Below are 60,966 nucleotides of genomic sequence, written 5' to 3'. Positions count from 1 at the left end.
GGACTGGACAATGGGACTGGACAATGGGAATGGACAATGGGACTGGACACTGGGACTGGACAATGGGACTGGACACCAGGACTGGACACCAGGACTGGACATCGGGACTGGACAATGGGACTGGACACCACTGACCCTTGGGGAACTGGACACCAGGGACTGGACACCACTGACCCTTGGGGATTAGACACTGGGACTGGACGGCCCCCAGTAGCCCCCAGTGGCCCCCACTCACTCGATGAGGTCGGAGAGGCCGCTGTAAATGTCATCGTCCCCAACGCTGTCCTCGGACGGGAATGGCCTGGGGGGACACGGCCGGACACGGCTGACCCTCGGGGAACTGGACACTGGGACTGGACACCAGGACTGGACATCGGGACTGGACAATGGGACTGGACACCACTGACCCTTGGGGAACTGGACACCAGGGACTGGACACCACTGACCCTTGGGGATTAGACACTGGGACTGGACACTGGGACTGGACACCGGGACTGGACACTGGGACTGGATACCAGGACTGGACACCTCTGACCCTCAGGGAACTGGGCACTGGGACTGGACACTGGGACTGGATACGGCTGACCCTCGGGGAACTGGACACTGGGACTGGACACCGCTGACCCTCAGGGAACTGGACACTGGGACTGGATACGGCTGACCCTCGGGGAACTGGACACTGGGACTGGACACCGGGACTGGACAGTGGGACTGGAAACCGGGACTGGACACTGGATTGGACACCAGGTCTGGACACTGGGACTGGACACTGGGACTGGACACCAGGACTGGACACTGGGACTGGCTACTGGGACTGGACAGCAGTGACCCTTGGGGACTGGACACTGGGACTGGATACTGGGACTGGACACCAGGACTGGACACCAGAGACTGGACACTGCTGACCCTTGGGGACTGGACACTGGGGACTGGACACCAGGGACTGGACACCAGGACTGGACACTGGGACTGGACACCACTGACCCTCAGGGACTGGACACCAGAGACTGGATGCCACTGACCCTTGGGGACTGGACACTGGGGACTGGATGCCACTGACCCTCAGGGACTGGACACCATTGACCCTTGGGGACTGGACATCAGGGACTGGACACCATTGACCCTCAGGGACTGGACACCTGGACCCCGAGGGATGGACACCTGAGCCCTGTCCACTCACGTGAATCCTTTGCTCTGCGCAATGGGGGTCCAGGAGAGCGTTGAGAGCGTCTCGATCACCTGGGGACACAGAGGTGACATCGGGGGCATGAGGGGTGACCCGGACCCCTGGGGCCCACCCCCCCTGGACAGCTGGACCCCTGACCCCACCTTGCCGAAGTCCTGGACATCGAAGAGGTCGAAGGCGCCGAAGAGCCGGTGCTTGGGGAGCCCGAATTTGTCAGCGCAGGCGGTCAGGAAGGTGCGGATGTTCCTCAGGCACAGGAACTGTGGTGGCACCAGTGTCACCAGTGTCACCAGTGCCACCATCACCAGTGTCACCCCTGTCATCACTGCCACCCCCCGTTGTCACCATCAAAATCAGCGCCTTTGTCTCTCCATGGTTGTGATCCTGGGGCCATTGTCACACCCCTGTGCCCCTCCCTGGCCCAGCCCCACTGTCCCCACCTCGGGTCTCACCTGTGACATCTGTGGCCGGGGACAGATGTCCCGGGGCGGCACGGCGCGGGGCAGGAGGGCGTTGAGCAGGTGGCACAGCAGGACGCCGTCGCGCAGCGCCTGCGCCAGGTCCCACACCTGTCCCCCGGGGCTGCTGGCCCGGTGTCCCGCCGGCAGCACGCGCGCGGCCACCAGCCAGTGGGCACACTGCCGCCACACCTCCATGGGGACGAGAGGGTGGAGGTGGCTCCTGGGGGGGTGGACTTCAGAGGAGGTGGGTCCTGGTGGGGTGGACTTCAGTGGAGGTGGGTCCTGGTGGGGTGAATTTCTGGGGATTTGGGTCCTGGTGGGGTGAATTTCTGGAGAGGTGGGTCCTGGTGGGATGATGTCAATGGAGCTGGGTCCTGGTGGGATGGATTTCTGTGGGAGTAGGTCCTGGTGGGATGAATTTCTGGGGAGTGGGTCTTGCTGGGATGAATTTCTGTAGAGTTTGGTCCTGGTGGGATGAACTTCTGGGGATTTGGGTCCTGGTGGGGTGAATTTCTGGGGAGGTGGGTCCTGGTGGGGTGATGTCAATGGAGCTGGGTCCTGGCAGGATGAATTTCTGTGGAGGTGGCTCCTGGTGGGATGAAGTTCATGGGACTTGGGCCTGGCAGGATGAATTTCTGTGGAGGTGGCTCCTGGTAGGGTGGATGTCAATGGATCTGGGTCCTGGCAGGATGAATTTCTGTGGAGTTCGGTCCTGGTGGGATGAAGTTCTGGGGAGTTGGGTCCTGGCAGGATGAATTTCTGTGGAATTTGGTGCTGCTGGGATGAATTTCTGGGGAGCTGGGTCCTGGTGGGATGAATTTCTGGGGAGTTTAGTCCTGGCAGGATGAATTTCTGTGGAGTTTGGTCCTGGTGGGATGGATGTCAATGGAGCTGGGTCCTGGCAGGATGAACTTCTGGGAAGGAGCCAATGGAGGTGGGTCCTGGTGGGATGAATTTAAATGGAGCAACTGGAGGAGGTGGGTCCTGGCAGGGTGAATTTCAATGGAGGTGGGTCCTGGCAGGATGAACTTCAGTGGAGTTGGGTCGTGGTGGGATCTACTTCAGTGGAGGAGCTGGTGGAGATTGGTCCTGGCGGGATGAACTTTTTGGAGGTGGGTCCTGGTGGGGTGAACTTCAGTGGAGGTGGGTCCTGGCAGGATGAATTTCTGGGGAGGAGCCGATGGAAGAGGGTCCAATCATCAACTTCTGGCCAGGAGCTGATGGAGATGGGATCCCGGTGGAGATGAGATCCCAGTGGAGATGAGATCCCAATGGATGTGAGATCCTGATGGAGGTGAGATCCCTGTGGAGATGAGATCCCAGTGGAGGTGAGATCCTGGTGAAGATGAGATCCCAGTTGAGATGGGATCCTGGTGGAGATGAGATCCTGATGGATGTGAGATCCCAGTGGAGATGAGATCCTGATGGATGTGAGATCTTGATGGAGATGAGATCCTGGTGGAGATGAGATCCCAGTTGAGATGAGATCCCAATGGAGATGAGATCCCAGTGGAGATGAGATCCCAATGGAGGTGAGATCCCAATGGAGGTGAGATCCTGGTGAAGATGAGATCCCAGTTGAGATGGGATCCTGGTGGAGATGAGATCCCGGTGGAGATGGGATCCGTGTCACCGCTCCTGCCCAGAGCAGCACCAGGTGAGGCCCCGCCTTGTGTGGCCTTGGCAGGACCACATCCAGCAAGGAGCTGCTGGATGACCCCTGGATGACCACTGGATGACCACTGGATGACCACTGGACAACCACTGGCTGACCCCTGGACAAATCTCAGCACCCCCAAACGCTTCTGGGGCACCTCCCACGGCGCAGGAGGTCCCTTCCCCCCAGGAAAGGGAGGAACCGGAGGCGCTGGGGCCCTGTGGGGCCACCACCGGTGACAAGTGACAAATGTCGGTCCCCGTCCCACCGCCGCGTCCGGACGATCCCGGTGGGCTCCTCCTGCTTCCCCCACGGCTGGAGAAGGTCCGGTGGCCTGGTGGGCCCCCTGGCGTGGTCAGCGCTGGTGGCCCGGCCTGGAGGGTGGCGGGAGTGTCACACGCCCGCGCCCCGGAGGTGACACAGGGGACGACGGAGGTGGCGCGCCTGCGCCCCGGAGGTGCCGCGGGGGACAACGGGAACTGGGCCCGGGGTGGTGGCTCCTGGGTGGCTTCCTGTCACGGCGGTGGCACCAGGGAGGAGCTGCCACCACGGCGGTGGTGGCGACAAGGGGACAATCGGGGGACAAGGGACACGAGGGGGGATCTGCGCTTCTGGGGCATGGAGATGGGACAAGGTCACAGGAGGGGTCCAGGTGGGCTGGACATGGTGGCCCAGGGGGTCCAGGTGGGCTGGACATGGTGGTCCAGGGGGTCCAGGAGGGGGTCCAGGTGGGCTGGACATGATGGCCCAGGGGATCCAGGTGGCCCAAAGGGTCCAGGAAGGATCAAGGTGGCCTGGACATGGTGACCCAAGGGGTGCAGGCGTTCTGGACATGGTGGCCCAGGTGGCCCAGGGGGTCCAGGTGACTTGGATATGGTGGCCCAGGGGGTGCAGGAGGGTGTCCAGGACCTTTCAGGGGTCTCAGGATGTTCAGATCCAACCAGGAGGTGTGCAGATTCAGGTGTCCAGGTCCTACCAAAGTTCCAGAAGATGACCCAGGACCTTTCAGGGGTCTCAGGATGGACCCAGATGTCCAGGCCCAGGAGGTGACCCAGTCGTCCAGGTCCTACCAGGGGTCCTGGAGGTGACCCAGGTTGTTTGAGGGGTTTCAGGCTGAACCCGTGTGCAGCTCCTACCAAAGGTTCTGGAGGTGACCCAGGTCCTTTCAGGGGTCACCAGAGGGACCCAGGTCCAGGTGATTTCAATTGTCCAGCTCCTACCACAGCTCCAGGAGGTGACCCAGGTCCTTTCAGGAGTCTCAGGATGGACCCAGATGTCCAGGCTCAGGAGGTGACCCAATTGTCCAGGTCCCACCAGAGGTTCTGGAGGTGGCCCAGGTCCTGTCAGGGGTCACCCAGCTGTCCAGATCCAGGTGTCCAGGTCCTACCAAAGTTCCAGGAGGTAACCCAGGACCTTTCAGGGGTCTCAGGATGGACCCAGGTGTCCAGGTCCAGGTGGACCCCAAGCGTCCAGATCCTACCAGAGGTACAGGAGGTCACCCAGGACCCATCAGGGTCACCCAGGTGTGCAGATTCAGGTGTCCAGGTCCTACCAAAGTTCCAGAAGATGACCCAGGACCTGTCAGGGGTCTCAGGATGGACCCAGATGTCCAGGCCCAGGAGGTGACCCAGTCGTCCAGGTCCCACCAGGGGTCCTGGAGGTGACCCAGGTCCTTTCAGGGGTCTCAGGATGGGCCCAGGTGTCCATGTCCAGGTGGACCCCAGTTGTCCAGGTCCTACCAAAGGTCCTGGAGGTCACCCAGGTCCCACCAGGAGTCACCCAGGTCCTTTCAGGGGTCACCCAGGTGTACAGATCCAGGTGTCCAGGTCCTACCAGGGGTCCAGAAGGTCACCCAGGACCTGTCAGGGGTCTCAGGATGGACCCAGGTGTCCAGGTCCAGGTGGACCCCAAGCGTCCAGCTCCTACCAGAGGTCCAGGAGGTCACCCAGGACCCACCAGGAGTCACCCAGATGTCCAGATCCAGGTGTCCAGCTCCTACCAAAGTGTCCAGGCCCAGGAGGTGACCCAGTCGTCCAGGTCCTACCAGGGGTCCTGGAGGTGACCCAGGTTGTTTGAGGGGTTTCAGGCTGAACCCGTGTGCAGCTCCTACCAAAGGTTCTGGAGGTGACCCAGGTCCTTTCAGGGGTCACCAGAGGGACCCAGGTCCAGGTGATTTCAATTGTCCAGCTCCTACCACAGCTCCAGGAGGTGACCCAGGTCCTTTCAGGAGTCTCAGGATGGACCCAGATGTCCAGGCTCAGGAGGTGACCCAATTGTCCAGGTCCCACCAGAGGTTCTGGAGGTGGCCCAGGTCCTGTCAGGGGTCACCCAGGTGTCCAGATCCAGGTGTCCAGGTCCTACCAAAGTTCCAGGAGGTGACCCAGGACCTGTCAGGTCTCTCAGGATGGACCCAGGTGTCCATGTCCAGGTGGACCCCAGTTGTCCAGGTCCTACCAAAGGTCCTGGAGGTCACCCAGGTCCCAACCCCCCCCCCACCCCCACCCATGGGTGGGGGCAGGGCTCGGGTTACCCATTAACCACCGGGGCCACCATAAAGGGACCCCCCCGTCGCTGTCGCTGTCGCTGTCGCTGTCCCCTCCCTGCGGCCATGGGGGCTCCGGCGCTGCCGCCCCCTCCTCATCGCCCCCTCCTCTTCCTCCTCCTCGGAGTCCTGGTGCTGCTCGGGACCCCCGCCCGCGCACAGCTGTGAGACACTGGGGACCCCCACCCATGGGACCCCCCAACCCCACCCATGGGACCCCCACCCAACCCCACCAAAGGGACCCTCACCCAACCCCACCCATGGGACCCCCACCCATGGGACCCCCACGGGATCCCCTTTTCTGGAACCTCCCACCCATGGGTGCTTTGGGGACTGATTCTTGGGGTTTGGTGCTCTGAGGTCCCCAAGGTGATACAGGGACAGATTTTGGGGTTTCTGGGTGCTCTGAGGTGACCAAGGCTTTGTGAGGTCCCCAAGCTGCTTTGGGGACAGATTTGGGGGTTTCTGGGTTGTCTGAGGTCCCCAAGGTGATATTGGGACAGATTTTGGGGTTTCTGGCTGCCACAAGGTGATATTGGGACTAATTTTGGGGGTTTTGTGTCTTGTGAGGTCCCCAAGGTAGTGTGGGGACAGACTTTGGGGTTTCTGGGTGCTCTGAGGTTCCCAGGGCTCTATGGGCACAGATTTTGGTGTTTCTGAGGTTCCCAAGGTGATATTGGGACACATTTTAGGGTTTTGTGTCTTGTGAGGTCCCTAAGGTACTGTGGGGACAGATTTTGGGGTTTCTGGGTGCTCTGAGGTCACCGAGGCTTTGTGAGGTCCCCGAGATGTTGTGGGGACAGATTTTGGAATTTCTGAGGTCCCCAAGCTGCTTTGGGGGCAGATTTTGTGGTTTCTGGGTGCTCTGAGGTTCCCAAGGCGATATCAGGACAGATTTTGGGGTTTTTGAGGTGCCCAAGGTGATATTGGGACAGATTTTGGGGTTTTTGTGTCCTGTGAGGTCCCCAAGGTGCTCTGGGGACAGATATTGGGGTTTCAGAGGTCCCCAATGTGATATCAGGACAGATTCTGGGGTTTTGGGGTTTCTGAGGTACCCAAGCTGCTTTGGGGGCAGATTTTGGGGTTTCTGAGTGCTCTGAGGTCCCCAATGTTTTGTGAGGTCCCCAAGTTGATATTGGGATAGATTTTGGTGTTTCTGGGTGCTCTGAGGTTCCCAGGGCTCTGTGGGCACAGATTTTGGTGTTTCCGAGGTTCCCAAGATGATATTGGGACAGATTTTGGGGTTTCTGAGGTCCCCAAGCTGCTTTGGGGGCAGATTTTGGGGTTTCTGAGTGCTCTGAGGTCCCCAATGTTTTGTGAGGTCCCCAAGTTGATATTGGGATAGATTTTGGTGTTTCTGGGTGCTCTGAGGTTCCCAGGGCTCTGTGGGCACAGATTTTGGGGTTTCTGAGGTCCCCGAGCTGCTTTAAGGACAGGTTTTGGAGTTTCTGGGTGCTGTGAGGTCCCCTGGGCTCTGTGGGCACAGATTTTGGGGTTTCTGAGGTCCCCAAGCTGCTTTAGGGACACATTTGGGGGTTTCTGAGTTCCCCAAGGTGATATCAGGACAGATTTTGGGGTTTCTGAGTTCCCCAAGTTGATATTGGGACAGATTTTGGGGTTTCTGAGGTCCCCGAGCTGCTTTAAGGACAGGTTTTGGAGTTTCTGGGTGCTGTGAGGTCCCCTGGGCTCTGTGGGCACAGATTTTGGGGTTTCTGAGGTCCCCAAGCTGCTTTAGGGACACATTTGGGGGTTTCTGAGTTCCCCAAGGTGATATCAGGACAGATTTTGGGGTTTCTGAGGTCCCCAAGTTGATATTGGGATAGACTTTGGTGTTTCTGGGTGCTGTGAGGTCCCCTGGGCTCTGCGGGCACAGATTTTGGTGTTTCTGAGGTCCCCAAGCTGTTTTAGGGACAGATTTTGGTGTTTCTGAGGTCCCCAAGCTGTTTTAGGGACAGATTTTGGTGTTTCTGAGGTCCCCAAGCTGTTTTAGGGACAGATTTTGGTGTTTCTGAGGTCCCCAAGCTGTTTTAGGGACAGATTTTGGTGTTTCTGAGGTCCCCAAGCTGTTTTAGGGACAGATTTTGGGATTTCTGGGGTTCCCAAGCTGCTTTGGGGACAGATTTTGGTGTTTCTGAGGTCCCCAAGCTGTTTTAGGGACAGATTTTGGGATTTCTGAGGTTCCCAAGCTGCTTTGGGGACAGATTTTGGTGTTTCTGAAGTCCCCAAGCTGTTTTAGGGACAGATTTTGGTGTTTCTGAGGTCCCCAAGCTGCTTTGGGGACAGATTTTGGTGTTTCTGGGCGCCGTGCCACCGCCGGCGCCCGGTGACAGCGCGGTGGTGTCCGCAGGGTGACCATGGTGACCCCGGCCGTGCTGCGGCTGGAGACGGACGAGCAGGTGGTGCTGGAGGCCCCCGGGCTGAGCGCGGCCACCGAGGCCTCGCTGCTGGTCCAGGACTTCCCCCAGAAGCGCCAGGTCCTGTTCCAGAGCCGCGTGGCCCTGAGCCCGGCGCAGGGCATGATGGCCACGGCCACCATCAAGGTACGCTGTCACCACCCCCCTCTGGTCAGTGTCACCACCCCCTGGTCATTGTCACCACCCTCTGGTCACTGTCACCACTCTCTTCTGGTCACTGTCACCCCCCTCTGGTCACCGCCATCCCCCTCTGGTCACTGTCACCATCCTCTGGTCACTGCCATCCCCTGGTCACTGTCACCATTCCCGGGTCACTGTCACCATCCCCTGGTCACTGCCATCCCCTGGTCACTGCCATCTCCTGGTCACTGTCACCCCCCTCTGGTCACTGTCACCACCCTCTTCTGGTCAGTGTCACCACCCCCTGATCACTGCCATCCCCTGGTCACTGCCATCTCCTGGTCACTGTCACCCCCCTCTGGTCACTGTCACCACCCCCTGGTCACTGCCATTCCCTGGTCACTGTCATCCCCCTCTGGTCAGTGTCACCCCCCTCTTCTAGTCAGTGTCACCCCCCTCTGGCCACTGTCACCATCCCCCATTCTCCCCTGTCCTCAGTGTCCCTGCCCCCAGTGTCCCTGTCCCTGTCCCCAGTGTCCCTGTCCCCGCAGGTGTCCCCATTGTCCCCTGTCCCCAGTGTCCCTGTCCCTGTCCCCAGTGTCCCTGTCCCCGCAGGTGCCGGCCAAGGCGCTGCCGCAGGCGCAGGGGAAGCAGTTTGTGACGGTGACAGCGCGGGTGGCCGCGGTGACACTGGAGAAGGTGCTGCTGGTGTCCCTGCAGAGCGGCCACATCTTCGTGCAGACCGACAAGCCCATCTACACCCCCGGCAGCACCGGTGACGCACGGGGACACCGGGGGACACTGCAGGGACACTGGGGACACAGGGAACAGTGCAGGCACACTGGGGACACCGGGGACACGGGGACAGCTGGGGACATCTGGGGAAACCACAGGGACACCGGGACACTGCAGGGACACTGGGGACACAGGGAACAGTGCAGGCACACTGGGGACACCGGGGACACAGGGACAGCTGGGGACATCTGGGGAAACCACAGGGACACCGGGACACTGCAGGGACACTGGGGACACAGGGAACAGTGCAGGCACACTGGGGACACCGGGGACACGGGGACAGCTGGGGACATCTGGGGAAACCACAGGGACACCGGGGACATCAGGGACACGGGGACACTGCAGGGACAGCTGGGGACACCGGGGACACCGGGACACTGCAGGGACACCGGGACACTGCAGGGACAGCTGGGGACACGGGGACACTGCAGGGACACCGGGGACAGCTGGGGACACTGCAGGGACAGCTGGGGACAGCTGGGGATACCACAGGGACAGCTGGGGACACTGCAGGGACACATGGGGACACTGCAGGGACACTGGGGACAGCTGGGGACATCCAGGGACACCGCGGGGACGCTGTGGGGACACCGCAGGGACAACTGGGGGACACTGCAGGGACAGCTGGGGACACCAGGGACAGCTGGGGACACTGTGGGGACACTGCAGGGACAGCTGGGGACAGCTGGGGACACCAGGGACAGCTGGGGACACTGTGGGGACACTGCAGGGACAGCTGGGGACATCCAGGAGCAGCTGGGGACACCACGGGGACACCGTGGGGACATGGGAGGAACACTGCAGGGATAGCTGGGGACATCCAGGGACAGCTGGGGACAGCTGGGGACACCGGGGACACCGTGGGAACTCCACAGGGAGGGCAACATTGTGGGGACATTGAGGGGATGGGGACACTGTGGGGACTTCACAGGCGTGGGGACACCTCGGCGTGCTGGGACATCTTGAGGGCTGGGGACACCGTGGGGGCTTGGGGACACCTCAGGGTGATGGTGGCACCTCCCTGTGACCCCTCGGGGGGCTGGGGACACCTCGGGGTGCTGTGTCACCCTTCTGTGACACCTCAGGGCGATGGGGGACACTGCAGGGACAGCTGGGGACACCAGGGACAGCTGGGGACACTGTGGGGACACTGCAGGGACAGCTGGGGACAGCTGGGGACACCAGGGACAGCTGGGGACACTGTGGGGACACTGCAGGGACAGCTGGGGACATCCAGGAGCAGCTGGGGACACCACGGGGACACCGTGGGGACACTGCAGGAACACTGCAGGGATAGCTGGGGACATCCAGGGACAGCTGGGGACACCCAGAAATACCACGGGAACACTGCAGGGACAGCTGGGGACAGCTGGGGACACCGTGGGAACTCCACAGGGAGGGCAACATTGTGGGGACATTGAGGGGATGGGGACACTGTGGGGACATTGAAGTGATGGGGACACTGTGGGGACATTGAGGGGATGGGGACACTGTGGGGACTTCACAGGCGTGGGGACACCTCGGGGTGCTGGGACATCTTGAGGGCTGGGGACACCGTGGGGGCTTGGGGACACCTCAGGGTGATGGTGGCACCTCCCTGTGACCCCTCGGGGGGCTGGGGACACCTCGGGGTGCTGTGTCACCCTTCTGTGACACCTCAGGGCGATGGTGGCACCTTGGGGTGCCAGTGTCACCCATTTGGGGACCTCACTGTGATGTCCCCACTGGGACCCAGTGTCCCTGCCCTGTCCCTCCTCACATTGTCCCCTGTGTCACCTCTCAGTGCTGGCTGTTCCCACGTGTCCCCTCACCTTGTCCCCTCACCTTGTCCCTTGTGCTCCCTCACCTTGTCCCCTGTGTCCCCTCTCACCTTGTCCCTTGTGCTCCCTCACCTTGTCCCTGTGTCCCCTCACCTTGTCCCCTCTCACTTTGTCCTTTGTGTCCCCTCTCCCCTTGTCCCTTGTGTCCCCTCTCACCTTGTCCCATGTCCCCTCACCTTGTCCCCTCTGTCCCCTTTCACCTTGTCCAGTGTCTCATCACCTTGTCCCCTCACCTTGTCCCCTGTGTCCCCTCTCACCTTGTCCTGTGTGTCCCCTGTCCCCTTGTCCCTTGTGTCCCCTCACCTTGTCCCTTGTCCCCTCTCACCTTGTCCTCTCTCACCTTGTCCCCTGTGTCCCCTCTCACTTTGTCCCCTGTGTCCCCACTCACCTTGTCCCCTCACCTTGTCCCCTGTGTCCCCCCTCACCTTGTCCCCTCTGTCCCCTTTCACCTTGTCCAGTGTCTCATCACCTTGTCCCCTCCCCTTGTCCCCTGTGTCCCCTCTCCCCTTGTCCCCTGTGTCCCCTCTCCCCTTGTCCCCTGTGTCCCCTCTCCCCTTGTCCCCTGTGTCCCCTCTCCCCTTGTCCCCTGTGTCCCCTCTCCCCTTGTCCCCTGTGTCCCCTCTCCCCTTGTCCCCTGTGTCCCCTCTCCCCTTGTCCCCTGTGTCCCCTCTCCCCTTGTCCCCTGTGTCCCCTCTCACTTTGTCCCCTGTGTCCCCCCCAGTGCTCTGCCGCCTCTTCACCGTGGGCCACCTCATGCAGCCGGTAGCCAAGACGGTCATCGTGGAGGTCAAGGTGAGAGCCCTGGGGTGACACAGGTGACACAGGGTGACACGGGTGACACAGGGTGACACGGGTGACACGGGTGACACGGTGCCCCACTCGTGTCCCCTCAGACGCCCGACAACGTCATCATCAAACAAGTCCCGGTGTCGTCCCCGACCAAAAACGGGATCCTGACCGTCAACCACAACCTGCCCGAGGTCGTCAGGTGGGTGTCACCGTCCCCCGCGGTGGCCTGGGGACACCCCCGGCGCTGCCACCTCACTGTCACCTCCCTGTCACCTCCCCCAGCCTGGGCACGTGGACGATTTCGGCCAAATTCGAGGATTCCCCGGATCAGGTTTTCAACTCCCAATTCGAGGTCAAGGAATACGGTGGGTGAGGGCTGGGGGTGGCCTTGGGGACATCGGGGACTGTCCCCGAGGGGTGGCGGTGTCGCCATGTCGCCGGTGTCACCGTTGTCACCCCGCAGTGCTGCCGAGCTTTGAGGTGTCTGTGGATCCCGAGGAGAAGTTCCTGTACATCGACCGCCAGGCGGATTTCCGGGTGTCCATCCTGGCCAGGTGACCCCAAAATGTCCCTTTTGGGGACAGAGGTGTCCCCCTTGGGGTCACGCCTGCGTGGGGGACGGGGGACAGCTGTGCTCGGCTGCTGTCCCTGGGGGTGGCACGTGGAGGGGGACACGGGGTGACATGGGGACATTGGTGGTGGCAGGGATGGGGTGACAGGGACAGGGGTGGCAGGATGGGGACATGGGGGCAGAGTGACACGGTGACACAGTGATACAGTGACAGGGTGACAGGATGACAGGGTGACACAGTGGCTGTGAGGACAGGACGGGCTGTAATGGGGATGTGTAAGGGACACAGTGACAAAGTGACAGGGGGACACAGTGACACGGTGACACAGTGACACAGTGATACAGTGATAGGGTGACAGGATGACAGGGTGACACAGTGACATGGTGACACACTGACACACTGACACGGTGGCTATGGGGACAGGAATGGCTGTAATGGGGATGTGCAGGGGACATGGTGGCAGGGTGACACAGTGACAGAATGACACAGTGACAGAGTGACACAGTGACACAGTGACACGGTGATACGGTGACACAGTGATGTGGTGACATGGTGACATGGTGACACGGTGACACAGTGACACGGTGACATGGTGATACAGTGACACAGTGTCACGGTGGCACGGTGGCATGATGGCACCTTGACACGATGACACGGTGACATGGTGACATGGTGACATGGTGGCACGGTGACACAGTGACACGGTGACATGGTGACACGGTGTCACAGTGACACACTGATACAGTGACAGTGACACAGTGGCACAGTGGCACGGTGACACAGTGACACGGTGGCACGGTGACATGGTGTCACGGTGTCACGGTGGCTGTCCCCAGGTACCTGTACGGGAAGCGCGTGGAGGGCACGGCCTTTGTCCTCTTCGGGATCATGGTGGACGACGAGAAGAAGAGCATCCCCCAGTCGCTGCAGCGCGTCCCGGTGAGCCTGGCACTGTCCCCAACCCTGGCACTGTCACTGTCACTGTCCCTGTCACTGTCCCTGTCCCGGTGAGCCTGGCACCGTCCCTGTCACTGTCTCCAACCCTGGCACTGTCCCTGTCACTGTCCCCAACCCTGGCACTGTCCCTGTCCCAGTGAGCCTGGCACCACCACTGTCACTGTCCCTGTCCCCAACCCTGTCCCCAACCCCGTCCCGGTGAGCCTGGCACTGTCCCCAACACTGTCCCTGTCCCTGTCCCTGTCCCCAACTCTGGGATTGTCCCTGTCCCCATCCCTATGCCTGTCCCCAACACTGTCCCACCCATGTCCCCAGGTTCAGGACGGTGACGTCGAGGCCGTGCTGTCCCTGTGCTGTCCCCAAGCCTGTCCTAACCCTGTCCCCACCTATGTCCCTATGTCCCCAGGTTCTGGCCGGTGACACCGAGGCCGTGCTGTCCCCCTGCTGTCCCTAACCCTGTCCCTAACCCTGTCCCCGTGTCCCCCACAGGGATAGGGACAGCGAGGGGACAAGGTGGGATTCTCGTGTCCCCTCAGACGCCCGACAACGTCATCATCAAACAAGTCCCGGTGTCGTCCCCGACCAAAAACGGGATCCTGACCGTCAACCACAACCTGCCCGAGGTCGTCAGGTGGGTGTCACCGTCCCCCGCGGTGGCCTGGGGACACCCCCGGCGCTGCCACCTCACTGTCACCTCCCTGTCACCTCCCCCAGCCTGGGCACGTGGACGATTTCGGCCAAATTCGAGGATTCCCCGGATCAGGTTTTCAACTCCCAATTCGAGGTCAAGGAATACGGTGGGTGAGGGCTGGGGGTGGCCTTGGGGACATCGGGGACTGTCCCCGAGGGGTGGCGGTGTCGCCATGTCGCCGGTGTCACCGTCCGGTGTCACCGTTGTCACCCCGCAGTGCTGCCGAGCTTTGAGGTGTCCGTGGATCCCGAGGAGAAGTTCCTGTACATCGACCGCCAGGCGGATTTCCGGGTGTCCATCCTGGCCAGGTGACCCCAAAATGTCCCTTTTGGGGACAGAGGTGTCCCCCTTGGGGTCACGCCTGCGTGGGGGACGGGGGACAGCTGTGCTCGGCTGCTGTCCCTGGGGGTGGCACGTGGAGGGGGACACGGGGTGACATGGGGACATTGGTGGTGGCAGGGATGGGGTGACAGGGACAGGGGTGGCAGGATGGGGACATGGGGACATTGGTGGTGGCAGGGATGGGGTGACAGGGACAGGGGTGGCAGGATGGGGACATGGGGACACGAGGACATTGGTGGTGGCAGGGATGGGGTGACAGGGACAGGGGTGGCAGGATGGGGACATGGGGACAATGGTGGTGACAAGGATGGGATGACAGGGATGGGGTGGCAGGATGGGGACATGGGGACATTGGTGGTGGTGGCAATTGTGGGATGACAGGGACAGGGGCGGCAGGATGGGGACATGGGGGCAGAGTGACACGGTGACACAGTGATACAGTGACAGGGTGACAGGATGACAGGGTGACACAGTGACATGGTGACACACTGACACACTGACACGGTGGCTATGGGGACAGGAATGGCTGTAATGGGGGATGTGCAGGGGACACAGTGACATGGTGGCACAGTGGCACAGTGACAGGGTGACAGGGTGACACAGTGGCACAGTGACATGTTGACAGTGACACGGTGACACAGTGACACAGTGACACAGTGACACGGTGACGTAGTGACATGGCGACATGGTGGCATGATGGCACCTTGACACGATGACACAGTAACATGGTGACACAGTGACATGGTGGCACAGTGACATGGTGGCACAGTGACACAGTGACATGGTGACATGGTGGCATGGTGACACGGTGTCACGGTGGCTGTCCCCAGGTACCTGTACGGGAAGCGCGTGGAGGGCACAGCCTTTGTCCTCTTCGGGATCATGGTGGACGACGAGAAGAAGAGCATCCCCCAGTCGCTGCAGCGCGTCCCGGTGAGCCTGGCACTGTCCCCAACCCTGGCACTGTCCCTGTCCCTGTCCCTGTCACTGTCCCTGTCCCGGTGAGCCTGGCACCGTCCCTGTCACTGTCTCCAACCCTGGCACTGTCACTGTCCCTGTCCCGGTGAGCCTGGCACCGTCCCTGTCGCTGTCCCTGGCACTGTCCCTGTCACTGTCCCCAACCCTGGCACTGTCACTGTTCCTGTCCCCAGCCCTGTCCCCAACCCCGTCCCAGTGAGCCTGGCACTGTCCCTGGCACTGTCACTGTCCCTGTCCCTGTCCCGGTGAGTCCGGCACCATCCCTGTCACTGTCACTGTCCCCAACCCTGTCCCCAACCCCATCCCGGTGAGCCTGGCACCGTCCCTGTCCCTGTCCCTGTCCCGGTGAGCCTGGCACCGTCCCTGTCACTGTCCCCAACCCTGGCACTGTCCCTGTCCCAGTGAGCCTGGCACCACCACTCGGGGGGGACATTGGGGACAGGGACAGCGAGGGGACATGGGGGGATAGGGACAGCAAAGAGACACAGGGACAGCGAGGGGACACAGGGGGACAAGGACTGTGGGGGCACACGGGGGGACAAGGACAGTTTGGGGACGGGGGGACACAGGGGGACAGGGACAGCAAAGGGACACGGGGACAGGGACTGTGGTGGGATATTGGGGACAAGGACAGCAAGGGGACAAGAGAGATAGGGACAGCGAGGGGACACGGGGGGACAGGGACAGTGGCGGAATCTAGGGGACAACGGGACTGGGGGGGACAGAGGGGATGGGGGGGACAGAGTGGGGACAGCACGATGTGAGTCTGGGGACAGCGATGATGGGGGGGGACACCTGGGGCCACCCGTCTGGGCAGGGGACAGGGAGCCCTGGCCACAGGTGACACGGCCACTGTGGTGTCCCCACAGGCAGTGACACGACGGGTGGCAGGGGGACAGTGAGAATGGGGGGACCCCAGGTGACACGGCCACTGTGGTGTCCCCACAGGCAGTGACATGAAGGGTGGCAGGGGGACACAGAGGGGACAGGGGCAGTGAGAATGGGGGGACCCCAGGTGACAGGGCCACCGCGGTGTCCCCGCAGGCAGTGACATGGAGGGTGGCAGGGGGACAGTGAGGATGGAAGGACAGGGACCCAGGTGACAGGGACACCACGGTGTCCCCGCAGGCAGTGACATGAAGGGTGGCAGGGGGACAGTGAGGATGGAGGGACAGGGACCCAGGTGACAGGGCCACCACGGTGTCCCTGCAGGCAGTGACATGGAGGGTGGCAGGGGGACAGTGAGAATGAGGGGACACCAGGTGACACGGTCACCGCGTGTCCCCACAGGCAGTGACATGGAGGGGGGCAGGGGGACAGTGAGAATGAGGGGACACCAGGTGACACGGTCACCGCGTGTCCCCACAGGCAGTGACATGGTGGAGGCCCAGCGTGGTGGCATCCCAATCGTGACGTCGCCCTACAGCATCCACTTCACCCACACCCCCAAGTACTTCAAGCCGGGGATGCCCTTTGACCTCACGGTTGGTGACATCTTGGGGACAGCGGTGGCCCAGGGGGGTGGCCTGGTCTGGGATGGGGACAGGGCACAGCTGGGGTTGGGGGTGGAGGAGAAGTTGGTCCCTGGGTGATGTCCCTGTGTCACCTGAGAGGGGCTGGGGACCGTGGGCTGTCCCCATGTCACTGGGGTGGAACTTCCTGGTGCCAGTGTCCCCTCCCAGTGCCACCACCCCTTCCTGGTGCCACCACCTCTTCCCAGTGTCCCCTCCCAGTGCCACCACCCCTTCCAAGTGTCCCCTTCCAATGCCACCACCTCTTCCCAGTACCACCACCCCTTCCCAGTGTTCCTTCCTGGTGGCACCACCCCTTCCTGGTGCCATCACCTCTTCCTGGTGCCACCACCTCTTCCCAGTGCCACCACCCCACCCCTTCCAATGCCACCACCCCTTCCTGGTGCCACCATACCTCACGGTTGGTGACATCTTGGGGACAGCGGTGGCCCAGGGGGGTGGCCTGGTCTGGGATGGGGACAGGGCACAGCTGGGGTTGGGGGTGGAGGAGAAGTTGGTCCCTGGGTGATGTCCCTGTGTCACCTGAGAGGGGCTGGGGACCGTGGGCTGTCCCCATGTCACTGGGGTGGCACTTCCTGGTGCCAGTGTCCCCTCCCAGTGCCACCACCCCTTCCAAGTGTCCCCTTCCAATGCCACCACCCCTTCCCAGTACCACCACCCCTTCCAAGTGTCCCCTCCCAGTGCCACCACCCTTCCCAGTGCCACCACCCTTACCAGTGTCCCCTCCCAGTGCCACCACCCCATCCCAGTGCCACCACACCTTCCCAGTGTCCCCTTCCACTGTCAACATCCCCTCCCAGTGCCACCACCTCTTCCCGGTGCCACCACCCTTCCCAGTGTCCCCTCCCAGTGCCACCACCCTTCCCAGTGCCACCACCCTTCCCAGTGTCCCCTTCTCAGTGCCACCACCCCTTCCCAGTGTCCCCTTCCACTGTCAACATCCCCTCCCAGTGCCACCACCTCTTCCCGGTGCCACCACCCTTCCCAGTGTCCCCTTCTCAGTGCCACCACCCCTTCCCAGTGTCCTCTCCCCAGGTCACCACCCCTTCCCAGTGTCCCCTCCCAGTGCCACCACCCCACCCCTTCCCAGTGCCACCACCCCTTCCCAGTGTCCCCTCCCAATGCCACCACCCTTCCCAGTGCCACCACCCTTCCCAGTGTCCCTTCCTGGTGCCACCACCGCTTCCTAGTGTCCCCTCCCAGTGCCACCACCCCTTCCTGGTGCCACCACCTCTTCCCAGTGTCCCCTCCCAGTGCCACCACCTCTTCCCAGTGTCACCACCCCTTCCTGGTGCCACCACCCACTCCCAGTGTCCCCTTCTCAGTGCCACCACCCCTTCCCAGTGTCCCCTCCCAGTGCCACCACCTCTTCCCAGTGTCACCACCCCTTCCTGGTGCCACCACCCACTCCCAGTGTCCCCTTCTCAGTGCCACCACCCCTTCCCAGTGTCCCCTCCCAGTGCCACCACCTCTTCCCAGTGTCACCACCCCTTCCTGGTGCCACCACCCACTCCCAGTGTCCCCTTCTCAGTGCCACCACCCCTTCCCAGTGTCCCCTCCCAGTGCCACCACCCCTTCCCCGTGCCCTTCCCTGACTCCACGTCCCCATGCAATGTCCCCCGGTGTCCCCTCCAGGTCTATGTCACCAACCCCGACCAGTCCCCGGCGCCGCGTGTCACCGTCCAGGCCGATGGCTTCCAGGGCCAGGTGTCCACGCAGCGCGATGGCACCGCCAGGCTGGTCCTCAACATGCCGGCCAACAAGGACAGCGTCCCCATCACCGTGAGTGTCACCAGGTGTCACCTCCGCCGGGGTGGCCCAGGGGTGGGGGAGTGACCGGCGGGTTGAGGTGGCCGAGATGGCCGGAGTGACCCACGGGATGGCAAAGGGTCAGGACAGCAGGACTGGGGACCAGGATGGGCTGGACATCCGTGGTGGTCAAGGGTCATGGTGGTCACTCATCATTGGCCAAAATCCAGGATGGCCGAGGTCACCCCATGGCTGAGGTGACCAAGGGGTTGAGGTGGCTGAGATGGCCGGAGTGACCCCTGGGATGTCCAAGGGTCAGGACAGCAGGACTGGGGCACCAGGATGGGCTGGACATCCGTGGTGGTCAAGGGTCATGGTGGTCACTCATCATTGGCCAAAAACTGAGGTCACCCCATGGTTGAGGTGACTGTGGTGGACAAGATGTCCAGAGTGACCAAAGGTCGGGGGATTGAGGTGGCTGAGATGGCCTGAGTGACCCGTGGTGGTGGTGACCAAGGGTCAGGACAGCAGGACTGGAGACCAGGATGGGCTGGACATCCGTGGTGGTCAAGGGTCATGGTGGTCACTCATCATTGGCCAAAATCCAGGATGGCCGAGGTCACCCCATGGCTGAGGTGACCAAGGGGTTGAGGTGGCTGAGATGGCCGGAGTGACCCCTGGGATGTCCAAGGGCCAGGACAACAGGGCTGGGGACCAGGATGGGCTGGACATCCGTGGTGGTCAAGGGTCATCATGGTCACTCATCATTGGCCAAAAACTGAGGTCACCCCATGGTTGAGGTGACTGTGGTGGACAAGATGTCCAGAGTGATCAAAGGTCGGGGGACTGAGGTGGCTGAGATGGCCTGAGTGACCCGTGGTGGTGGTGACCAAGGGTCAGGACAGCAGGACTGGAGACCAGGATGGGCTGGACACTCATGGTGGTCAAGGGTCATTGTGGTCACTCATCATTGGCCAAAAACCAAGATGGCCAAGGTCACCCTGTGGTTGGGGTGACCGTGAGACACTCATGGTGGTCAAGGGTCATTGTGGTCACTCATCATTGGCCAAAAACCAAGATGGCCAAGGTCACCCTGTGGTTGGGGTGACTGTGGTGGTCAAGGTGTCCAGAGTGACCAAAGGTCGGGGGATTGAGGTGGCTGAGATGGCCAGAGTGACCAAGGACTGGGGCTATCCTGGTCACCATTGGCCAAGGGAGACAGCCTAGGTCAGGCTGACCATGGTGGCCAACTCAACTGAGTTGACCAAGACATGAGAGTGACCAATGACCAGGTGTCAAAGAGGCTGATGAAGGTGTCCACAGTGGTCAGTTGTCCATGGTGGCATGTGGCCAGGGTGACCAGTGACCAGGAACTGGGATGGTCAAAGCCAGGGAGACAAAAGGCATTGAGGGTGGCCAAGGTCAGGGGGATCAAGTGGTTGAGTGGCCAAGACATCCAAGGTAGAAGATGGTCAGTTTGACCATGGAGATGGTCACCAAGGACCAGGACACCAGGGAGGGGCACACAGACCATGACAGACAAGACCTCTGTGATGGCCAAGACTGCCATGGTGGCCAAGGCCTCCATGATGACCAACACACCTCCATGATGGCCAAGACCTCTGTGGTGGCCAAGACCTCTGTGGTGGCCAAGGCCTCCATGATGGCCAAAATCTCTATGGTGGCCAAGACCTCCATGATGGCCAAGACCTTTATGGTGGCCAAGGCCTCTGTGGTAGCCAAGGCTCCATGATGACCAACACACCTCCACAATGGCCAAAACCTTTATGGTGGCCAAGACCTCCATGATAGCCAAAACCTCTGTGGTGGCCAAGACTTCCATGGTGGCCAAGGCCTCCATGATGACCAAGACACCTCCACAATGGCCAATACCTCTATGGTGGCCAAGACCTCTGTGGTGGCCAAGACCTCTGTGGTGGCCAAAATCTCCATGATGACCAACACACCTCCATGATGGCCAAGACCTTTATGGTGGCCAAGGCCTCCATGATGACCAAAACCTCTGTGGTGTCCAAGACCTCCACAATGGCCAAGACCTCTGTGGTGGCCAAGGCCTCCATGATGACCAACACACCTCCACAACGGCCAAAACCTTTATGGTGGCCAAGATCTCTATGGTGGCCAAGACTTCTATGGTGGCCAAGGCACCTTCACAATGGCCAAAACCTCTATGGTGGCCAAGACCTCTATGGTGGCCAAAATCTCCATGATGATCAACACACCTCCACAATGGCCAAAACCTTTATGGTGGCCAAGACCTCCATGATAACCAAAACCTCTATGGTGGCCAAGCCTGCCATGATGGCCAAGGCCTCCATGATGACCAAGACACCTCCATGATGGCCAAGACCTCTATGGAACCTTTATGGTGGCCAAGACCTCCATGATCACCAAGACTTCCATGGTGGCCAAGACTTCCATGGTGGCCAAGGCCTCCATGATGACCAAGACACCTCCATGATGGCCAAGACCTCTATGGAACCTTTATGGTGGCCAAGACCTCTGTGGTGGCCAAGACTTCCATGGTGGCCAAGACATCTATGGTGGCCAAGACCTCTGTGGAGGCCAAGACCTCCATGATGGCCAAAATCTCTATGGTGGTCAAGACTTCCATGGTGGCCAAGACCTCTGTGGTGGCCAAAATCTCCATGATGACCAACACACCTCCACAATGGCCAAGACCTCTATGGAACCTCTATGGTGGCCAAGCCCTCTGTGGAGGCCAAGACCTCTATGGAACCTCTGTGGTGGCCAAGCCCTCCATGCTGACCCCGCCCAGGCCCATGTCCCTCCCCGCTGACCGAGTGCCACCGTGTCACCTGTCCCAGGTGCGGACGGCCCAGGCGGGGCTGCCACCAGAGCGCCAGGCCTCGCGGCAGATGACGGCCCAGGCCTACCGCAGCCAGGCCGGCTCGGGCAACTTCCTGCACCTGGCGGTGGCCGCCACCGAGCTGCAGCCCGGGGACAACCTGGCCGTGAACTTCCACCTCAAGACCACCAACAACAACGTCCGCAACTCCGTCCCGTTCTTCACCTACCTGGTGGGTACCCGCGGTCGACCCATTGTCCTCCAGCTTGGCCACCTGGGCGTCCAGGTGGCCACCAAGGTTGGGTTTCTGGCAGATCATGACCAAGGGACGCATCCTCCGAGCCGGCCGGCAGCGGCACGAGGCCGGCCAGAGCCTGGTGACCATGACCCTGCCGGTGACGCCAGAGCTCATCCCGTCCTTCCGCATCGTGGCCTACTACTACGTCCTGCCCGGCGAGATCGTGGCCGACTCCGTCTGGGTGGACGTCAAGGACACCTGCATGGGCACTGTGAGTGTGCCCCGGCGGCCCCAGGGGGGTCAAAGGGGTCGTGGAGACATTGGATGGGCCTTGGTGGTGGCTGGGGTGGTCTTTGAGGTGGCCTTTGAGGGGTCTGGGAGGCCTTGGAGGTTTTTGGGGGGTCCTTGAGGGACCTGGGATGTTCTTGAATGGTTTGGGAGGTCCTTGAGGGACTTGGGTGGCCTTGAGTGACCTGGGGGCTTTTGAGGGTCTTGGGGAACCCTTGAGGGGTTTGGGAGGTCCATGGGGGGCTTGGGGTACCCTTGAGTGACCTGGGGGCTTTTGAGGGGTTTGGGAGCTTCTTGAGGGACCTGGGAGGTCCTTGAGGGACTTGGGTGGCCTTGAGTGACCTGGGGGCTTTTGAGGGGTTTGGGAGCTTCTTTAGAGACCTGAGAGGTCCTTGAGGGACTTGGGTGGCTTTGAGGGACCTGGGAGGTCCTTGAGGGATTTGGGTGGCATTGAGGGGGCTTTTGAGGGACTTGGGGGACCCTTGAGGGACCTTGGAGGTCCATGAGGGACTTGGGTGGCCTTGAGTGACCTGGGGGCTTTTGAGGGTCTTGGGGCACCCTTGAGGGGTTTGGGAGGTCCATGAGGGGCTTGGGGGTACCCTTGAGGGACCTGGGAGGTCCTTGGGGGTCCTTGAGGGACCTGGGAGGCCCTTGGGGGTCTTGGGGGGCCCTTGAGGGACCCGGAGAACATTTGGATGAGCTTTTGGGGTCCTTGAGGGATTTCTGGGGTCCTTGAGGGATCTGGGAACCTTTGGAAGGGTTTGGGGGACCTTGAGATCCTTGGGGAACTTTGGAAGGGCTTGAGGGGACCTTGAGGGACCTGGAGGACATTTGGATGAGCCTGGGGGGGCCCTTGAGGGACTTGGGGGCACTTGAAGGGCTTGGGGGGGACATCGAAGGACCTGGAGGTCCTTGAGAGATCTGGAAGGGTTTGGGGGGGACATTGAGGGACCTGAGTGGCCCCTGGTGGGGATTTGGTGTCTCTTGTGTGGTTTTGGACACTCCATGAGGAGTTTGGACATCTCCCGGGTGACCCAGGTGACCCAGGTGGCCCAGGTGGCCCTGGTGGCCCTGGTGGTCCAGTGATGGCCCAGACATGAAGCCCATGGCCACCAACTGCCCCTGGAGGTCCAAATTTGGCTTCTCCCGTGGTGGGGAGGGACAAAAGTGTCTTTTGGGGACATCCTGGTGACGTCACCTCCTGTGTCTGCGGCAGCTGGTGGTGAAGGGGGCGACGGAAGGTGACAACCGTGTCCACGAGCCGGGGACGCCGATGAGGCTGCGCATCGAGGGCGACCACAAGGCCCACGTGGGGCTGGTGGCCGTGGACAAGGGCGTCTTCGTCCTCAGCAAGAAGAACAAGCTCACCCAGACCGGGGTGGGTGGCCCTGTCCTCGATGTCCCCAAGGAATGGTCGTGGCCATCTCCAGCATTCTTGGGTGCTGGCCATCACAGTTGTCCATGTCCCCATCATCTCCTGGTGGTGGCCATCACGGTTGGCCCTGTCCCTGCTGTCCCCTGGTGGTGGCCATCATGGCTGTCCCTGTCCTTGCTGTCCCCTGGTGGTGGCCATCACAACTGTCCCCATCATCCCTGGATGGTGGCGGTGGCTGTCACAACTGTCTCCACTGTCCATGGATGGTGGCAGTGGCAGTCACAGCTGTCCTGCTGTCCCTGGGTGGTGGCAGTGGCAGTCACAGCTGTCCCCACTGTCCTTGGATGGTGGCGGTGGCTGTCACAACTGTCCCCACTGTCCATGGATGGTGGCAGTGGCTGTCACAGCTGTCCTGTCATCCCTGGGTGTTGGTGGTGGCCACCACAGCTGTCCCCACCATCCTTGGATGTGGCTGTCACAGCTGTCCTGCTGTCCCTGGATGGTGGCCATCATGACTGTCCCCATTGTCCCTGGATGGTGGCGGTGGCCGTCACAGCTGTCCCCACCATCCTTGGATGTGGCTGTCACAGCTGTCCTGCTGTCCCTGGGTGGTGGCAGTGGCCATCACAGATGTCCCCACTGTCCTTGGATGGGAACAGTGCACGGTTGGCCCTGTCCCTGCTGTCCCCTGGTGGTGGCCATCATGGCTGTCCCTGTCCTTGCTGTCCCCTGGTGGTGGCCATCACAACTGTCCCCATCATCCCTGGATGGTGGCGGTGGCTGTCACAACTGTCTCCACTGTCCATGGATGGTGGCAGTGGCAGTCACAGCTGTCCTGCTGTCCCTGGGTGGTGGCAGTGGCCATCACAGATGTCCCCACTGTCCTTGGATGGTAACAGTGGCTGTCACAGCTGTCCTGTCATCCCTGGGTGTTGGTGGTGGCCACCACAGCTGTCCCCACCATCCTTGGATGTGGCTGTCACAGCTGTCCTGCTGTCCCTGGATGGTGGCCATCATGACTGTCCCCATTGTCCCTGGATGGTGGCGGTGGCCGTCACAGCTGTCCCCACCATCCTTGGATGTGGCTGTCACAGCTGTCCTGCTGTCCCTGGGTGGTGGCAGTGGCCGTCACAGCTGTCCCCTGCGGGCGCAGGTTTGGGACACGGTGGAGAAAAGTGACATCGGCTGCACGCCGGGCAGCGGCAGGGACAACGTCGGGGTCTTCGCGGACGCTGGCCTGAGCCTGACCACCAGCGTCAAGGTCACCACGCCCCAGCGGTCAGGTGGGACAGCTGGGGTGGCATCTCGGGGACAGGGGGTGGCACCTCTGGGAGGTGGCACCTCAGGGAGGTGGCACTTTGGGGATGGGGCGGGTGACAGGAGATGGTGGAGGAGGTGGCACCTCGGGGATGGGGGAGGTGACATCTCAGATGGTGGGGGTGACATTTCAGGTATGGTGGAGGTGACATCTCGGGGATGGTGGAGGTGGCACCTTGGGGATGGGGGAGGTGACATGTCAGGGATGGTGGAGGTGACACCTTGAGGATAGGAGAGGTGGCATCTCAGGGATGGTGGAGGTGACACCTCGGGGATGGGAGAGGTGACATCTCAGGGATGGTGGAGGTGACATTTCAAGCATGAGGGACCTCAGGGATGGGGGAGGTGACACCTTGGGGATGGGGGAGGTGACATCTCAGGGATGGTGGAAGTGGCACTTCAAGCATGTGCCACCTCAGGGACCAGGGATGTGACACGTCAAGAATGGGAGCGTTGACATTTAGGGAGATGGGGATGGTGACACCTCAGGGATATGACATTTCAGGGATGGGAGAAGTGACACCTCAGGGACGGGGGAGGTGACACCTCAGGGATGTGACATTTCAGGGATGGGAGAGGTGACACCTCAGGGATGGGGGAGGTGACCCTGAACTTTGAGATGTGACACGTGGGACACTTTGGGGTCCTGACCGATGTCCCCTCTGTCCCCAGAGGTGCAGTGTCCCCAGCCTGCCAAACGCAAGCGCCGCTCGCTGGCACTCGCTGAGTACAAGGGCAGCAAGGGTAGGTGGCACTGGGGTGTTCTTTGTCCCCTGGGGTCACCAGGGTGTCCCTTGTCCTCGAGGTCACCTGGGTGTCCCTTGTCCCTGGGGTCACCAAGGTGTCCCTTGTCCTGAGGTCACCTGGGTGTTCCTTGTTCTTGAGGCTGCTAAATTGTCCCACGTCCCTGAGGGCCACCAGAGTGTTCCGTGTCCCAAAGATGACCAGACTGTCCCATGTCCCAGAGGGCCACCAGTGTCCCATGTCCCTGAGAGCCACCAGAGTGTCCCATGTCCCAGTCAACACCTGTGTCCCACATCCCTGAGAGCCACCAGTGTCCCATGTTCTTGAGAGCCACCAGAATGTCCCACACCCCCAAGAGTCCCATTCCAGAGCCACCGGAATGTCCCATATCCCTAATGTCCCCATTCCTGAGAGCCACCAGAGTGTCCCATGTCCCAGTCAACACCTGTGTCCCACATCCCTGAGAGCCACCAGTGTCCCATGTTCTTGAGAGCCACCAGAATGTCCCACACCCCCAAGAGGCCCATTCCAGAGCCACCGGAATGTCCCATATTCCTAATGTCCCCATTCCTGAGAGCCACCAGGATGTTCCACATTCCCAAGAGTCCCATTCCCAAGAGCCACCAGTGTGTCCCACGTCCCTAATGTCCCACATCCCTGAGAGCCACCAGAGTGTCCCACACCCTCTATGTCCCCATTCCCAAGAGCCACCAGAGTGTCCCACATCCCTGAGGTCCCCATGTCCCAAAGAGCCACCAGAATGTCCCACACCCCCGATGTCCCCACTCCCAAGAGCCACCAGAGTGTCCCACACCCCCTATGTCCCCATTCCCAAGAGACACCAGAGTGTCCCATGTCCCTGAGAGCCACCAGTGTCCCATGTTCTTGAGAGTCACCACAATGTCCCACACTCCCTATGTCCCACGTCCCAAATGTCCCCATCCCTGAGAGCCACCAGAGTGTCCCACACCCCCGATGTCCCCACTCCCAAGAGCCACCAGAGTGTCCCACACCCCTGGGGTCCCCATTCCCGAGAGCCACCAGGGCTTGTCCCAGCCCTGTCCTGGTGCCCACCAGCGGCCGAGTACACGGACAAGCTGGAGAGGAAGTGCTGCGAGGACGGGATGAAGGACAACCCCATGGGACACAGCTGCGAGCAGAGGACCGAGTACATCCAGGAGGGCGAGTCCTGCGTCCGCGCCTTCCTCGACTGCTGCAGATACATCAAGGCCAAGCGGGACCAGCAGAACCGCTCACCCAGCACCGGGCTAGCCAGAAGCAAGTGTGGGGTCATGGAGGGTGGGAGAAGGTCGGGGGAGGTTGGAGGAACCTCGGGTGGAGCTTTGGTGGAGCGTCTTGGGTGGGGTTTGGGTGTTCCTTGGTGGACCTCAGGTGAAGGTGAGCTTGAGCAAAGCTTGGGTGAAGGTTGGATGCTCCTTGGGTGTTCCTTGGTGAAGGTCAGGCAAACCTTGGGCATTCCTTGGGTGTTCTTTGGGTGTTCCTTGGTGAAGGTCGGGTGAACCTTAGGTGTTCCTTGGGTGTTCCTTAAATGTTGCTTGGGTGTTCCTTGAGTATTCCTTGGGTGTTCCTTGGTGAAGGTCAGGTGAACCTTGGGTGTTGTTTGGGTGTTCTTTGGATGTTCCTTGGGCATTCCTTGGGTATTCCTTGGACTTTCTTTGGTGGAAGGTCAGGTGACCCTCAGGCATTCCTTGGCTGTTCCTCAGGTGTTCCTTGGGTGAAGGTTAGGAGGGTCTTGGGTGGGTTTTGGGTGTTCCTTGGTGGACCTCAGGTGAAGGTGAGCTTGAGTAAAGCTTGAGTGAAGGCTGGATGTTCCTTGGGTGTTCCTTGGTGTAGATCAGGCAAACCTTGGGCGTTCCTTGGGTGTTCTTTGGGTGTTCTTTGGGTGTTCCTTGGAGGAAGGTCGGGTGAACCTTAGGTGTTCCTTGGGTGTTCTTTGGGTGTTCCTTAGGTGTTCCTTAGTGAAGGTCGGGTGAACCTTAGGTGTTCCTTGGGTGTTCCTTAAATGTTGCTTGGGTGTTCCTTGAGTATTCCTTGGGTGTTCCTTGGTGAAGGTCAGGTGAACCTTGGGTGTTGTTTGGGTGTTCTTTGGATGTTCCTTGGGCATTCCTTGGGTATTCCTTGGACTTTCTTTGGTGGAAGGTCAGGTGACCCTCAGGCATTCCTTGGCTGTTCCTCAGGTGTTCCTTGGGTGAAGGTTGGGAGGGTCTTGGGTGGGTTTTGGGTGTTCCTTGGTGGACCTCAGGTGAAGGTGAGCTTGAGTAAAGCTTGGGTGAAGGTTGGATGTTCCTTGGGTGTTCCTTGGTGTAGATCAGGTGAACCTTGGATGTTCTTTGGGTCTTCTTTGGGTGTTCCTTGGGCGTTCCTTGACTTTCCTTGGAGGAAGGTCAGGTGAACCTTGGGTGTTCCTTGGGTGCTCCTTAGGTGTTCCTTGGGTGAAGGTTGGGAGGGTCTTGGGTGGGTTTTGGGCATTCCTTGCATGAAAATCAAACGGCTCTGGGGCATTCCTTATGCAATCCTTGGACAACTCATCGGGCAACACTTGGGTGGCAGTTGGGTGACCTTGGGCAAGACAAGCGGTGGCACTGGGGTGGCACTGGGGTGACACTGGGGTGACACTGGGTGGCGCTGGTGTGATACCGGCTCCGCTCAGGGGTCTCAGCCCTGAGGCCACGTTCGAGAGGGCCGATGCCACCATCCCCAGGCCATGAGGACGACGATCCGTTCTTGGAGGACTCGGACATCGTCTCGCGGAGCCTCTTCCCCGAGAGCTGGCTGTGGCAGGTGGAGCAGCTGACGGAGCCACCCAACGAGCTGGGGTGAGCCTGGACCTCCTGTCCCACCACCCTCCCACCCCATGGGCCAGCCTGGGCATGGTCACCCTGTCCCCATCCAGCTTGGACATGTCTGGAGATCAGTTATGGTCACCCCAAATCCAGACAAAGGTCACTGCGCAACTCCTGGTCCACTCAGGAGTTCTTGGTCCACTCAGGGGTCATCTCCAAGCTCCTGGTCCTGCTTGGGGGGTCTGGGACATCTTTGGGGACAAAGGAAGTCCATCTGTGGGTTTGGGACACCTCTGGGGACCAGGAAAGTCCCGCTGTGGGTTTGGGACATCTTTGGGGACCAGAGAAGTCCCATGGTGACACCCCCCGAGCCTGGCCTGGGGTGGGCCGTGACCCCCTTGGTCACTCCTGTGCTCTCCAGGGTCTCGGCCAAGACGCTGCCCGTGTACCTGAAGGACTCCATCACCACCTGGGAGGTGCTGGCCGTCAGCCTCTCCCCCTCCAAAGGTACGGGGCCATGGAGGACAAGGGGGTTCCTGGGGCCAACAGAGCATCCTCAAACCTTGTGGGGTGTCCCTGAGAGCTGAAGGGTCTCCTAAGGCCGGAGGGGTTTACTGGGGTTTGAGGAATCTCCAGAATCTGAGGGGGAGATGCCCCAAAGCTTGGTGGCCATCCTTGGGATTTGAGGGATCTCTCTGGAACTTGAGGGATCTTCTAAACTTTGGGATTCAAGGGGTCTCCTAAACCTTGGAAAGACTCTGTGGGTTTTGATGGATCCCCTAAACCTTGAGAGGATCCCACAGTTCTTGATGGATCTCCTAAACCTTGGGAAGACTCTGTGAGTCTTGATGGATCCCCTAAACCTTGTGAAGATTCTGTGGGTCTTAATAGATCTCCTAAACCTTGGGAAGAACATGAGTTTTGATGGATCCCCTAAACCTTGTGAGGATTCTGTGGGTCTTGATGGATCTCCCAAGCCTTGGGAAGAACATGAGTTTTGATGGATCCCCTAAACCTTGTGAGGACTCTGTGGGTGTGGATACATCTCCCAAACTTTGGGAAGAACATGGGTTTTGTTGTATCTCCTAAACCTTGGGAAGACTCTGTGGGTCTTGATGGATCCCCTAAACCTTGTGAGGATTCTGTGGGTTTTGACGGATCCCCTAAACCTTGAGAAGATCCCGCAGTTCTTGATGGATCTCCTAAACTTTGGGAAGAACATGAGTTTTGATGGATCCCCTAAACCTTGTGAGGATTCTGTGGGTTTTGACGGACCCCCTAAACCTTTTGACGACTCCCTGGACTTCCAGGGACCTCTGAAGACCTCGGGGCTCCTTGGCAGCACGAGGCGTCCCCCAACCCCCCTCATGTCCCCCACCCCAGGGCTGTGCGTGGCCGACCCCTACGAGATCACGGTGATGAAGGAGTTCTTCATCGACCTCCGCCTGCCCTACTCGGTGGTGAGGAACGAGCAGGTGGAGATCCGCGCCATCCTCTACAACTACTGGCTGCACGACATCACGGTCAGTTGGGGACGTTTTTTGGGGACGCCGTCGCCCTCTCTCCGGACCTCAGGCGTGACCCCCCTGTCACCGTCCAGGTGCGCGTGGAGCTGGTCTACAACCCCGACCTGTGCAGCCCCTCCACGGCCAAGCGGCGCTTCCAGCAGGTGCTGAGGATGAAGGCCGAGTCCTCGCGCACCGTGTCCTTCGTCATCGTCCCCCTCAAGCTCGGCCTGCTGGACATCGAGGTCAAGGCGGCCGTCCGCAACCAGTACGTGGGCGACGGGGTCAAGAAGAAGCTCCGAGTTGTGGTGAGTGGCCACCGGTGGCCGCGGTGGTGGCACCTCCGTTGGTGAGATGTCCCCAGCGTGGTGGCACCCGTGCGTTGTTCTTTGGTGGCTGGGTGGCCACCACGGGTGGCCCAGGGCCACCACAGCAGAGGGCGGAGGTGGGTGGTGGCATGGCCGGTGACACGTGGTGGCCACAAGGGGTCAGTGTGCGGCCAGGTTGGTTTGATACGGTTATTGATCTGGTATTTTTAATCAATATTTTCATTGATGATCTCAATGGGGTCACCAAGGTCAGGCTGAGCATGAAACTTGATGCCCTTATTGATTTGATATTACTAATCAATATCTTCATTGATGATCTGGATGGGATCAGACTAATCACGGGATTTGATACTAATATTGATTTGATATTTTCAATCAATATCTTTACTGATTATCAGGTGGGATCAGGCTGACTATGGGACTTGGTGCCCTTATTGATTTGATATTTTTGATCAATATCTTCATTGATGATCTCAATGGGGTCACCAAGGTCAGGCTGACCATGGGACTCAATACCCTTATTGATTTGATATTTTCAATCAATATCTTCATTGATGATCTGGATGGGATCAGACTGATCACAGGATTTGATACCCTTATTGATTTGATATTTTCAATCAATATCTTCAATGATTATCAGGAGGGATCAGGCTGACCATGGGACTTGATGCCCTTATTGATTTGATATTTTTGATCAATATCTTCATTGATGATCTCAATGGGATCAGGCTGACCACTTGATCTGATACCCATATTGATTTGATATTTTTGATCAATATCTTCATTGATGATCTCAATGGGATCACCAAGGTCAGGCTGACCATGGGACTTGATGCCCTTATTGATTTGATATTTTTGATCAATATCTTCATTGATGATCTGGATGGGATCAGACTGATCACAGGATTTGATACCCTTATTGATTTGATATTTTCAATCAATATCTTCATTGATGATCTCAATGGGATCAGGCTGACCACTTGATCTGATACCCATATTGATTTGATATTTTTGATCAATATCTTCATTGATGATCTCAATGGGATCAGCAAGGTCAGGCTGACCATGGGACTTGATGCCCTTATTGATTTGGTATTTTTAATCAATATTTCATTGATGATCTGGATGGTATCAGGCTGACCACTTGCTCTGATACCCATATTGATTTGATATTTTCAATCAATATCTTCCTTGATTATCAGGAGGGATCAGGCTGACCATGAAACTTGATGCCCTTATTGATTTGATATTACTAATCAATATCTTCATTGATGATCTGGATGGGATCAGACTAATCACGGGATTTGATACTAGTATTGATTTGATATTTTCAATCAATATCTTCCTTGATTATCAGGAGGGATCAGGCTGACCATGGGACTTGATGCCCTTATTGATTTGGTATTTTTAATCAATATTTCATTGATGATCTGGATGGTATCAGGCTGACCACTTGCTCTGATACCCATATTGATTTGATATTTTCAATCAATATCTTCAATGATTATCAGGAGGGATCAGGCTGACCATGAAACTTGATGCCCTTATTGATTTGGTATTTTCAATCAATATCTGCATTGATGATCTGGATGGGGTCACCAAGGTCAGGCTGACCATGGTGGCCACACAATGAATTTGACCAAGACACAGAAGTGACCTCAGGGTCTCCAGGACCTCAGCGACCTGTGTGACCCGGGGTGGCCTCCTGGGGCTGTCCCCATGTGTCACTGGGGGTACTGGTTTATACTGGGAGGCCTCTCCCAGTGGTGCAGAGGGGTTGGGAAGGGGAGGACCCCAGACCCAACCCCACCTTCAGTGCTGGACTCTGCCCTGGACAGCCCGAGGGGATGCGGCTGGAGAAGACGGTGAAGATCGTCGAGCTGGACCCGCAGAACAAGGGAGTCAGTGAGTGACACCTCTGGGGACCAGGGAGCTCCCACGGTGGCTTTGGGACATCTTTGGGGACCAGAGAGGTCCTACTGTCAATTTGGGACATCTCTGGGGACCAGGGAGGTTCCACGGTGCTTTGGGACATCTTTGGGGACCAGGGAGGTGGCTTTGGGACATCTCTGGGGAGTAGTTTGGGGACCAGAAATATCCCATGGTGGCTTTGGGACATCTTTGGGAATCAAGGAGGTCCCGCTAAAAGTTTGGGACATCACTGGGGACTAGGGAGGTCCTATTGTCAATTTGTGACACCTTTGGGGACCAGGGAGGTCCCATGGTGGCTTTGGGACATCTTTGGGGATCAAGGAGGCCCCACTGCAGATTTAGGACATCTCTGGAGACCAGAAATATCTCATGGTGGCTTTGGGACATCTCTGCTGACCAGAGAGCTCCCACGGTGGCTTTGGGACATCTCTGGGGACCAGGGAGCTCCCACGGTGGCTTTGGGACATCCCCTGCGGCCAGAGAACTCCCACAGTGCTTTGGGACATCTTTGGGGACCAGGAGCCATGGTGGCTTTGGGACATCTTTGGGGATCAAGGAGGCACCTCCAAGATCAGCTTTGGGACAACTTTGAGGACAAGGGACATCCCATCATGAAACCGAGACATCTCAAGGGACAAGGGACATCCTGGTGTGGTCGGGGGGGACAAGGGACACCCTGATGTGGGGTAGGGCTGGGTCACCTCATGGAGGTGAGACACGGGGAGCATTCGGGGTCACCCATGTCCACCCCACCCCACAGACGGGGTGCAGGAGGAGCGGGTGAAGGCCGCGGACCTCTCGGACATCGTCCCCAACACCGAGTCGGAGACCAAAGTCAGCATCCAGGGTGAGCACCAAGGAGAGGACACCGGGGGACAACCTGGAGGGAGGGGACAGGTGGGACATCCTGAGCGTGACACGTCCTCTCCTGGCCCAGGCAACCCCGTGTCCATCATCGTGGAGAAGGCCATCGATGGGGCCAAGCTGAAGCACCTGATCGTGACGCCGTCGGGCTGTGGGGAGCAGAACATGATCGCCATGACGCCCACGGTCATCGCCGTCCACTACCTGGACAACACCGCGCAGTGGGAGAACTTCGGCATCGACCGCCGGGCGGGGGCCATCGAGCTGATCAAGAAAGGTGGGAACGGCACCGAAAGTGGTGGGAACGGGCACAAATTGTGGGAATGGCAACAAAAGTGGTGGGAATGTCCTCAAAATGGTGGGAACGGCACCAAATGTGGTGGGAATGTTCTCAAAATGGTGGGAACGGCCCCAAAAGTGGTGGGAGTGTTCTCAAAATGGTGGGAATGGCACCAAAATGGTGGGAATGTCCTCAAAATGGTGGGAATGGCCCCAAAAGTGGTGGGAGTGTTCTCAAAATGGTGGGAATGGCCCCAAAAGTGGTGGGAACAGTACCAAAAGTGGTGGGAATGGCACCAAAATGGTGGGAATGTCCTCAAAATGGTGGGAATGGCCCCAAAAGTGGTGGGAGTGTTCTCAAAATGGTGGGAATGGCACCAAAATGGTGGGAACGTCCTCAAAATTTTGGGAATATCCTCAAAAGTGGTGGGAGTGTCCTGAAAATGGTGGGAACATCCTCAAAATGGTGGGAATGTCGCTCAGAGTCCTCTCTTGGGTCACAAAAGGTCCCTATCATCCGAGATGGTGCAGAAGGTCGCTCCTCCGGAGGTGACCTGGGTTGGGTGACGCCACTTTGGGGTTTCCAGAGTTACTGGTTTGCACTGGGAGGGGCTTCAGAGGGGGTTGGTAGCCTGAGGGTTCCTCAGCTTGGGTGGGTGCTCTTCGTGTTGGCCAACGGCTGGAGGACATTGGCGGCCTGAGGCCATTCCCACCACCGGCCACCCCTCATGTTGACAAACAGTTGGAGGACGTTGGTGGCCTGGGGCCACCACTGGCCATCCCTTGTGTTGGCCAACGGTTGGAGGACATTGGTGGCCTGAAGCCCACCCAGGCCACTCCTCGTGTTGGCCAACAATTGGAGGACATTGGTGGCCTGAGGCCGCCCCTTGTGTTGACCAACAATTGGAGGGCATTGGTGGCCTGAGACCACCACTGGCCACCCTTCATGTTGACCAACAGTTGGAGGCCATTGGTGGCCTGAAGCCCACCCAGGCCACCCCACATGTTGACCAATGGCCATCTCCTCGCAGGTTACACCCAACAGTTGGCCTTCCGCAAGCCCGACAGCTCCTACGCCGCCTTCATCAACCGCCCCTCCAGCACCTGGTGAGGGACCTGCTGCCACCACCACCACCCAGCCCAGGTGACAGGGCCGGATGTGACACTCGGCTGTCCCCGTCCCCAGGCTGACCGCCTACGTGGTCAAGGTGTTCGCCATGGCCAGGAAGCTGACGGACATCGAGCACGGCGAGATCTGTGGGCCCCTCAAGTGGCTCATCCTCAACAAGCAGAAGCCGGACGGGGTCTTCCAGGAGGACGCGCCCGTCATCCATAAGGAGATGGTGGTAGGGGGACACCTCAACCCTGTCACGCCTGCTGGCCGAAGCTTGGGGACCACGGGTGGAGGGTGGGAGTTTTTGTGTGGGTTTTGGGTGAAGGTCTGGTGATCCTTGGGTGTTCCTTGGGCGTTCCTTGGGTGAAGGTCAAGCGAACCTCAGGAATTCTTTGAGTGGTCCTTGGTTGAATTTTGGGTGGGTTTTGGGTGTTCCTTGGGTGAAGGTCAGGTGTTCCTTGGGCGTTCCTTGGGCATTCCTTGGGTGTTCCTTGGGTGAAGGTCAGATGAAGATCAAACATTCATTGGGTGTTCCTTGGATGTCCCTTGAGTGGTTTTTGGGTGTCCCTTGGGCAAAGTTGGGGTGTCCATTGGGTGTCCATTTGGTGTCCCTTGGGTGTTCTTTGAGTGTCCATTTGGTGTCCCTTGGGTGTCCCTTGGGTGTCCCTTTAGTGTCCCTTGGTTGTTCCTCATTTGAAGGTCAGATGAAGGTCAAATGTTCTTTGGATGTCCTTTGGGTGACATTTGGGCGTCCTTTGGGTGTCCCTTGAGTGTCCCTTGAGTGTTCCTCACATGAAGGCCATGTGAGGATCAAATATTCTTTGGATGTCCCTTGGGTGACGTTTGGGTGTCCATGGGCTGTCCCTTGATTGTCGCTTGAGTGTTCCTCACCTGAAGGTTGGGTGAAGGTCACATATTCTTTGGCTGTCCCTTGGGTGACATTTGAGTGTCCCTTGGGTGTTTTTTGGGTGTCCCTTGGGTGAAGTTTGGGTGCCCCTTGATTGCCCCTTGGATGTTCCTTGGGTGCCCCTTGATTGTCCCTTGAGTGTACCTCACCTGAAGGTCACATGAAGGTCAGATATTCTTTGGGTGTCCCTTGGGTGAAATTTGGGTGTCCCTTGGGTGTCCCCCAGACCTGTCAAGGACAGATCTTTGGATGAGCTCCTGGTGGACCACCGAGCACTTGGAAAACCCCGATCCCAAGTTTTTTCCCCTCTTTTTTGTCCCGCAGGGAGGCTACCAAGGCGCCGAGCCCGAGGTGTCCCTCACCGCCTTCGTCCTCATCGCCCTGGAGGAGGCACGGGACACCTGCAAGGACCACGTCAACGTGAGTGACCCCACGCGGGGACAGGGACATTCCCGAGGTGACAGACCGTCATGGAAGCCACCTGAGATCCCAAATTTTCCATCCTTCGTTCCCAGAACTTGGACGAGAGCATCAACAAAGCCGCCGGGTTCCTGGCCCGGCGCTACGAGCAGCTGGCCCGGCCCTACACGGTGGCCCTGGCGTCCTACGCGCTGGCCCTGGCCGGGAAGCTCAAGACTGAGAGGATCCTCATGAGGTTCTCCAAAGGTAACATCTCGACAGGGGTCAAAATTGGGGTGAAAGGAGGTGGGTTTGGGTCTTCATGAGGTTCTCCAAAAGTGGCATCTCAAGAGGGATCACAGTTGGGGTGAAAAAAGGTGGGTTTGGGTCTTCATTAAGTTCTCCAAAGGTGATGTCTCAACAGGGGTCAAAACTGGGGTGAAAAATGGTGGGTTTGGGTCTTCATGAGGTTCTCCAAAAGTGGCATCTCAAGAGGGATCACAGTTGGGGTGAAAAAAGGTGGGTTTGGGTCTTTATGAGATTCTCCAAAGGTGGAGCCTCAAGAGAGGTCAAAACTGGGGTGAAAGGAGGCAGGTTTGGGTCCTCATGAGGTTCTCCAAAAGTGGAGCCTCAAGAGAGGTCAAAATTGGGGTGAAAGGAGATGAGTTTGGGTCTTCATGAGGTTCTCCAAAGGTAACACCTCAACAGGAGTCAAAGTTGGGGTGAAAGGAGGTGGTTTTGGGTCTTCATGAGGTTCTCCATCTCCCCTTGGTGTGGAAAGGGTTGAAATTGGGGTCAGGGGTGGTTTTCTCCAAAGCCGATTTTGGGTCCTCCTGAGGTTCTCCAGAACTGAATCCTCACCCAGGGTTGGAATTTGGGGTGAGGGAAGGTGGTTTTGGGTCCTCCTGAAGTTCTCAAAGATGACACCTCACCTTGGGGTTGAGAAGGTTGAAACTGGGGTGAGGACAGGTGATTTTGGGTCCTCCTGAGGTTCTCCAGAACTGAATCCTCACCCAGGGTTGGAATTTGGGGTGAGGGAAGGTGGTTTTGGGTCCTCCTGAAGTTCTCAAAGATGACACCTCACCTTGGGGTTGATAAGGTTGAAACTGGGGTGAGGGGAGGTGGTTTTTGGTCCTCCTGAAGTTCTCAAAGATGACACCTCACCTTGGAGTTGAGAAGGTTGAAACTGAGGTGAGGGGAGGTGGTTTTGGGTCCTCCTGAGGTTCTCCAGAAGTGGTTTTGGATCCTCCTGAGGTAACGCCTCACCCGCGGCTGTAATTTGGGGCCGGGCTGAGGTGGCCGTGGGTGGCCCTGGCGGCTGAAGGTGTCCCCGATGTCCCCACAGGTGGGGCCAGCTGGGAGGAGCGCAACGCCCGCACCTACAACATCGAGGGCACGTCCTACGCGCTGCTGGCCCTGGTGCAGATGAAGAAGTCCGAGCTGGCCGGGCCGGTGGTCCGGTGGCTCGCCCAGCAGAACTACTACGGAGGGGGCTACGGCTCCACCCAGGTGGGACACGGGACACCCCGGCCACCCGCGGGGACATCTCAGGGACACCTGGTGGCGCTGGGGGTGACAGAATGGGCGTTGTCTTTTTGGGGACATCTTTGGTGGCACAGGAGACAAAGGTCACTCAGAGGACTTTGGGGCTGCTCCAGCTGATGTCCCCAAGACCTGGTGACACCAGTGACCCCTCAGGCCACCCAGGAGTCCTTGTGGGTTCTCCATCAGTGTCCCCAAGCAATGATGACACCACTGTGGGGCTGCTCCAGCTGATGTCCCCAAGACCTGGTGACACCAGTGACCCCTCAGGCCATCCAGGAGTCCTTGGGGGCTCTCCACCAGTGTCCCCAAGCCCTGGTGACCCCAGTGTCCCCTCAGGCCACCCAGGAGTCCTTGTGGGTTCTCCAGCAGTGTCCCCAAGCCCTGGTGACCCCAGTGTCCCCTCAGGCTGCCCAGGAGACCTTGTGGGTTCTCCACCAGTGTCCCCAAGCCCTGGTGACCCCGATGTCCCCTCAGGCCACCATCCTCATGTTCCAAGCGCTGGCCCAGCACCGGGTGGACACACAGCTGCTGTCCCCAAGCCATGGTGACACTGGTGACCATCAGGCCACCATCATAGTGTTCCAAGCGCTGGCCCAGCACCAGGTGGACACAGAGCTGCTGTCCCCAAGCCCTGGTGACCCCGATGGCCCCTCAGGCCACCATCCTCATGTTCCAAGCGCTGGCCCAGCACCAGGTGGACACAGAGCTGCTGTCCCCAAGCCCTGGTGACCCCGATGGCCCCTCAGGCCACCATCCTCATGTTCCAAGCGCTGGCCCAGCACCAGGTGGACACAGAGCTGCTGTCCCCAAGCCCTGGTGACCCCGATGGCCCCTCAGGCCACCATCCTCATGTTCCAAGCGCTGGCCCAGCACCAGGTGGACACAGAGCTGCTGTCCCCAAGCCCTGGTGACCCCGATGGCCCCTCAGGCCACCATCCTCATGTTCCAAGCGCTGGCCCAGCACCAGGTGGACACAGAGCTGCTGTCCCCAAGCCCTGGTGACCCCGATGGCCCCTCAGGCCACCATCCTGGTGTTCCAAGTGCTGGCCCAGCACCGGGTGGACACAGAGCTGCTGTCCCCAAGCCCTGGTGACCCTGGTGACCGTCAGGCCACCATAACCACCCATGAGCCCTTGTGGGCTCTCCAGCTGGTGTCCCCAAGCCCTGGTGACCCCAGTGTCCCCTCAGGCCACCATCCTCATGTTCCAAGCGCTGGCCCAGCACCAGGTGGACACAGAGCTGCTGTCCCCAAGCCCTGGTGACACTGGTGACCATCAGGCCACCATCATGGTGTTCCAAGCGCTGGCCCAGCACCGGGTGGAAACACAGAGCTGCTGTCCCCAAGCCTTGGTGACCCCGATGTCCCCTCAGGCCACCACACCCACCCAGGAGTCCTTGTGGGCTCTCCACCAATGTCCCCAAGCCCTGGTGACCCCGATGTCCCCTCAGGCCACCATCATGGTGTTCCAAGCGCTGGCCCAGTACCAGGTGGCCACGGAGTCCCAGCAGCAGCTGGAGCTGGACGTGTCGGTGCTGCTGCCGCGCCGCGCCAGCCCCATCAAGTACCGCATCGAGAACAGCAACGCGCTGGTGGCGCGCTCCACCGAGGTACCTGTCCCTGTCCCCGGCACCTGGCATTGTCACCTCTCACCTGGCAGTGTCACCTGGCACTGTCACCTCTGGGTCTCCTCGTTGGATAATCCCGTCCCACCACCATGGCCATCAGTGTCCCCTCCATGTCCTGTCCCCTCTGTGTCCTCTCAAGGCTTGGGATGTCCCAGACTGACTTTGTCACCTTGTCACCTGTCACCTTATCACCCCGGCACCTGTCACCTTGTCCCTTTCCCTGTCCCTGTGACCTGGCATTGTCACCTGGCACTGTCACCTCTGGGTCTCCTTGTTGGATAATCCCGTCCCATCACCATGTCTCCTCCCAATGTCACCTGTCCCTTCCCAATGTCCCCTGTCCCCTCCAATGTCCCCTGTCCCCTTGCAATGTCCCCTATCACCTGTGCCCTCCCAGTGTCCCCTGTCCCTTCCCAATGTCCCCTGTCCCCTCCAAATGCCCCTGTCCCCTTGCAATGTCCCTGTCCCCTCCCAATGTCCCTGTCCCCTCGCAATGTCCCTGTCCCCTCGCAATGTCCCTGCCCCCCAGTGTCCCCCTGCCCCCCGCAATGTCCCTTCCCAATGTCCCTGTCCCCTCACAGTGTCCCTGTCCCCCCCCAGTGTCCCCTGTCCCCTCCCAGTGTCCCTGTCCCCCCCCAGTGTCCCCTGTCCCCTCGCAATGTCCCTGTCCCCTCAGACCAAGCTGAACGAGGACTTCACGGTCAAGGCCGAGGGCGTGGGCAAGGGGACAATGACAGTGGTGACCGTGTACCACGCCAAGGTCCCCGAGAAGGACGACAAGTGTGACAGCTTCGACCTGAGCGTGGGCGTAGAGGAGGTCAACACGGGTGGGTCCCCAACTGTCCCCTCCCTGTCCCCGCTGTGCCACCGCCAGCCACTCCCCGTGTGTGCCTTGTGTCACCTTCGATGTCACCTCGTTGTCCCCACCAGGCAAGGAGGAGGAGGATGTCATCAGGTCTGTGAAGATCACCATCTGCACCAGGTGGGGACACTGGGGACACTGGGGACAGTGGGGACATTGGGGGCGTTGGCACCATCTGCACCAGGTGGGGACACTGGGGACACTGGGGACAGTGGGGACATTGGGGGCATTGGGGACAGTGGGGACATTGGGGACATTGGGGACAGTGGGGACATTGGGGACATTGGGGATGTTGGGGACATTGGGGACGTTGGGGACATTGGGGACATTGGGGGCATTGGGGACACTGGGGACACTGGGGACACTGGGGACGTTTGGGACATTGGGGACAATGGGGACATTGGGGACAATGGGGACATTGGGGACAGTGGGGACAGCGGGGACACTGAGGACAGTGGGGACATTGGGGACAGCAGGGACATGGAGGGGCTGTTGGGGACAGGGACATCAGGGAAAGGATCAGGGGACATTTGGGACAGTGGGGACATTGGGGACATTGGGGACACTGGGGACATTGGGGACATTGGGGACACTGGGGACATTGGGGATGTTGGGGACAGGGGGGACAGCGGGGACACTGAGGACAGTGGGGACAGTGAGGACGGTGGGGACATTGGGGACACTGGGGACATTGGGGATGTTGGGGACAGGGGGGACAGCGGGGACACTGAGGACAGTGGGGACAGTGAGGACGGTGGGGACATTGGGGACACTGGGGACACTGGGGACAGCAGGGACAGGGAGGGGCTGTTGGGGACAGGGACATCAGGGAAAGGATCAGGGGACATTTGGGACAGTGGGGACATTGGGGACATGGGACAGTGGGGACATTGGGGACAACAGGGACAGGGACACGAGGGACATTGGGGACAGGAGCATCGGGGAGAGGATGGGGACAGTGGGGACACTGGGAACATTGGGGACGCTGGGGACACTGGGAACAGCAGGGACATTGGGGACAGCGGGGACAGCAGGGACAGGGAGGGGCTGTTGGGGACAGGGACATCAGGGAGAGGATGGGGACACTGGGGACAGTGGGGACATTGGGGACACTGGGGACATTGAGGACAGGGAGGGGAAGGGGAGGAAGGGACATTGGGGACAAGGAGGAAAATGGGGACATTGGGGACATTGGGGACATCAGGGACAAGGACGGTGACACTGGGGACAAAAAGCACTCACCTTGTCCCGTGGGGATGGTGACATCGGGGACGCTGGGGACGCTGCGGGGGTTGGGGACAGGCGGGGGTGGCCTCAGCTGTGTCCCCACAGGCACCTGGACACCGTGGATGCCACCATGTCCATCCTGGATGTCACCATGCTCACGGGCTTCTCGCCAGACGTGCAGGACCTGAGGAGGGTCAGTGTGGGGACACGGGGACACACGGGGACACCGGGGACACTGAGGGACACGGGGGACATGGGGGGACACAGGGACACCGGGAGGACTTGGGGACACTGAGGGGGGGACATGGGGACAAAGACAGGGGACGCCGTGTCTTTGTGCCATTGTGTGCCACCATATCCCCTCATTGCCACACATGCGTCCTTGTTGTCCCCATGTGTCCCCATGGTCCCGGTGTCACCGTGTCCCGGCGTGTCCCCATGTCCTGATGCCATTCCATGTCCCTGAATGTCCCCACGTGTCCCAGTGTCACAATGTCCCTGATGTCCCACATTCCCTGTGTCACCGCTGTCCCTGTGCCCAGTGTCACACTGTCCCCGCTGTCCCCGTGCCCGGTGTCACGCTGTCCCCAGTGTCACACTGTCCCCGGTGTCACTCTGTCCCCTCTGTCCCCGCTGTCCCCGCTGTCCCTGTCCCCGGTGTCACACTGTCCCCAGTGTCACGCTGTCCCTGCTATCCCTGATGTCACGCTGTCCCCGTGCCCGGTGTCACACTGTCCCCAGTGTCACATTGTCCCCGCTGTCCCCGTGCCTGGTGTCACGCTGTCCCCAGTGTCACACTGTCCCTGTGTCCGGTGTCACACTGTCCCCGGTGTCACACTGTCCCCGGTGTCACGCTGTCCCCGTGTCTGGTGTCACACTGTCCCCTGTGTCACTCTGTCCCCGCTGTCCCCGTGTCTGGTGTCACACTGTCCCTGCTGTCCCCATGCCCTGTGTCACTCTGTCCCCGCTGTCCCCCTTGTCCCCGGTGTCACGCTGTCCCCACTGTCCCCAGCTGTCCGAGGGCGTGGACCGGTACATCTCCAAGTTCGAGCTGGACCAGGACAAAGAGCGCAGCAACGTCGTCATTTACCTGGACAAGGTGGGGACACTGGGGACACTGGGGACACGGGGGTGGGGACAGGACTGGGATGGTGACAGGGACAAGATGGGACAATGACAAGATGGGACATGGACAGGACAGGATGGGGACAGGGTGGGGACATGATGGGACAGGGACAGGGACAGGGACAGGGACAGGGACAGGGACAGGGACAGGATGGGACAGGGACAGGACAGGGATGGGGACAGGGACAATGACAAGGTGGGGGGACAGGGATGGGGACAGGGACAGGAGAGGGACAGGCATCAGGATGGAGTTGGGGACAAGGTGGGGGGACAGGGATGGGGACAGGGACAGGACAGGGATGGGGACAGGGACAGTGACAAGGTGGGGGGACAGGGATGGGGACAGGGACAGGACAGGGACAGGCATCAGGATGGAGTTGGCAACATGGGCAGGGACAGGAGGGGGACAAGGCTGTGACAAGGACACATCTGGGGACAGGGGTGGTGACAGCAACGGTCTCAAGGTGGTGACAAGGACAGGGACGGGTGGGGACAGCACGGGGACATGGCTGGGGACAGGACCGGGTGTGTTGGGGAGGTGGCTCGCAGCCTGAGTGCCACCCCCGTGTCCCCCATCCCTGTCCCCTGTCCCCGTCCCTGTCCCTGTCCCCATCCCTGTCCCTGTCCCTGTCCCCATCCCTGTCCCTGTCCCTGTCCCCATCCCTGTCCCTGTCCCTGTCCCCATCCCTGTCCCTGTCCCTGTCCCCATCCCTGTCCCTGTCCCTGTCCCCGTGCTGTCCCCAGGTGTCCCACAAGGCCCAGGAGTGTTTCGCCTTCAAGGCCCACCAGAGGTTCCAGGTGGGGCTGATCCAGCCCGCGGCCGTCAGCGTCTACAGCTACTACAGGATCGGTGTGGCACTGTCCCCTCCCTGTCCCCTGTCCCTGTCCCTGTCCCTGTCCCCATCCCCTTTGTCCCCTCTGTCCCCTCCCTGTCCCCTCTGCCCCTGTCCCTGTCCCTGTTGTTGTTCCCATCCCTATCCCCGTCCCTGTCCCTTCCCTCTCCCTGTCCCCTGTCCCTGTCCCTGTCCCTGTCCCTGTCCCTGTCCCTGTCCCCGTCCCTAGTGCCACTTGGGTCACCCAGGTCACCTCTATGACCTCTGTCACCTGTGTCCCCCTGGCTGATGTCCCCAGTGTCCCCATGTCTCCATGCCCCCTGGGTGATGTCCCCTGATGTCCCCACATCCCCTGGTGTCCCCTGGTGTCCCCCACTGTCCCCTGCTGTCCCCCGCTGTCCCCTGCTGTCCCCCGTTGTCCCCCGCTGTCCCCTGCTGTCCCCCACTGTCCCCTGATGTCCCCCGCTGTCCCCTGCTGTCCCCTGCTGTCCCTGTGTCCCCTGATGTCCCCCGTGTCCCCCACTGTCCCCGTGTCCCCTGATGTCCCCTGATGTCCCCCACTGTCCCCATATCCCTCACATCCCCTGGTGTCCCCTGATGTCCCCTGATGTCCCCTGATGTCCCCATATCCCCTGGTGTCCCCTGCTGTCCCCATGTCCCCTGCTGTCCCCTGATGTCCCTGCTGTCCCCATATCCCTCGCTGTCCCCTGATGTCCCCCGTTGTCCCCGTGTCCCCTGATGTCCCCTGATGTCCCCCACTGTCCCCATATCCCTCACTGTGCCCTGATGTCCCCATGTCCCCCTTTGTCCCTCGCTGTCCCCTGATGTCCCTGCTGTCCCCATATCCCTCGCTGTCCCCTGATGTCCCCGTGTCCCTCACTGTCCCCTGATGTCCCCTGTGTCCGGTGCTGTCCCTGCTGTCTCTGCTGTCCCCGCTGTCCCCTGCTGTCCCCATGTCCCCTGCTGTCCCCTGCTGTCCCCATATCCCTCTCTGTCCCCTGATGTCCCCCGTTGTCCCTGTGTCCCCTGATGTCCCCCTTTGTGCCCCGCTGTCCCCTGCCATCCCCTGATGTCCCCATGTCCCCGTGTCCCGCAGACGATCGCTGCACGCGGTTCTACCACCCGGACAAGGAGGGCGGGAAGCTGAACAAGATCTGCCAGGGGGACGTGTGTCGCTGCGCCGAAGGTGACACGGGGACACGGGACACAGCACACGGGACACGTGACACGGGACATGGGACACGGGAATGGGCAGGCTGCCCTGGCAGGGTGGGACACGTCAATGATGAGATGTCAATTGCCACCATGGTGGGGACACCTCATGGTCATGGTGGGACATGTCATGGTCATGGTGGGACGTGTCACGGTCATGGTGGGACACGTTAATGATGAGATGTCACATGCCACCATGATGGGGACATGTCACAGCCATGGTGGGACACATCAATGATGAAATGTCATGTGTCATCATGATGGGGACATGTCATAGTCATGGTGGGACACATTGATGTGATGGAGACATGTCATGGTCATGGTGGGACACGTTAATGATGAGATGTCACATGCCACCATGATGGGGACATGTCACGGTCATGATGGGGACATTGATGTGATGGGACACTTCATGGCCATGATGGGACATGTCCTGGCCATGGTGGGACACATCAATGATGAAACGTCATGTGTCACTATGATGGGGACACATCCTGGTCATGGCGGGGACACGTCATGGCCATGGTGGGGACAAGTCACAGTCATGGTGGGAGCATGTCATGGTCATGGTGGGACACATCAATGATGAAATGTCACATGCCACCATAGTGGGGACGTGTCCTGGCCATGGTGGGACACGTCATGGTCATGGTAGGACACGTCATGGCCCTGGTGGGGACATGTCACTGATGAGATGTCACATGCCATGACTGTGATGGGGACGTGTCCCTGCTGTGGTGGGACATGCCATGAGCCTGGTGGGGACACGTCATTGATGAGATGTCACATGTCACCATGATGGGGACGTGTCCCTGCCGTGGTGGGACACGTCATGAGCCTGGTGGGGACACGTCATTGATGAGATGTCACATGCCATGACTGTGATGGGGACACGTCCCTGCCACAGTTCACCTTGTCGTGGCCGTGTCCCTGTGATGTCCCCGCAATGTCCCCACGATGTCCCCATGATGTCCCCGTGATGTCCCCTCGATGTCCCCACAGAGAGCTGCTTCAAGCGCCAGGAGGAGCCCGTGGCCATCACCGTCAACCAACGCATGGAGCGCGCCTGCGAGCCCGGGGTGGACTACGGTGGGACACGGGGACAGCCATGGGGACACCGGGGACAATGGGGACACTGGGGACACTGGGGACACCAGGGACACCGGGGACATTGGGGGCATTGGGGACATTGGGGACACTGGGGACATTGGGGACACTGGGGACACTGGGGACATTGGGGACATTGGGGACACTGAGGACATTGGGGGAGATGGGGGACATGGGGACATTGGGGACATTGGGGATATTGGGGGACACTGGGGACAATGGGGACATTGGGGACAATGGGAACAATGAGGATATTGGGGACATTGAGGGCATTGGGGACATCGGGAACAATGGGGACATTGGGGGAGATGGGGACAATGGGGGACAGGGGGGACATTGGGGACAGTGGGGACACCGGGGACAATAGGGACATTGGGGACAATGGGGGACAGGGGGACATTGGGGACATTGGGGATATTGGGGGACACTGGGGACAATGGGGACATTGGGGACAATGGGGACACTGGGGACATTGGGGGCATTGGGGACATTGGGAACAATGGGGACAATGGGGGAGATGGGGACAATGGGGGACAGGGGGGACATTGGGGACAGTGGGGACACCGGGGACAATAGGGACATTGGGGACAATGGGGGACAGGGGGACATTGGGGACATTGGGGACATTGGGGACACTGGGGACATCAGGGATATCAGGGACGTTGGGGACATGGGGACATTGGGAGGACTGGAGACATTGAGGACATTGGGGACATTGGGGACATCAGGGACATTGGGGACAATGGGGACAATGGGGGCAATGGGGGCAGTGGGGACATTGAGAGGACTGGGGACATTGGGGACTTTGGGGACAATGGTGACATCAGGGGCATTGAGGACACTGGGGATGTTGGGGGACAATGGGGACTTCGGGGACATCGGGGATGTCAGGGACATCGGGGACATCAAGTCATGGCCGGGGGCGTTAGGGACATTGGGGACACGGTGGGGACAGGGACGCGGCAGTGCCACGCGGGCGGGGGTGACAGCGCTGTCCCCGTGTCCCCGGCAGTGTACAAGGTGAGGGTGGTGGCCCGCGAGGACACGCCGTCCCACGACAACTACATCATGGAGGTGCTGACGGTCATCAAGATGGGTACGGCCACCTCGGGGAGGGGACAGGGCCACCTCGGGGGGGACAAGGCCACCTCGGGGGGGACAAGGCCACCTCGGGGGGACAGGGCCACCTCGGGGGGACAAGGTCACCATGGGGGGGACAAGGCCACCATGGGCAGGACAAGGACACCCTGGGGTGAAAAGGTCACCTCGGGGGGACAAGGCCACCTCAGGGGGGACAAGGTCACCTTGGGGGGGGACAAGGCCACCACGGGGGGGACAAGGCCATCACGGGGGGGACAGGGGACAAGGCCACCTCAGGGGGGACAAGGCCACCACAGGGGGGACAAGGCCACCATGGGCAGGACAAGGACACCCTGGGGTGAAAAGGTCACCTCAGGGGGACAAGGTCACCTCGGGGGGGACAAGGCCACCTCAGGGGGGACGTGGTGGGGGTCACCTGCAGATGGGGACACTCAAGTGGGCTGGTTGGGGACAGCCAGGTGGGGTGATGTCACCTGGGTGGCGTTGGTGTTGGGGACATTGGGGACGTGTCACCCAGGTGGGGTCGGTGTCACCCAATTGGGGCTGGTGTCACCAAGATGGGGTCAGTGTCACCCAACCGGGGCTGGTGTCACCCAGCTGGGGTCGGTGTCACCCATGTGGGGTCGGTGTCACCGTGGTGCGTTGGGGACACCAAGCCTGCTGGCAAAGCTGGAGGCACCCAGTGCCACCACAGGGGGGTGGTGTCACCACGGCTGCCGTGTTTGGGGGGTGGAGGTGACACGGTGACACGGTGACATGGTGGCACAGTGCCATGGCACCATGGTGACACTGTGCCATAGCGCCGTGGTGACAAGGTGACGTGGTGCCATGGTGACAGTGCCATGGCGACACAGTGCCACAGCGCCATGGTGACACAGTGACATGGCGACAGGGTGATACAGTGCCATGGTGCCATGGTGACACTGTGCCATAGTGCCATGGTGACATGGTGACAAGGTGACGTGGTGACAGGGTGATACAGTGACATGGTGCCATGGTGACAAGGTGACGTGGTGCCATGGTGACATGGTGACAGGTTGTGGGGTGGTGTCACCACGGCTGCCGTGTTTGGGGGGTGGAGGTGACACGGTGACACGGTGACATGGTGACACAGTGCCACGGTCACCTGGTGCCATGGTGACACGGTGCCATAGTGCCATGGTGACAGGGTGATGTGGTGACACGTTGCCATGGAGCCATGGTGAGACATTGCCACGGTGACCCGTTGCCATGGTGACATGGTGCCATGGTGACACAGCGCCATGGAGCCATGGTGCCACGGTGACCCGTCTCCATGGTGACCTGTCGCCATGGTGACACGTTGCCATGGTGACCCATCACCATGGTGACCCATCACCATGGTGACACGTTGCCATGGTGACACGGTGACCCGTCGCCATGGTGACTTGGTGTCATGGTGTCATGGTGACCCGTTGCCATGGTGACACGTTGCCATGGTGACATGTCACCACGGTAATCCATCACCATGGTGACACGTTGCCATGGTGACACGGTGCCACGCCGAGCAGGCACGGACGAGGACCCGGCGGGCAGCAACAGGACCTTCGTGAGCCACCAGCAGTGCCGGGACGCGCTGCAGCTGCGCAGGGGACAGGACTACCTGGTCTGGGGACAGGCCAGCGACCTCTGGGTCACCGGCAGACAGTAGGGACATGTCCCCGTTGTCCCCCTTGTCCCCGTACCTCCACCGTCCCCACTGTCCCGTGTCCTCATTGCCCCCTTGTCTCCATTGTCCCCATTGTCCCTTTGTCCCCTCTATCCCCATTGTCCATACCTCCACCGTCCCCACTGTCCCGTGTCCTCATTGCCCCATTGTCTCCATTGTCCCCATTGTCCCTTTGTCCCCTCTATCCCCATTGTCCATACTGTCCCCTGTCCTCCATAACCCCATTGTCCCATTGTCCCCACTGTCCCCATTGTCCTCATTGTCCCCACTGTCCCCATTGTCCCCATTGTCCCCTCTATCCCTTTTGTCCCCACTGCCCCTGTACCCCCATTGTCCCCACTGTCCCACTGTCCCCATTGTACCCGTTGTCCCCTAAATTCCTGAAGTCCCCATTGTCCCCATTGTCCCCACTGTCCCACTGTCCCCTCTATCCCCATTGTCCTCATTGTCCCCACTGTCCCCTGTGTCCCCTGTCCTCCATATCCCCATTGTCCCCACTGTCCCCTGTGTCCCCTGTCCTCCATAACCCCATTGCCCCATTGTCCCACTGTCCCACTGTCCCCATTGTCCCCGTTGTCCCCATTGTCCCCTAAATTCCCATTGTCCCCATTGTCCCGATTGTCCCCTCTATCTCCATTGTCCCCATTGTCCCCACTGTCCCCTGTGTCCCCACTGCCCCTGTACCCCCATTGTCCCCACTGTCCCCTATATCCCCATTGTCCCCACTGTCCCCATTGTCCCCATTGTCCCCTCTATCCCTTTTGTCCCCACTGTCCCCATTGTCCCCATTGTCCCTATTGCCCCATTATCCCTACGGCTGTCCCAATGGCTGTCCCTTTGTCCCCATTGTCCCCTGTGTCCCCATTGCCCCTATTGTCCCCATGTCCCTCTGTCCCCACTGTCCCCATGTCCCCATGTCCCCATGTCCCCATTATCCCCATTGTCCCCATTGTCCCCACTGTCCCCATTTTCCCCACTGTCCCCATTGTCCCCGTGTCCCCCCGTCCTGCCATCTGTCCCCATGTCCCCATTATCCCCATTGTCCCCATTGTCCCCATTGTCCCCATTGTCCCCATTGTCCCCATTGTCCCCATTGTCCCCATTGTCCCCATTGTCCCCATTGTCCCCATTGTCCCCATTGTCCCCATTGTCCCCATTGTCCCCATTGTCCCCATTGTCCCCATTGTCCCCGTTGTCCCCTAAATTCCCAATGTCCCCATTATCCCCAATATCCCCATTATCCCCACTGTCCCATGTCCCCATTGTCTCATTGTCCCCTCTATCCCCATTGTCTCCATTGTCCCCTAAATTCCTGATGTCCCCACTGTCCCCATTGTCCCCTATATCCCCACTGCCCCCATTGTCCCCATGTCCCCATTATCCCCATTATCCCCATTGTCCCTGTGTCCCCATGTCCTGCCATCTGTCCCCATGTCCTGCCATCTGTCCCCGTGTCCCCATGGCTGTCCCCTGTGTCCCCAGCTTCTCGTACCTGATCGGGAAGGACACGTGGCTGGAGGGGTGGCCCTCGGAGGCCGCGTGCCAGGACGCGGCGCTGCAGCAGCGCTGCCAGGACTTCGTCGAGTTCTCCGAGTCCATGACGCTCTTCGGCTGTCCCAGCTGAGTCCCCAAGTGTCCCCACCCTGGGGTGGCACCCTGCCCTGGGTGTCACCGCTCTTCTCCGGGCGCTTTTCGTCCCCTCCCCGCCTTTTTTGTTTGGGTTTTTTTTTGGTTAAAAAAGTCATTTCTGAGCACTCGGCTTGGGGTGTCCTTGGAGGGGGACATGGGGGGAGTGGGGACACCAAGGGGATGTGGGGACACCACAGGGGACATCGGGACACCAAGGGGACATGGGGACATCACAGGGGTCATGGGGACACCATAAGGGACATGGGGACAGCAGACAGGACATGGGAACCCCAAGGGGACGTGGGGATGTCATAGGGGACATGGGGACACCATAAGGGACATGGGAACACCAGGGGGACATGGGGACACCAGACGGGACATGGGGACATCACAGAGGTCATGGGGACATCATAAGGGGGACATGGGGACACAAGAAGGGTCATGGGGACATCAGAAGGGACATAGGGACACCATAAAGGACATGGGGACATCAAAGGGGACATGGGGACATCAGGGGTCACAGGGACACCATAAGAGAAATGGGGACACCATAAGGGACATGGGGACACCAGAGGGGACATGTGGGGGGGAGTGGGGACACCAAGGGGACATGGGGACATCATAAGGGACATGGGGACATCATAGAGAACATGGGGACACCATAAGGGACATGGGGACATCACAGGGGACATGGGGATGTCACAGGGGACATGGGGACACCAAGGGGACATGGGGACGTCACAGGGGACATGGGGATGTCACAGGGGACATGGGGACACCAAGGGGACATGGGGACATCACAGGGGACATGGGGACACCCAGGGGACATGGGGACGTCACAGGGGACATGGGGATGTCACAGGGGGTATGTGGGGGGGTGTGGGGACCACCAAGGGGACATGGGGACATGAGAAGCGGCGTGGGGACACGAGAGGGGTAATGGGGACACCATAAGGGACATGGGGACATCACAGGGGACATGGGGACACCCAGGGGACATGGGGACGTCACAGGGGACATGGGGATGTCACAGGGGGTATGTGGGGGGGTGTGGGGACCACCAAGGGGACATGGGGACATGAGAAGCGGCGTGGGGACACGAGAGGGGTAATGGGGACACCATAAGGGACATGGGGACGTGGTGAGGGACATGAGGGACATGGGGACACCATAAGAGACATGGCGACATCATAGGGGGCATGAGGACACCATGAGGGGCAGGGGGACACCGCAGGGGACATGGGGACTCCATAAGGGACATGGGGACACCATAAGGGACATGGGGACGTGGTGAGGGACATGAGGGACATGGTGGCACCATAAAGGACATGAGGGACACCATAAGGGACATGGGGAGATCACAAGGGACATTGGGGACATGATAAGGGACATGGGGACACCATAAGGGATATGAGGACACACAGGGGACGTGGGGACACCAGAAGGGACGTGGGGACACCACAGGGGTTGTGGGGACACCACGGAGGTGATGAGGACACCACAGGGGACATGGGGACACCAGAGGGGACTTGGGGATGTCACAGGGGGCATGGGGACATCAGAGGGGACAAGGGGACATCATAAGGGACATGGGGACGTGGTAAGGGACATGAGGGACATGGTGGCACCATAAGGGACATGGGGACATCACAGGGGTCATGGGGACACCAGAGAGGTCATGGGGACACCAGAGAGGTCACAGGGACTCTGTAGGGGTCATGGGGACACCACAGGGGTCATGGTGAGGGACATGAGGGACATATCATAAGGGACATGGGGACGTGGTAAGGGACATGAGGGACATGGTGGCACCATAAAGGACATGGGGACATCACAGGGGTCATGGGGACATGGTGAGGGACATGAGGGACATGGGGACACCACAGGGGACATGGGGACACCACAGGGGTCATGGGGACACCCCAAACTCTGCACCCCGCATTTCCCACCCCACACTCTGCACCCGGGGCAATTTTTGGGGGGATCTGGGGCAAATTTTGGGGTTTCTGGGGCAAATCTGGTGGTGATGGGGTTAAATTTGGGGGTTCTGGGGCAAATTTAGGGGGTTCTGGGGTTAAATTTTGGGGACTCCAGGACATATTTTGAGGTCTCTGGGGCAAATTTTGGGGTTTCTGGGGCAAATCTGGTGGTGATGGGGTTAAATTTGGGGGTTCTGGGGAAAATTTGGGGCCTCTGGGGCGAATTTGGGGGTTTCTGGGGCAAATTTAGGGGGTTCTGGGGTTAAATTTTGGGGACTCCAGGACATATTTTGAGGTCTCTGGGGCAAATTCTGGGGCTCACAGGCAAACTTTGGGGGGTTCTGGGGTAAATTTGGGGAACTCCAGGACAAATTTTGGGGGATTTTCAGCAAATTTGGATTTCCTGGGGCAAATTTTGTGGGGTTCTGGGGAAAATTTTGGGATTTTGGGGTTCAAATTTTGGGGGATTTTCAGCAAATTTGGATTTCCTGGGGCAAATTTTGTGGGGTTCTGGGGAAAATTTTGGGATTTTGGGGTTCAAATTTTGGGGGATTTTCAGCAAATTTGGATTTCCTGGGGCAAATTTTGTGGGGTTCTGGGGAAAATTTTGGGATTTTGGGGTTCAAATTTTGGGGGATTTTCGCAAATTTTGGAGTTTCTGGGGCAAATTTGGGGGTGATGGGGTTAAATTTGGGGGGGATTTGCAGGTGGGGACCCCCCGAGGTCCCCTCGGTGCCACCCCAGGGTTGTCACCCCCATTTTTTGGGGACAATCCGGTTCGTAAAAAGAACACATAAATAAATTTATTAATTAATTAATAAATAAATAAGGACAACAATGAATAAATAATTAATTAAGGACAACAATTAATTAAAGACAGCAGGGACCCTCCCCCCAAAGTGTCCCCAATGTCCCCAAGGAGGTCCCAAGTGTCCAGCACCATGTCCCCAAATGTCCCCAAGTGTCCAGCACTGGGTCCCCGAATGTCCCCAAGTGTCCCCAAGTGTCCAGCACTGGGTCCACGAGGTCCCCAAATGTCCCCAAGCACCAAATTGGGGGGGGTCAGTGATGTCATTTGACGTCCCCAGATCTCCAGGTGTGGAGGTCACCGATGTCACCTGATGTCCTCAATCTTTGGGGACGAGGTTTTGTCACCCACATCTTCGGCCATGAACGTCACCGATGTCCCTTGATGTCCCCAAACCTCTGGACACAGGGCTCTTGTCACTGAAATCTCCAGCCTTGGATGTCACCGATGTCCCTTGTCCCCAAATCTCTGGGTGTGGAGGTCACCAATGTCACTTGATGTCCCCAAATCTCTGGACACAGCGCTCTTGTCAATCAAATCTCCAGCCTTGGATGTCACCAATGTCCCCTGATGTCCCCAAATCTCTGAGCATGGGGGTCTTGTCCCCAAATCTCTGGGTTTGGAGGTCACCAATGTCCCTTGTCCCCAAAACTCTGGGTGTGGAGGTCACCGATGTCACTTGACGTCCCCAAATCTCTGGGTTTGGAGGTCACCAATGTCCCTCGTCCCCAGATCTCCAACCACGGATGTCACTGATGTCCCTTGTCCCCAGATCTCTGGGTTTGGATGTCACCGATGTCCCTTGTCCCCAGATCTCTGGGTGTTGTGGTCTTGTCCCCAGATCTCCAACCACGGACGTCACCGATGTCCCTTGTCCCCAAACCTTCGGGTTTGGAGGTCACCGATGTCCCTTGTCCCCAAATCTCTGGGTTTGGAGGTCACCGGTGTCCCTTCTCCTCAAACCTCCAGGTCTGGACGTCACCGATGTCCCTCGACAACGTCCCCAAACCTCCACACTCGGGACACCCTGATGTCCCCAAGCCCCACCCCGGCAGGTGACCAGGCCGGCCAGCCCCTCCTCACCCCGGTGCCACCACCCGGTGCCACCACCCGGTGCCACCACCGGTCACGCCACCGCGATCCGCAGCAGCCCCACGAAGTTTCCCTCGCGCTCCTCCTGCTCCAGCTGCCACCCGCCCGTGTCCCCAGCCGTGTCCCCAGCCGTGTCCCCAACCAGCTGGAGGCTCAGCGTGTCCCCAGGCCACAGCTGTGCCACGGCCTGGGCCAGCGCCGAGCGCTGCTGGTGGCCGCCGGTGGCAGCGGGCAGGGACAGTGGCACGGCCAGCAGCGGCCTCGGGGACGCGGCGCGGCGCAGCCGCAGGGTGACAGCGCCTTGGGGACAGGTGGCCGCCGTGCAGGTGACACCCAGCTGGCCGTAGAGGAGGTAGAGGCCAGCGGATGTCACCCGCAGCGTCCTCGGGGTGTCCAGCTGGATGTCACCGCTCAGGAAAACGCCCTGGACGCCGGGCTCGTAGCGCAGGGACAGCGACGGGGATGGCGAGCCTGGGGACAGGGACAGCGGTCAGGAGGGACAGGGGGACAGGGGGACAGGGGGACAGGGACAGCGGTCGGGGGGGACAGGGGGACATGGGGGACAGGGGGACATCAGGGGACAGGGGGACATCAGGGGACATCGGGGACAGGGACAGCCGTCAGGGGGGACATCGGGGACAAGGGGGACATTGGGGACATCAGGACATTGGGGACAGGGACAGCGGTCAGTGGGGACATGGGGACATGAGGGGACATGGGGACAGTGGGGACAGTGGGACATTGGGGACAGCGGTCGGGGGGACAGGGGGACATCAGGGACAGAGGGGACAGTGGGGACAGGGACAGCCGTCAGGGGGGACATGGGGACAGTGGGGACACTGGGGAGAGGGGACAGGAGACAGTGGTCAGTGGGGACATTGGGACATTGGGGACAGCGGTCAGTGGGGACAGGGGGACATGAGGGGACAGTGGGGACAGTGGGGCCACAGCGGTCAGTGGGGACAGTGGGGACAGAGGGGACAGGGACAGCGGTCACTGGGACAGTGGGGACATCAGGACATCAGGGGACAGCGGTCAGTGGGGACACGGGGACATGGGGTAGCTCAGGGACAGAGGGGACAGCTGGTGACAGGGGAGGAGGGAGCCGGGGGACACAGGGGTTGGGGACAGTCGGTGACACCCTGGGGACACTCCGTGACACCCTGGGGACACTCTGGGACACCTTGGGGACATTCCGTGACACCCTGGGACAATGACAGCGGACAGGGGGACAGGGGGACAGGGGGACAGGGACAGCGGTCAGGGGGGACAGGGGGACATCAGGGACAGAGGGGACAGCGGGTGACAGGGGAGGAGGGAGCCGGGGACACAGGGGTTGGGGACAGCCGGTGACACCCTGGGGACACTCCGTGACACCCTGGGGACACTCTGGGACACCTTGGGGACATTCCGTGACACCCTGGGACAATGACAGCTTGGGGACATTCCATGACACCCTGGGGACATTCCGTGACATCCCAGGGACATTCCAGCCGTCAGGGGGGACATGGGGACAGTGGGGACACTGGGGAGAGGGGACAGGAGACAGTGGTCAGTGGGGACATTGGGACATTGGGGACAGCGGTCAGTGGGGACAGGGGGACATGAGGGGACAGTGGGGACAGTGGGGCCACAGCGGTCAGTGGGGACAGTGGGGACAGAGGGGACAGGGACAGCGGTCACTGGGACAGTGGGGACATCAGGACATCAGGGGACAGCGGTCAGTGGGGACACGGGGACATGGGGTAGCTCAGGGACAGAGGGGACAGCTGGTGACAGGGGAGGAGGGAGCCGGGGGACACAGGGGTTGGGGACAGTCGGTGACACCCTGGGGACACTCCGTGACACCCTGGGGACACTCTGGGACACCTTGGGGACATTCCGTGACACCCTGGGACAATGACAGCTTGGGGACATTCCATGACACCCTGGGGACATTCCGTGACATCCCAGGGACATTCCATGACACCCTGGGGACACTGAAACCTTGGGGACACTCCGTGACACCCTGGCGACATTCCGTGACACCCTGGGGACACTGAAACCTTGGGGACACTCCGTGACAGCTTGGGGACATTCCGTGCCAGCCCCGGATGCCGTGGGAGAGGTGACAATGGGGGAGGTGGCACTTCCTCTGCGAGGAGCCCGAGTGACAATTTGGAGATGACTCCGGTGGGGGGAGGGGAGGTGACATCCAGGGACAGGAGGGGACACAGGGGACATCGAGAGACATCAGGGGACATCAGAAACTGGAGGGGACACGGGGAGGTGACATCCAGGGACAGGAGGGGACAGGAGGGGACATCGAGGGACATCGAGGGACATCAGGGGACACAGGGGACATGAGGGGACAGGAGGAGACACAGGGGACACCAGGGACATCAAAGGACATCAGGGGACATCAGGAACTGGAGGGGACACAGGGACAGCAGGGGACATCAAGGGACAGGAGGGGACATCAAGGGACAGGAGGGGACATCAGGGGACACAGGGGACATCAGGGGACATTCAGGACTTACTGGCACTGAACAGGACGTGGGCGGCGGTGGCGGCCTGAGGGGACAGGAGGGGACAACGTCAGCAGGAGGGTCCCCAACGTCCCCAAGGTGTCGCCCAAGGTGTCCCCAACGTCCCCAAGGTCCCCAATGTCCCCAAAGTGTCCCAATGTCCCCAATGTCCCCAAAGTGTCCCAATGTCCCCAATGTCCCCAATGTCCCCAATGTCCCCAACGTCCCCAAGGTGTCCCCAAGGTGGACAGATGGACACCTGGACAGACACATGGACACCTGGATGGACAGATGGACACGTGGATGGACAAATGGACACACGGATGGACACACGGACACCTGGATGATGGACACACGGACACATGGATGGACGGATGGACAACTGGACACCGGGACAGAGGGATGGACACCAGGACAAAGAGACACATGGACAGCTGGGCAATCAAACAGCGGGACAGATGGACACCTGGACAGACGGACACCTGGTCAAACGGACTCCTGGACAAACAGACACCTGGACAAATGGACACTGGGACAAATGGACACCAGGACAAATGGACACTGGGACAAACGGACACCAGGACAAACACCTGGACAATTGGATAACCAGGCACCAGGGCAACTGGGCGCCAGGACAGACAGACACCGAATGTCATGGACACCAGGACAGACAGACACTGGGACAAATGGACATCAGGACACCAGGACACCTGGACAACTGGACAAACGGACACCAGGACAAACACCCAGACAACCGGACACCGGGACACCAGGACAGACAGACACCAGGACAAATGGACACCAGGACAGACAGACACTGGGACAAATGGACATCAGGACACCAGGACACCTGGACAACTGGACAAACGGACACCAGGACAAACACCCAGACAACCGGACACCGGGACACCCGGACAGCCGGCCCCCCATGACACCCAGACCCCGGGACAAGCGGGCACCCCCCACTCAGGACAGACGGACAGACGGACAGACGGACGGACGGACGGACGGACGGACGGACAGCCCCCCCCGTGCCCACCTTCAGCGGGGGCTGCCCCCGGAGCGCGCCCAGCGCGGCCGCGGCGGCGGCTCCGAGCGCGGCCAGGGCGGCCAGGGCGGCGAGCGCCGCGAGCAGGCGGCGCCTCCGGCACCGGCACCGGCACCGGCACCGGTCCGAGTCCCGGTTCTGCTCCAAGTCCCGGTTCTGGTCCCGGTCCCGGTTCTGGTCCCGGTGCTGGGGACCGTCGGGACCGTCCCAGTTCCGCTCCAAGTCCCGCTTCTGGTCCCGGTTCGGACACCAGGACAAACACCCAGACAACCGGACACCGGGACACCAGGACAGACAGACACCAGGACAAATGGACATCAGGACAGACAGACACTGGGACAAATGGACATCAGGACACCAGGACACCTGGACAACTGGACAAACGGACACCAGGACAAACACCCAGACAACCGGACACCGGGACACCCGGACAGCCGGCCCCCATGACACCCAGACCCCGGGACAAGCGGGCACCCCCCGCTCAGGACAGACGGACAGACGGACAGACGGACGGACGGACGGACGGAGAGCCCCCCCCGTGCCCACCTTCAGCGGGGGCTGCCCCCGGAGCGCGCCCAGCGCGGCCGCAGCGGCGGCTCCGAGCGCGGCCAGCGCGGCCAGGGCGGCGAGAGCCGCGAGCAGGCGGCGCCTCCGGCACCGGCACCGGCACCGGCACCGGTCCGAGTCCCGGTTCTGCTCCAAGTCCTGGTTCTGGTCCCGGTGCTGGGCATGGTCCCGGTTCCGCTCCAAGTCCCGGTTCTGGTCCCGGTGCTGCTCCCGGTTCTGGTCCCGGTTCCGCTCCAAGTCCCGGTTCTGGTCCCGGTGCTGGGGACCGTCGGGACCGTCCCAGTTCCGCTCCAAGTCCCGCTTCTGGTCCCGGTTCCAGTTCTGGTCCCGGTTCTTTTCCTGGTTCTGGTCCCGGTTTATGTCCCAGTTCATGTCCCGGTGCTGGTCCCAGTTCCGGTCCCGGTGCTGGTCCCAGTTCTGGTGGGGGTCCCGGTTCATGTCCCGGGTCTGGTGCGGGTTCTGGTCCCAGTTCCGGTCCCGATTCTGGTCCCAGTTCTGGTGGGGGTCCCTGTTCATGTCCCGGTTCTGGTCCCAGTTCCGGTACCCGCTCTGGTCCGGGTTCACGTCCCGGTCCTGGTGCCCGTTCTGGTCCCGGTTCCGGTCCCAGTTCTGGTTCTGGTGCCCGTTCTGGTCCCGGTCCCGGTCCCAGTTCTGGTTCTGGTGCCCGTTCTGGTCCCGGTTCTTGTCCCGGTCCTGGTCCCGGTCCCAGTTCGGGTCCCGGTCCCGGTTCGGGTCCCGGTCCCGGTCCCGGTCCGGGCAGAGGCACCGGCAGGGCCGCGGGGTCCCCGCGGGGTTCTCGGGGTCGGCGAGCGGCGACATCGCGGCGACATCGGCGACAGAGCGGAGCGGGAGCGCCTTTAACGGGACAGGAACGGGGAGGGGACACGGGGAGGGGACACGGGGACAGCGGGAGGGGACACGGGGACAGCGGGGAGGGAACTGGAACAACGGGGGGGGGGGGGGGGGGGGGGGGGGGGGGGGGGGGGGGGGGGCCGGGGACAGGGAAGGAGTTGGGGACACCAGGAAGGGCTTGGGGACATCGAGAATGGGTTTGGGACACCGAGAAGGGCTTGGGGACACCAGGGAGGGGACAGTGACACCAGGGAGGGCTTGGGGACACCGAGAAGGAGTTGGGGACACCGGGAAGGGGACAATGGCACCGAGAAAGGCTTGGGCACACCAAGAATGGGTTGGGGACACCAAGGAGGGGACAATGACACCGAGGGGGGTTTGGGGACACCAGGGAGGGCTTGGGGACACCGAGAAGGTGTCGGGGACACCAGGGAGGGGACAGTGACACCAAGAATGGGTTGGGGACACCAGGGAGGGCTTGGGGACACCAGGGAGGGGACAATGACACCGAGGGGGGGACAATGACACCGAGAAGAGGTTGGGGACACCGGAAAGGGGTTGGGGACACCAGGGAGGGGTTGGGGACACCGGGAAGGTGTCGGGGACACCAGGGAGGGGACAGTGACGCCGAGGGGGGGTGGGGGACACCAGAAAGGGGTTGGGGACACCAGGGTGGGGACAATGACACCAGGAAGGGGTTGGGGACACAAATAAAGGGTTGGGGACACCGAGAAGGTGTTGGGGACACCAGGGAGGGGACAGTGACACCAAGAATGGGTTGGGGACACCAGGGAGGGCTTGGGGACACCGGGAAGGGCTTGGGGACACTCTGGGGGTGGCACCGAACGCACCCCGAGGGGACAACGGCGACAGCAGCGAGGGACAAACCCACCCCGGGGGTGGCACCGGCGACAAAAGCCACAGCGGGGGGAGGGGAGGCTTTGGGGACCCTCCCGGCCGTGACGTCACGGGTGGGAAGTGTCCCCAAGTGTCCCCAAGGGCCACCCGCGGGGATTTCCGGCGGGGGTGGAATTTTTGTCACCTCTCGGTTTTTTGGGGAGGGGGGAGGGGACAGCCTGGGGGGGACGCGGCCACAAAATTGGGGAACCCAAAAAAAAAACCCAAAAAGGGATCCCAAAAAAACCCCAAAAGGGATCCCCAAAAAAGCCCAAAAAGGGATCCCCAAAAAAACCCCAAACATCCCCAAAAAATCCCAAATGGCCCCAAAATGGGAACCTAAAAATAATCCCAAATAACCCCAAAATGGGACCCCAAAAAACCCAAAATGGGACCCCAAAAAACCCCAAACAACCCCAAAATGGGACATCCAAAAAACCCCAAAAAAATCATTTTTACTTAACTATCCAAAATTCACCCAAAGCAAGGAAGCACCTGATGGATTTTTAATCCCTGCAGGCACCAAACCTCTGTTTGGACCAACTCCATGGATTCAAGATATTCCAATGCCCGGCAAGTCCTTCTGCCAACAGCCCAATCTTTTCCTAAATCCCTCATCCATCTCTTCCAGGAAGATCCCTGGAATCCAGGCAGCTCCCAAAAAACCCCAAACCTGCCCAAAAACCTCAAAAAAACCCACAAAAAAACCAAAATGGGACCCCCAAAAAACCCCAAACAACCCCAAAATGGGATCCCCAAAAAACCCCAAACCTGCCCAAAAACCTCAAAAAAACCCACAAAAAAACCAAAATGGGACCCCCAAAAAACCCCAAACAACCCCAAAATGGGATCCCCAAAAAACCCCAAACCTGCCCAAAAACCTCAAAAAAACCCACAAAAAAACCAAAATGGGACCCCCAAAAAACCCCAAACAACCCCAAAATGGGATCCCCAAAAAACCCCAAACCTGCCCAAAAACCTCAAAAAAAAAAATCCACAAAAACCCCAAAATGGGATCCCAAAAAAATCCCAAACCTGCCCCAAAAACCCCAAAAAAATCCCAAATGGCCCCAAAATGTGACTCTAAAAAAAACCCCAAAACAACCCCAAAGAATCCCAAATGGCCCCAAAATGAGACCCTAAAAAAATCCCAAAAAACCCAAAATGGGACCCCAAAAAACCCCAAAATGGGACCCCAAAAAAACCCAAAATGGGACTCAAAAAAACCCAAAATGGGACCCCAAAAAAACCCCAAACAGCCCCAAAAAATCCCAAATGCCCCGAAAATTAGACCCCCAAAAATCCCAAACAACCTCAAAATAGGACATCAAAAAAACCCCAAAAAAATCCCAAATAACCCCAGAATGGGACCCTAAAAAAATCCAAACAACCCCAAAATGGGGTCCCAAAGAACCCCCAAACCTGCCCCAAAACCTCCAAAAAACCCACAAAAAATCAAAAATGGGACCCCAAACAACCCCAAAAAATCCCAAATGGCCCCAAAATGAGACCCTAAAAAAATCCCAAACAACACCAAAATGGGACCCCAAAAAAACCCCAAACCTGCCCAAAAACCTCCAAAAAAACCCCAAAAAGGGATCACCAAAAAACCCCAAAAAGGATCCCCCCAAAAAAAAACCCCAAAAGGGATCCCCAAAAAAAACCCAAAAAGGGATCCCCCAAAAAAATACCCCAAAAAAGGAATCCCAAAAAAACCCCAAAAGGGATCCCC

At 59.8% G+C, this 60,966-nt stretch overlaps 3 protein-coding genes across 3 annotated transcripts; 1 reads left to right on the top strand and 2 right to left on the bottom strand.

Annotated features, from left to right (window-relative positions):
- Positions 1 to 203: 203 nt before the first annotated feature.
- On the bottom strand, positions 204 to 3,045 carry LOC120505095 (proto-oncogene vav-like). The gene is made up of 4 exons (XM_039715319.1): positions 1,639 to 3,045; positions 1,330 to 1,446; positions 1,181 to 1,239; positions 204 to 301 (listed from the first exon to the last, which is right to left on the bottom strand). Exons 1-4 carry the CDS (start codon positions 1,840 to 1,842, stop codon positions 232 to 234), a joined length of 450 nt encoding a protein of 149 aa, XP_039571253.1. The 5' UTR covers positions 1,843 to 3,045; the 3' UTR covers positions 204 to 231.
- A 2,812-nt stretch (positions 3,046 to 5,857) lies between these two features.
- C3 (complement C3) lies at positions 5,858 to 49,609 on the top strand. The gene is made up of 44 exons (XM_039715320.1): positions 5,858 to 6,010; positions 8,194 to 8,386; positions 8,996 to 9,155; positions 11,717 to 11,787; positions 11,889 to 11,983; positions 12,067 to 12,149; positions 12,248 to 12,338; positions 13,193 to 13,295; positions 13,629 to 13,719; positions 13,803 to 13,944; positions 14,028 to 14,110; positions 14,222 to 14,312; positions 15,177 to 15,279; positions 16,587 to 16,808; positions 18,492 to 18,638; positions 21,455 to 21,667; positions 21,750 to 21,944; positions 23,178 to 23,339; positions 24,490 to 24,619; positions 25,326 to 25,397; positions 26,475 to 26,675; positions 28,069 to 28,234; positions 28,623 to 28,708; positions 29,585 to 29,724; positions 29,802 to 30,014; positions 31,874 to 31,940; positions 32,728 to 32,814; positions 32,905 to 33,108; positions 34,142 to 34,217; positions 34,297 to 34,456; positions 35,456 to 35,551; positions 35,647 to 35,797; positions 36,876 to 37,039; positions 38,525 to 38,683; positions 39,378 to 39,528; positions 39,632 to 39,683; positions 40,896 to 40,983; positions 41,803 to 41,889; positions 42,660 to 42,765; positions 43,845 to 43,934; positions 44,963 to 45,049; positions 46,080 to 46,163; positions 47,698 to 47,833; positions 49,338 to 49,609. The coding sequence occupies exons 1-44, from the start codon at positions 5,913 to 5,915 to the stop codon at positions 49,477 to 49,479; spliced, it is 5,538 nt and encodes a 1,845-aa protein (XP_039571254.1). The 5' UTR covers positions 5,858 to 5,912; the 3' UTR covers positions 49,480 to 49,609.
- A 3,362-nt stretch (positions 49,610 to 52,971) lies between these two features.
- LOC120505097 (aspartate and glycine-rich protein-like) lies at positions 52,972 to 58,390 on the bottom strand. The gene is made up of 3 exons (XM_039715321.1): positions 57,465 to 58,390; positions 55,883 to 55,916; positions 52,972 to 53,834 (listed from the first exon to the last, which is right to left on the bottom strand). The coding sequence occupies exons 1-3, from the start codon at positions 58,302 to 58,304 to the stop codon at positions 53,398 to 53,400; spliced, it is 1,311 nt and encodes a 436-aa protein (XP_039571255.1). The 5' UTR covers positions 58,305 to 58,390; the 3' UTR covers positions 52,972 to 53,397.
- Positions 58,391 to 60,966: the final 2,576 nt, after the last annotated feature.

Source organism: Passer montanus, unplaced genomic scaffold (assembly GCF_014805655.1).
Source record: "Passer montanus isolate IOZ18808 unplaced genomic scaffold, ASM1480565v1 scaffold322, whole genome shotgun sequence".
In the NCBI taxonomy this organism is placed as follows: Eukaryota; Metazoa; Chordata; class Aves; order Passeriformes; family Passeridae; genus Passer; species Passer montanus.
The sequence above is the reverse complement of the archived record's forward strand: the minus strand, read 5'-3'. Positions and strand labels throughout refer to the sequence as shown.

What these genes read in the sequence shown, in the direction of transcription:
- LOC120505095 (XM_039715319.1), bottom strand. Translation starts at nt 1,842, where the DNA reads ATGGAGGTGTGGCGGCAGTGTGCCCACTGGCTGGTGGCCGCGCGCGTG. An exon ending in CCCGGCCACAGATGTCACAG is followed by an intron (nt 1,447 to 1,638) that starts GTGAGACCCGAG and finishes GTGCCACCACAG; the next exon opens with TTCCTGTGCCTGAGGAACAT. An exon ending in ATGTCCAGGACTTCGGCAAG is followed by an intron (nt 1,240 to 1,329) that starts GTGGGGTCAGGG and finishes CTGTGTCCCCAG; the next exon opens with GTGATCGAGACGCTCTCAAC.
- C3 (XM_039715320.1), top strand. Translation starts at nt 5,913, where the DNA reads ATGGGGGCTCCGGCGCTGCCGCCCCCTCCTCATCGCCCCCTCCTCTTC. An exon ending in CGGTCATCGTGGAGGTCAAG is followed by an intron (nt 11,788 to 11,888) that starts GTGAGAGCCCTG and finishes GTGTCCCCTCAG; the next exon opens with ACGCCCGACAACGTCATCAT. An exon ending in AACCGCCCCTCCAGCACCTG is followed by an intron (nt 34,218 to 34,296) that starts GTGAGGGACCTG and finishes CCCCGTCCCCAG; the next exon opens with GCTGACCGCCTACGTGGTCA.
- LOC120505097 (XM_039715321.1), bottom strand. Translation starts at nt 58,304, where the DNA reads ATGTCGCCGCTCGCCGACCCCGAGAACCCCGCGGGGACCCCGCGGCCC. An exon ending in GGGGGCAGCCCCCGCTGAAG is followed by an intron (nt 55,917 to 57,464) that starts GTGGGCACGGGG and finishes CTGTCCCCTCAG; the next exon opens with GCCGCCACCGCCGCCCACGT. An exon ending in CCACGTCCTGTTCAGTGCCA is followed by an intron (nt 53,835 to 55,882) that starts GTAAGTCCTGAA and finishes CCCTGTCCCCAG; the next exon opens with GCTCGCCATCCCCGTCGCTG.